This window comes from Tachypleus tridentatus, chromosome 6 (genome assembly GCF_004210375.1).
Source record: "Tachypleus tridentatus isolate NWPU-2018 chromosome 6, ASM421037v1, whole genome shotgun sequence".
Taxonomy (NCBI): Eukaryota; Metazoa; Arthropoda; class Merostomata; order Xiphosura; family Limulidae; genus Tachypleus; species Tachypleus tridentatus.
The window spans coordinates 165373198-165424775 of record NC_134830.1 but is presented as its reverse complement, the minus strand read 5'-3'; the positions used below and the strand labels follow the sequence as shown (position 1 = coordinate 165424775).

General features: G+C 38.1%; 1 protein-coding gene across 5 annotated transcripts; it reads left to right on the top strand.

Annotated features, from left to right (window-relative positions):
• The first annotated feature begins 24094 nt into the window (after positions 1-24094).
• LOC143254359 (high-affinity choline transporter 1-like) lies at positions 24095-51375 on the top strand. Of its 5 annotated transcripts, none has more exons than XM_076509422.1 (10): positions 24095-24112; positions 30966-31116; positions 31426-31651; positions 36609-36716; positions 38163-38318; positions 41100-41248; positions 46339-46488; positions 48192-48321; positions 48518-48729; positions 49288-51375. In XM_076509422.1, exons 3-10 carry the CDS (start codon positions 31477-31479, stop codon positions 49906-49908), a joined length of 1701 nt encoding a protein of 566 aa, XP_076365537.1. In that variant the 5' UTR covers positions 24095-24112; positions 30966-31116; positions 31426-31476; the 3' UTR covers positions 49909-51375. The 5 variants fall into 5 exon arrangements, with proteins under 5 accessions (XP_076365537.1, XP_076365538.1, XP_076365539.1 ...); XM_076509418.1 differs by lacking the exon at positions 24095-24112 and adding an exon at positions 25351-25598; XM_076509423.1 differs by lacking the exons at positions 24095-24112; positions 38163-38318 and adding an exon at positions 25323-25598.
• The last annotated feature ends 203 nt before the right edge of the window (positions 51376-51578 follow it).

Genomic DNA, 51578 nt, shown 5'->3' with positions numbered 1-51578 from the left:
AACTTGACATGATATTAAATGAAACAATATCTATTTATGACACAAAAACAACATATACACTTGTTTGGAAGAGTAGGTAATCACCTCCGCTGAACCATTGTTTCAATAAGCATTTCTCTCAAAACAAGTCCTCTTAACCAACCTCGATAATAACGAAGTAGAACTGTATATAGTTAACGTTCCTTGCTGATATAAGAAACAGTGACTTCTTTGTGTTTGTGTGTGTCTGTTGAATAGTATCACCAGGTGACTTGTCAGTTTTTTCAGTATCTAGTGGATATGTGGTCAAAACAACCACATATTTATATCAACACTACATGAAAATTAACAGAAGCGATTTTTTTAAATTATTATATTAATTAATAAAAGTAGGTATAAAACAAAAGATATCTTTGCTTGCATATCACAAATACTAAAACTAGAAACACGTGATATATTCAGATACAATATTTTAATGTCTTGCCTCATTCGGCTTGTTTCACCCTAGCATTAAACTTTGGTTTGCTACTAATGAACTTTAAAATCATGCTGGTGGAGAACTGTATTAACCTTTCTATCTTCCAAGAACACTTACATGACACACAGAAGTTTTAACCCTTGAACAAGGACATAACTCATCAGTGTACAAGAAAAGAAAACCCATTTAGCTTTGAAAGACAGCAAAGAAGCTATACCACATTGCACAGACAAATTATCTTTAATCAGTAAATATTATATACAATACTGTACAATTACATGAAAAAATGACAAGAATATTTTCTAAACATAACATCAAAATCCATTATTGCAATCATTGCAATAATTATGACAATATCATGCAATCTGAGTCGTCCACTAATGAAATGCACTATTAAAGCTTCAAAAATTATCTTAAAATTACAATAGTTAAGAGATTGAATCATTTTTTATTACAGACAATACACACTGTCAGCAAAAATATTACAATAGTGAATTTGGTCCTTTAATGATTATATGATTTAAAAATACAAATATTCTTTTCAATGATTAACATTATAATAATAACGTAATGCAAAGGACTAAAAAAAATAACAGTTGTCTGAGATTCAATGGTCGTAAGGTATTTTAACATTTACACACATCAAAAGAAAAACTTTTTGCAAAATTAAAACATGTCAAATCAAAGGAAATGTTGTTGTTAGTTTTTAAAGCAAAACTACACAATGGTTTTTTGTGGAAAATCTAAAACCAGATTTTACTCTTGTAGGTTTGTAAATTTGCAACTTACCCACTGAAGCTCTCCAGAAAATGAAATTTTGAAAAAATAAACCTTCTTAGTGAAGATTACAATACCCTTTTAATGTGTAAGTCATTCTGAATGGAAAAAAAGTTAAAATGATAGATAATCTACAACACAAAAAGTGCTACATTTGTAAATATACAAGACTAAAAATGTACAGATATATAATACTTACAACACTTTCAAATTTAGCCAAAGAAACATGAACTGTACTATATTTTCTCCTACCTAACAGCGAAAACAAAGACCAGATCCTCTAACCTCAAACCCGACAGTAGACTCTTTAAAGGACCAGTTTATCAATGAAAAGCCACTAAAGTGGCTAATACTTCTTTAGCACAGGTTAAGGTATTTTTGGTTTGTGGCTATTAAACTTGTGGCTGGAAAACTTGCTCATGTTGGAAGAGTGGAAGACTCGCTTCAACGTAGCCAGTCTTCCCAGTTGAATCAGGCTCAGGCCGTTATCCATTTCACCACCACTTCTTGGTTGTGCTGTTCTGCCTTAATATTGGCATCTGCTGCAGGGTCAACCACATCTAATGTATATCAAAGGTGATGTGAGTAGTTTGGTCATTGGTTGACAACCAAGTCAACTTTCATTGAGGTGAAGGCTCACTTGTTTTATTAGCATTGGTTTTGTCGTTGCTTAAACTGGAGGTGGCTTCATCATCATCATCATCGTGGCATGGATGGCTACTTGACCAGTGGCGATAATGGTTACAGGCAAGGTTTCATTCCCTTCATCTTGATCCCGGTCATTTAGCCAACCATTAGATTGACTTTAGCTCTGGAAACTTCTTCGAGTTTGAGATATAGTAGTATCAGTATAAGTGGATACACTTCTGGTAATGTTTCCTTGAGATGATCACACATTACCCAAACAGAACACTAGAAAAGTAAATAATATCACGTTAGTGACCATCCAGATTTCTGCTTCAAGAGTGCTGATTTAACCATCACGGATGTCACGGTTAGTTGTTGTTCCGCTTATAAGGTCGGTTCTTTCAGCTAAGTCCATTCTGCTGGTCTCCAGTGCTAATACATCCATAGCAGCAATAGTTTTCTCAGGATAGAACAATTTCAAAAAAGGTTGCCCTGCCCCTGGAGATTTTAGAGCTAGCCAAGCAACGAATGTAGCCATGCCCTCTAAGTCAGATGCATTGACAAGCAACATATCTTCGTTCATAGTAACTGTCAAAAGTGAGGCAGGAATCTTGGGGCTGCCCTCGAAGATATATTCTTTGTTTTTCATTCAAGAGGAAATCCCAAGCATATTTTTGATGATTGACGTTTACACTTTCCGATGCAGTCTCTTAAATTGGATTATAGCACAAATTTATGAGCACCGCTATCTTTTGTACGACAACATCACCAACGTGGTCTTAAATATCAAAAGACCTGATTAAAGATTTAATTAATTAAATCATCAGCCAAAGGTATAAATTAATCTGTAATATCTAATTAGTGTTATTACTTCTTCACAACTACCATTTAGGGCCAAGTAATGCTTTGTTTGTTTGTTTTGGAATTTCGCACAAAGCTACTCGAGGGCTATCTGTGCTAGCCGTCCCTAATTTAGCAGTGTAAGACTAGAGGGAAGGCAGCTAGTCATCACCACCCACCGCCAACTCTTGGGCTACTCTTTTACCAACGAATAGTGGGATTGACCGTCACATAATACACCCCCACGGCTGGGAGGGCGAGCATGTTTAGCGCGACGCGGGCTCGAACCCGCGACCCTCGGATTACGAGTCGCACGCCTTACGCGCTTGGCCATGCCAGGCCGTCAAGTTTGTTTGTTTGTTTTGGAATTTCGCACAAAGCTACTCGAGGGCTACCTGTGCTAGCCGTCCCTAATTTAGCAGTGTAAGACTAGAGGGAAGGCAGCTAGTCATCACCACCCACCGCCAACTCTTGGGCTACTCTTTTACCAACGAATAGTGGGATTGACCGTCACATTATACACCCCCACGGCTGGGAGGGCGAGCATGTTTAGCGCGACGCGGGCGCGAACCCGCGACCCTCGGATTACGAGTCGCACGCCTTACGCGCTTGGCCATGCCAGGCCGTCAAGTAACGCATGCAAAACCTTGGTTAAGAAATCTTTATATTGTATTGACATGTCACATGGAATAATCTCCAGTACAACATGTATATGAACTACCCACCCACAGCTTTATTTGGGTCATCACTTCATTATTATCTATTTAGCTATGCTGCTCTCTGTTGCTATTCCCGAAACAACAGAAAGCACACTTTCTGTGAAACCTGATCCTATATACAGATAACGTCCAAAACTAGGTGAAACTAACCTTACCTTTTGACTGTTAATACTCACTATCTATTTCACTGTCTTTTCTTGTGGACCTTATTTCAATTACAAATTTAATACAAACAATGGCATTTATTATAAAATCTCACCCCTTTCCACTTTCTCTAGTGCACTTATATTTTGCATTTTCTTGTATCTTAAATTGCTCCTTGTCTGAAGACAAGAAATTAATCAGAAAACTTGATTTACTAAGAGTTCAGCCTGAAAGATTAAACATATTTTATCGTAGTTAAATAAAACTACAGCAAGTTAATATCGATTGTGATGTTTAAGTTACTGGTCTCGGATTTCATATGTTACCGTATTTTATTTAGAGTAATCAAAATACTCCGCACTTGATGTTTGATGTATGTAATTAAGCACAAAGCTACACAGTAGGCTATTTGTGCTTTGTCTACCACGAGTGTCAAAACCAAGTTTCTAACGGTGTAAGTCTGCAAACATATCGCTTTGCCATTGGAGGCTTGTTTGTTTGTTTGTTTTGGAATTTCGCACAAAGCTACTCGAGGGCTATCTGTGCTAGCCGTCCCTAATTTAGCAGTGTAAGACTAGAGGGAAGGCAGCTAGTCATCACCACCCACCGCCAACTCTTGGGCTACTCTTTTACCAACGAAAAGTGGGATTGACCGTCTCATTATAACGCCCCCACGGATGGGAGGGCGAGCATGTTTGTCGCGACTCGGGCGCGAACCCGCGACCCTCAGATTACGAAGCACACGCCTTAACGCGCTAGGCCATGCCAGGCCCACCATTGGAGGCATATTCTGCACTGTTATTAACAGAAAACAACAAGCAAAACTGTATTTTCTCTGTTATATAGCATAAGTCTCTGTCACTTCTAGCTTTCCATGAAAACTCACTACCTGTTGAATATTTCATTGTTAAAATTTTCAACATTCTTTCACCAGTATTAACAAAAATAGCAGGTACACTGTTATCTACAAATAATTTTTAACATTTAATTTCACATAACAAAGCCTCGCCCTCCAATGCAAATCCTGTGTCCATTCACATGTAGTTTGTTTGTTTTGAATTTCGCGCAAAGCTACTCGAGGGCTATCTGCGGTAGCCGTCCTTAATTTAGCAGTGTAAGACTAGTCAGCTAGTCATTATCACCCAACGCCAACTCTTGGGCTACTCTTTTACCAACGAATAGTGGGATTGACCGTCACTTTATAATGCCCCTACGGCTGAAAAGGTGAGCCTGTTTGGCGCGACCGGTATTCAAACCCACGACCCTCAGATTACGAGTCAAACGCCTTAACACGCTTGGCCATGCCGGGCCTCACATGTAGCATGGATAACCCTATCCCTATATGTAGATCAAAGTGCATATGTCACGACCTTTTACAGAGTTACACTCAAAACTAATTTGTTATCAATCTATACAAATAAACTTGAAATCAAAACACAGTTAATAAATCACATTTTAATGTTATATAAGTTTCAATTTCTTAACTCTTTAAAGAGATGTCTAAATATATCCTCAATCTCCCCTAATATGAGCATCGTTAAATTTGTTTTCTTCTAATTTATTTACCACATTTCTCCGAACTATAAAATTTAACACAAGTTATTTATTATGATATGAATATTACCAACGCAAAGTCTGATGTTATAGCCTATAATCAGAACCGAACACCACACCAAATTACCATGACATTCACAAATTCTTTCATTAATTTTTTCTCTCTGACATTTTAGGTCATTTGTAACTAACAGAAATGCAAATTGTTAATATTGGCAAATGACATATAATGTTACACTGTTTTCAGTACAGATATTGTTAATTTGGTCTTCAGTTAGAAATTCATCCAGCATAGATCAGACTAAGCAGATACTGAAACCATTCTAGGTCCTAACCAGAGACAGCTTATGTGTCTAAAAAAAAAAACTTGGGTTGTTGTCTCAACCCATTTCTTTATATTGGAACTGAGCAGTGTCTCCATGATATCCAGATACTGAGAAGAAAATTTAGGTTTGGAGAGTAAATCATCTTTACCAGTTGTCTTTAGTGACTACAGATGGCAGCATAACTATGGTAGTTCGATCAGTAAGAAACAGAAAACTAGAGACCGGTAAGTTCTCAGGTTCTAGGATTAGGTGTTGTATGGGTGATAATAAAGTATATGGACACCACGTTGTTTGACCAATATCTAAAATTCGAGTTCGTGGTCATAGCAATGAATTACGACCATCCTTAACCTATTCATTTGGTTGAAGTTTTACCAATTAAAATTCGTCTAATACTAAATTGTACTTTCAGTATTAAAGTTCAAAACTTAGCAATGACCAGTCATTGGTTTCCCTGCTGTTCCAATTTATTCATGAAACATATTTTTTTCAAAGCGTTGTTTTAACAGCATAGCATGCAACTATGAAAAGAATGAGCTCCTTCATTTGAAAATACAGAATCGTGAAGATTAATTCGGTAACTATAATGCAAACTTTGTGGATAAATATATTGCATATTATCACACTTATTGTTGAGAATATTTCTGATATAAAAATATAGCTTATATAGTTCCAACAAACCATAGGTAGAAGTGGCTTACAAGCAAACATAACAATTAGATAAGCTGTTATGCCGAATAACTCTTTCGATTTACTAACTTTTTTATCCAACTATATATCTTTCTGGATATTCTACCTGTATTGTGTAAATATTGACAAATAAAAATGATAAAATTCGTGGCAGATATTCCGATTTTACACTTTGCGCCTCAGAAAGAAACACAAAGCAATCGAGGGCGCTCAGAAGAGTCCTTCTCTTTGCCCTGCTTATGAAGTTAAATTTGATCCTGGCAAGTGATTAAAAGCTAAACAGAAAGAATTTTAAGTCTACCAGACTGTGCTGCAGGCTGGTGACAAAGGTCCGTTGGTGGTCTATGAGAGGTTAAGTATTGACCCCACCCCCAAAAAAAAAAGAAAAAGCACAAGAGAATAGGGATCTGTAAATCCAAAAGCCTTAGAATTTGCTGGGGGAGGGGAACGGTAGTACCCTAGAAAACTCACTTTCACGATCAGGGCGCCGAATAATCTACCCTGACCGTGCCCGGAAGTTGCTGAAAAGGAAATCATGGTGAGTAAAGCTTTCAGGAAAACAAACAAACCAAAAGCACAAAACATATGAATCAGAGCAACGATGGATCATAAGACCGGTCTAAGGTACCAGAAGGATGTAGATAGGCCATTCGTGGATATAAAACTGAGTCGTTATGTTTCTGTCTGGGACGATTTGTGTCTTCTTGCAAATCTGGTTTGTGTCCTCTTACTCAATGTCACATTGATGTCTGTTGCGACTGACGCGTCTGTAGTCTTAACTGGCGTGGGTTGAGTCTGGCTTGTGGCTGTATTCTTCAGATTAGGTCTCTGTTGAAGATTAATGTCAACATCGTACAGAGTATCCTTGTCTTTCATCTTAGAGTTGAGTGTATATATTCTGCTGGTAGCAGAGATAATAGGCATCAATGGAGTTGAAAAGCTTACTGGACGGGGGGTACTCTGGTTGACAGACTTATCAGGCTGGACAGGCTAGCCGTCCCTAATTTAGCACAGATAGCTCTCGAGTAGCTTTGTGCGAAATTCAAAACAAACAAACAAACAAACAAATTCTTTTGTTATGTAATTTCTGTTTAATTTCTGGTACATTTTTCTCACTGTCACCATTTTTGTCATTATTTCATTGTACATTTTGCTTTTTGTACAGTTCCTTGTTTGTTTAATAAACACAAATTGACTTTTAACAGAAAACTAAAAAGAGAAAGAAAAACTTTAGAAAAAATAAAATTCTCACTCGGAAGTATGAATATTAACATGAGCAAACACATCACATTCCTTGGCATCACTTTCGATACAAGACTAACATGGAAGAAACATGTTAATAACATACACTCATCAATCAAAAAACGCATTTCACATTTAATGATTTTAACTAGCAAACACTCAAACTGCTCACCAAAGACCATTTTCCAAATATACAAGGCTTACATCCGTCCGTTAATAGAATATGGATGTCAAGTCACATATAATATGTCAAATAACACACTTCAGAAAATCCAAGTACAACAAATTAAAACACTAAGACAAGCATACAGACTACCATCCTGCCTTCCCTCTAGTCATCACCACCCACCGCCAACTCTTGGGATACTCTTTTACCAACGAATAGTGGAATTGACTGTCACATTATAACGCCCCCACAGCTGAAAGGGCGAGCATGTTTGGCGCGACGGGGATGCAAATCCGCGACCCTCAGATTACGATTCGCACGCCTTAACACGCTTGGCCATGCCGGGCCAACAAAAGAAAAAATGTACAAAAGAAATATCAAAAAGTCAAAAAAAGCAAAGCAAAAATACAAATAGTAAAAATTAAAAGAAAAAATGTACAAAAATTAAATGAACAGAAATTAAAAGCAAAGCAAAAAAGCAAAAATGTACAAAAGTAAAAGGTCAAACAGAGAACTAACCTGTGCACGACAGAATCCACCTGGATGTGACGCACTGGACACAACTCAGTTGTGCTAGGGTTTCACAGGTCCGTACGTTCTCTCACGGGCAGAATATTACGCACAACACGGCAGTTGAAAGCCTGAAGACAGTTATCAACATGGTGCAGCACTACACGTCCCCAAATAACGTCCCACGGAAGAGCAGAATGGTATCGCTCAATCCTGTGGGTACATCCAGGGGCCAGCAGGCTGTAGACTCGTGTAGAGGGAACGGGAGTCCGTCGGTGCATCTGCAGCCACAGCACGACACCGCCAAATCGCAGCAGCTGGGTCAACATACCAGAAAGAAGGATCAAAACACATTGACGTCCGCAGGCTCAAAGGAACACCAAAGAGCCTACGCCTGGTGCCAACCAGGAAACGAATGAAGGGGCAACAGGGATGACCTTCCACAGACAGACAACGAAAGGTAGAAAACAGTAGAAGAGAAAGACACTGGGTCCGAACACATAGTATGCCCAGACCTCCTCTGCGAGGCGGCCGCGTCAAGGAAATCCCAGACACTCCCTCTGGCTTGCCACCCCACAGGAAGGCGAAGACATGACGTTCAATGGCTCGTACAGTGCAGTCATCCAGAGGAAGAACAGCCCCAAGGTACCAAACCAAGGGGAGTATTCTCCTTCTCACCACCTCTGCCCTATCAAACAAGTTAACAGGGGAGTAGCGGTAATCGTGCACTGCTGAACCACCCCTCCCAAGCAGCCCCAGAGCCCACAAGAAAACAAACCCCGAAGCAAGTGACCGGAGAGGAGGTCCAATCCAGGCCAAACGGGGAGTCGGTAGACGAGGCCCACTTGCCAAACTTCCTCGCACGAGACTTAGGAAAATTCAGCTGGGCACAGCACTGACCTGAGAGTATCTATAGATAATGGCCAACGCCGAACCTAAAGATGTAAAGTTCGCAAGGAACAGGTTCACATCATCTGCACGCGCAACACAAGTCACGCTCGAATCCCCAGGAATCTGAAGACCATGTACCAAGACTGAGTGATACAGGGAAGAGAGCAGACATTCCATAAACAACGCATAAAGCATGGGAGACAGTAGGCAACCCTGACGAACTCCCTGTAAGATGGAACAGGAAGACGACAGGTACCCATTAACCAAGAGCCTGATCGAAGCAGTCGAATACATGGCTCGCACATACTGGATAAAAACTGGAGGGAGGCCATACCTCTCCAGAACATACCACCAGAAAGCCATGGTTAACTCGATCAAAAGCTTTGCTCTGATCAAGGGACAAAAGATAGCAGGAATATCCTAATCCGTGATGTAATAGAACAGATCCATGAGAAGCACCAAATTTTGTTGAATACTTCTGCCCCAAACGCCACACGTCTGAGTGCAGTGAACCAAGGGAGGCACAACTGCATCCAAACGGGCACACAGGATCTTAGAAATAACCTTGGCGTCCACGTTCAGGAGCGATATGGGATGCCACGAGGAAAGATCCTCTGACTGGCTGGGATCCTCACAAATTAGAGTAATGAGCCCATCCAACGTTCCCAGAGGCACAGACCCTTCAGCCAGACAGTTGTTGAAGAGCCTGACGACCAGCCACACATGGCTGTAGAATTCCACTGGCAGTCCGTCCAGCCCATTCTCCAACACCAGACTGGAGATGTGTCTGTTCTTAGCCATATCCCGTGCCTTGCACAAAGGAACTCTAGTAATGGTTCTGCGATCGAGTGATTCGATCAGACTAGAGACACTCGCAGCATGGAATAGGTTGGAATAGTTCAAGTCTATTTCCCAACGTAAATTCTCGATGTTTAAGAAGACCCAATGGTTCATCAGTCTGCCACGAAGCAAAGCAGCCAAGACGTCCTGCCTGCCTCGCAAGGCCAGGTGGCGGTCCCGTGAAAGCCGCTTGCCAGCCTGCCTCAACAAGGAGGCACAGGCTTCCTTGAGACCCGCCCACCAAGACTCAGTGACAGACTCAACAGTACATAGCCCCCGGACAAGGACTAACAATTCATCTCCAACCTTATCCCCGGCAAGGAGGGAAACGTTGAGCCTCCACACTCCAGGGCCCCGAGAAACAGGGACAAAATCCCGGAATGTGACGAGATGAACCTTATGGTCGGACACAGAAAAAGAGACGTCCCCAACCTGGCGAACTACAGCCCTGCAAAGGCTCTGTCCAAGACCAGGTGTTACAAAGAACCTGTCAAGGCGACAAGAAACACCCTGACCTGTCCAAGTGGCCACAAAGGCCGACCCGTGCAGCGCACGCCAGACATCAGAAAAACCGAAATCCGACAGCACCACATGCAGAGACTGAATACCCTGATCACCAGAATGGGGATCACCCCAATCCTGTCAAGGTGAGGATCCAAGGTGCAGTTGAAGTCGCCACCAAGGACGATATCGGCCTGCGTGATCAAGTACCTATCCAAGACTAAGAAGAAGGACCCCCGCTCCCCAGACTGAACAGGCACATAGACACCTACAAGCCGAATCTTACGACCCTCAGCGACGACGTCAACGCATACAACCCGCCCCTCAGCATCACTATGTGATGCAAGGATGGAGCCATTGAAGAGTGGATGAAAAGGATCCTCAACCTCGCGCAAGTGTCGTGCCAAACAACCAGAAAGCACGGACAGGATAGTGAGAAAAAAAACGAAAAATGATCCCTCCTAGAGGCAAAATGCGTCTCCTGCAAGAATATCACATCAACCGCAAAACTATTGAACAGGAAAGATACGTAGAATTGCTTAACGATTCCACGCATCCCCTGGATGTTAAGTGTGATGCAAGAAAACATTATTAACCTATAGGACGGAAAGACTTATTGACGCTTCTGCTTAGACAGTACTGACTTAGATGGAGAGGAGAGCGGCCTCTTAAGACCACCCAACCCCACCCCGCCTCACAGTCACGTCCGTCAGCATTCAATCGCCGCTACTGCTCTTTAAATCCAGTCTATAGTCTGATAAAAACAGGGGACTGTAAGGCCCCGCTCCTCCTCCCACTGTCCTCATCCCGCCCCCAGAGACAGGGTAGACAGGGAAAGTCTGCAAAACTTACAAACGAGCCTTGTAACTGCAGCTTGTCCAACTTCTGGGTAGGTGTCTGCACATCAAAGGAGAGGGCCATTTTTCTCACTAACCCTGAAGCCTTCACTGAAGGACCCCCAGAACCCTTGGCAAAAGCGACAGCGTCGCCAGCAGGGGAAGCCTGGGGCTCCACAGAGACGCCTTCACCCTCTGCCGACCCATCCCAAACAGAGGGGCGGGACCCTCCTCAAAGGGACCCACCCCAACACTGACTAAGGTAGCAGGGTCGTGAGCGCTTACACACCCCTCAACCCCAACACCACTCAACAGGGACGCCTGAGCCTCTAGGGAGTCAGGGGACGCCTCAGGGGCACCTGGTCTATCTTGAACCTCCACAGAGGCCCCATCCAAACTAGGGCTTAAAGGATACACCAAAGCCTCCTCAGAGGCCCCCTACCCGAACGGTACCCAAAATGCCACCCTCCTCCCCAGAGGATGCAGCCTACACAACCTGGACAGGCGAGACGTGGCCCCCTTTAGGGGACCGTGACGCCCCAACCCCAGACACAGCAGACGCTGGAACAGACACCCCCTCAGGGATCCCACCTACAGCTGCCACAGACGACTCGGGAGGAAGAGCTGCCTCCCCACCTGTTTCACACTCACCACTTTGGGTCGCGTAACCGTCGGCGGCCTCGCAGCCACCACAGCATAATTTTCCACACGCCTCGGGTATTGCGAGGACGTGTGGCCATCACTACAAACATCGCACGTGACAGTACAGTCACTGTCGGTGTGTCCAAAAGCCAGACATATCCCGCACCGCGGGGTCTGACATGTAGTTGACAGGAGATCTTCGAGACCACAGCAGCGGCATAGTCGCCTCATGCCCGGGTAGTTAACCATCAGCTGGAACCCGTTCGCGACGATGAAGTTTGGGACCGGCTTCTTCATGTCCATTCAGACTCGCCGGTTCTCTGTGGACACAGACGGCCACTTTTGATGCGCCTCGTGTTCAATCTTGCGAACCGTCCCATAACTCAACAACACGTCTTTGATGACGTCATGGGACATCTCATAAGGGGTCGACCGGAGAGTCATCCACTTAATGTTCATCCCAGCCGGTTCCACGGACACACGCTGATCATCGAAGGGAAAGTCTCCTCGGTTCAGCAGGCGACGGGCGTGAGCGGCCGACGCCATTGTTGTAACATATCGCCCGTTGCCTAAATATTGCAAACATTCCACATGGCTATCCCCGACAGCTGCGTGTATCACCACCGAAGGTAGCAAGGCTGCGGGCACCACAAGACGGATGGACCGCGGGATAGTAAAATACGGGCGGAAGGTCGTAGACATTCCGACCATAACAGTACGCTACCAAACACACTTTAAAGCGAAAAAACCGTTAAGCACAACAATTAAAAACAATACTTGAAATACGAAAATCAAACTTCGGTAGACAAGAAAATAATCCGGTACTTCACTTTGAAAAGCGTTAATACGAATTGAAGGGCAACGTGATATTTTTTATTTTCCTGTAAAAAGTGACTGCTTATATTTTAATGCATATACTATCATTAAAACGTTATAGAGAAGTGTTTGCCTAAACTAAACTAACGTGGCAGGGGTTCAGTTTAGAGAGAGAGAAATCAGAAGAGTTCTCTCTCCAACCGAGGTGTTCAGGAACGTTGTGGTTCCTCTTCGTCCCCTTTCGTGGATTGTTATTAACATTAAGTGGTAGTTTGTTTGTTTTTTTATTATTATTATTTTATTTAATAAATTAATTATTGTTATTATTCTTGACTTTTTGGGTGGAGGATGTCTCTCTAAATGTTGTCTTGGGTGGAGGCAAAGGCAGCAGCGGAAAGAAAGGCCGAGGACCTGTCCCGAAAGGAAGAAGTTGAGCAGATGTGAATATGAATATAATTCAAATCAGATCAAATCAAACAGCACGATTCAGGGTCTGTCAAAGAGTTGCCTGGGGTGGGATCTAGAAATCAATGCCTAAAGATTTTGATGTGGGGAAACAGGAGTGCCGAAAAACCCACTTTCACAGGGACAGGCGTGTGCCTGTACCTGAAAAAAAGGAATTCATGTTAATAACATGGATTTTATTTATTTAGATTCTTTGTTGAGTGGATTGTGATTCTTGAAATATGTTGTAAGGTGATATGTATTTTGTTGGTGCACTTGATAATTTGTGTAGTGATGCCGTTAGTTTGTTTCTATTTTCTGCTTTTAGATAATATTTGAGAGAAAGTTCTGTTATTCTATCTCTTACAGTTGGTAAATTGCTAATTTTGTTTGCCAAATCTTAAAAATCCTATGTATAGTGTTATGGTGTGCATTATACGAATGGTTTATTTGATGGTCTTTTACTTCTACGCTAACCAGTTATTTATATTAAAAATTGGAACATATGTTTATAAGACCAGAATTATTATATCGTGTTTATTATTTAGCTAACTTTCTAAGAAATAAACATGTAGTCCAGTTTATCACACATTTTACCACCCATCTTGGCGTAATGCTTGTTTCAGTATTTTTGCCGCTCTCTTTATATATCTCATAAAAAATATAAGTTTATATATCGATTTCCTTATAATAAGATATACACATGTTATCAAGCCTCTCGCACCTAGATATTGTTTTGAAATCAGTTTTAGTTTAAATATTTGTAATACTTTTTAATTTATTCGTTTTATTCTATTTGACTTCAAGTTGGTTTTTTTTAATGATTTAGCGTGAGAAAAAGCGTTACTGTTGTAAGTCCAATGTATTGAAAAAGTTTAGGATTTTTAGTATTGGAAATAATGAAACGCGAAAATTTACTCTGTCACAACTGTGAAATATTTATAAGTGAAGATATTGTAAATTATAAAGATGGTCACACTCATTGCTGAGAACACTTTTGATTTAAAAATATAATTTCTATCGATCGTACAAACTACCATTGAAAGAGGAAATCTCATGTTGGTACTTGGACATTAAAGTGACGTTAAATGTCCGAAATATCGAAAAGAACAGCATCTTATAGCCAGGGGTGGGCGTGACTTGCCATCGCGTTATTGTGGCGTGTGTGGCTGTGTTGCGGGCAGTGAATAAGCGGAGTGTTAGTGTGATACTGAGCTCTGTAGAATTTGATTGCGTTGCGCTTGTTAGAGCTTATTGTTTCTTTTCACTTTAATTTTTTTAGAAGTGTCTGTGAAAATTTTGTGAAGGAAGATGGCATCATCAAATTGTAATAAGCGAAAGTATGAGGATGAAAACAGAAATTTTAAGCCAGAGTGGAAGGAAGTTTTTATATTCAACATCAAAGGAGATAAACCTTTGCGTTTTATCAGCAATGTGTTACTCAGTCATTATAAAACCAGTAACTCGAAACATCACTATGAAACAAATCACAAAAACTTTTCGTCTGATTATTCACCTAAATCAGAATTATGGAAAACAAGTTAACTGTGTTAAATCATAATTAAAGAACTAGCAGACACTGCTGACAACGTTCAGTAAGGAAGTTGATACAACGACTGAAACTAGTTTTGTTATATTACGGAATATTGCTCGTGCTAAACGCCCAGGTTCTGATGACGAATTTGTTAAGAAGAATACAGCAGAAGTTGATGCAGTGTTAAATCCAAATAACACAAAACTTCAGCGACTAATATTATGAGCACCAGCTTCACGCCACTACTGAGAGACGTAACTCCCAGATCAGTGCTGATGTTGCAAACAAAATATAAGATGATTTAAAGAATTCCTTTGCATTCAGCTTAGCCCTTGATGAATCTACAGACATACAAGACTTCCCAAAACTGGCGGTATTTGTTCGTTATGTTTCCTCTGATGTAACTGTGAAAAAGAAATATTAGACTTAGTGGCACCAAAAGAAACACTCATGGTGTTGATATTAAAAATGCGCTTGACAGAGCCTTAACAAATGCTGATATTCCATTAGATAAACTCGTCAGTGTTGCAACAGATGGAGCACCTGCAATGGTAGGGAAAAATGCATGATTAATTGCACTTATGAAAAGTGATCCCAGCTTTCCAGAGTTGCTTCCTGTTTATTACATTATTCATCGCGAACACCTGGCAGCCAGATGCTTCAAGTATGAAGATGTTATGAAATCTGTTGATTTCATACGCTTCAATGGGACGACCCAATGACAGTTCAAAATTTTTATTGAAGAACTGAAACTTTAAGATAAACCCAGTGATGTCTCTTTCTACTGCATTGTGAGGTGACTGTCAACCAGCAATATCTTAAATAGGTTTGTGGATCTGTTGGAACTTATTATTACTTTTCTTGAAGAAAATAAAAGATTCTATCGTCAACTGGGAAATAATGAATGGATACAAGATCTAATGTTCCTTATCGATATAGCGAATCTTCTACGACCTCTCAACTTGGCACTCCAGGGGAAGGATAAGATTGTTTCTGATCTTACTCAGACAATTTTCAGCTTTCAGAATAACATAAGACTTTTTCAAATAAATATATTGTCAAGAAACTTCAGTTACTTTCCCAATCTCAAAAGAAGAGTAAATACATTCCCTTATATTGAAATAAAAGACCACAAACTGGAAGAATACAAAGATAAATTACAAGGATTGCTTGATAATTTCCTATACAAATTTGAGGTCTTGCAGAAGGTGAAGCCCTGTTTCGCTTTCCTTGTAAATCCACTCATGGTTGATGTGATCAATGATGGTTGTTCAATTCTCGAACCTCTGGTTACAGAATCATTAGCTGTGGAAATGGAACTAATAGCACCACAGGAGGACCTGGGTCTAAAATGATCCATAAATCCCATTCTTCAATTGAATTCTGGAAGGAAGTTCGATAAATAAAATATCCTGAACTGAAGAAAACCAGCGTGCGACTCATCTCAGTTTTCAGCACAACATACTGCTGTGAATCACTGTACTCTGTTATGAAGTTTGTGAAGTCAAAGCATCGTGTAATCTTTATAAATCGACACCTGACGGAGCTAATTCGTACAGCCTCGATAACAACATATCAGCCGGAATTTCAAAGATTCACAACAAAGATGAAAACTCACAATACCTCTACTAGCAGTAAATAGTCTGATAACTGCATCAATGTCTGTTTGTGTCAGAAAAATATTATGATAATACTAAAATTTTATAAGTTGATATCTGATTAAAATATCTCTAATTTTATTGTTTTACATATTCTCCTTTATGTTTTGACCAAATATTTACTTGTTTTATTTTGGTTTTAGTTGCTGGGTTCAAACATAGAAATAGTTTATATCTCAGAACGGCTGGTATGGGTATTAATACTTTCATTCATAAGGAGAGAACAACCTTTCGACCTTTCTAGGTTATCTTCAGGTTAAGAAAGAGAGAGTTTGCATGTGACCATTGCCAGACACATGACTTAGGGACGAGAGTATAAATGGTTACGGGATTGTAGGGGGTGTTTCAGTTGGATGTTAGGTTATTAAGTAGCATAGATATAAAGGTGTTCCTTTATATTGGTTTTATTTTAGTTTCAGTTGCTGTATAAATCCACAGAAAAATCACCCACAGTGGATTACGCATTCCCTGGGACTCAGCACATGAAACAAAATAAAAACTCAACATATTAAGAACACAGCCACAAAACTTTGCTCACCTGATAAAATTAACGATGAAATAAACAAATAAAACAACATTTCATCAACATTAACAAATTTCCTCAAAACACTGTGGAAAATACTATATGCATACACTAAGACCAACAACAATAAATCCCAAGACACAACAAACTACAAAATCTTATACTGCTGCATAATACATGTTCCCGACATCAGCAAAAAAATTAACCAACATTTGGAAAAAACTTGTTGCAAAACATAACATTCCAGTAAACACCAAATTTATTCAAAAGTGATGTACAAAACTAAAGTTCGTACAATATAAAAAATACACTGACAAACACAACACCAACATAATTTATAAAATACAATAAAACAACTACCATGATTTCTATATTGGAGAAACAAGCAAAAAAAAATGGAAACTAGATTCAAAGAACAAAAAAAAACCTTCATATGTCTTTGAACACTGCAAGTCAAATAAATACATGACCATAGAAAACTCCTAAATACGAAGTAGGGAAACAAATATAAACAAACGCAAAATCAAGGAAGCTCTACTTATACAGCAACTAAAAACAAAATTAAACCAGTATAAAATAGCATCTTTATACCTTCGCACCCCGCTAGTACAGCGATATGGCTCCGGATTTACAACGCTAAAATCAGGGGTTCGATTCCCCTCGGTGGGCTGAGCAGATAGCCTTTCTGACTTTGCTAAAAGAAAAACAAACACAAAACAAACAACTTTATACCTTTACTAATTAATAACCTAGCATCCAACTGCATCGCCTCCTACAATCCCGTACCCGTTTATACTCTCGTCCCTAAGACATTTTTATTTCTAGTGGGTTTCTCGTGATCGTAGCCACAACTAGATCAATTTCATTTTTTGAATCTAAATTCTAACAAAATCTGAACTGTATGCTCTTCCAAACGAATCCAGTTTCATCCGGATTGAGGAACGATCTGGAAACCCAATCACACAGGTGTTTATCCCCATAGACAATTAGTTTGCTCGTGCACAGAACTTGAATATATAAAAATTGATATTTACCCTTGAGATAACACATGCATTTGTATATTTGAGTGTTTTGTTATATTGCATTCATACATGTTATATGTCTTCACAATTTTGTTACGTTACAATTATGCTATCATTGTCAACCAAGTGCACGAGAATACCTGACTAAGAATACCTATAAATAGATTCTCTCTGAGGTTAGCGTGGTCACATCCACGTGGGATTTCTTACAATAGACTCTGGAGGCTTTGGAATTTCAATTGGAGACTCCCAATGCACCTGCTTGCTAGTCGAACGAGGTATTGATTTGTTTATCTTTTTGAAACTTTCAAAGATTGTCTTGATTTTAATAACGTCAGAATGTATAAGATATTTAGTATAGGTCTTAATTCATTGTTTCTATCTTGCTACGATCCCATGTTGAATTGATATGTCTGCTTGTACCAGTAACAATGTGGCTTCTGTGTACAATTGTCTTCTATAGGCCTGTAATTCGAATATGTGTGTGTGTTTGCATATATAAACTTTCGCGATGTTGCTAAACTTGTTAATTCTTGATTGTTACAGTGTGGATGGTATTAATGTAGTTCGTCACATTAAATTCCACGTAAACATCGGTGATCGTCGTGTGGGTTCATATGGAGCAACAGTGAAACTTGGACGCCTTTAGGATTCGTCACAACTTATGGTAACTGACACACTCTTCAGATACAGAAAAATAGGAACTGTATGAGTGTGGCCATCATGTCGACTAACGCAAATCCTAATCGAGCGACAGTTGTACAAAAACCAAGACAACTTCACGTAGAGCCCACAGTGAATGTGATGGAGGGGAGGAGACAGGACAAGCTACAGAAAACCAAGAAAAGACTATTGAAAGTGTGTAAATAGACATCACAACGCTTGAACCAGAGATTTCAAGCATTTGCAAGAGAGATCGCAACCCAACTTTGAAAATGAGAGCACTCAAAGAACAAGAGTACATAAAGAAGTTTTGGTAGCTACATCACATAATGCCAGCACCTCTGGACATGGTCAGTGCTCGTACCTAAGGCTCATTGATGAACATGAAAAACATGATTCACTGTTCGCTTCTAATGGGAAAGGCGAGAATAGCACTGCTGAAGCTCATCACCATCCCTAGACCAAAGCTCCAAGCAGCTGTGGTGTCCACAAGAGTCTGCAAACTCTTCAAGCGTAGCTCATCTGGGAAAACGCAGAAGAGTACTTTTGGACTGATTAAAAGGTGTGGTTGGCTACATCAACAATGACATGCATCGCTTTCACATGCTCGTGCCGAACCGAGTCCAAGCCATTAGAGAAGCCTAGGTTCCTCAGCAATGAAACTATATTCGAACAACTCAGAATCTGACTAACCATGCATCACGCGGTAAAACTATACATGATCTATGTGATGGTAACTGGCTCAAGGGACCTTCCATTTTATGGGAAAAGGGTGATGTCAAGCCAATTCCAGAGGCTCACAATCTAGCACCAGATGACCCCAAATTGAAAAAGGGCGTAGTGCTCTTCTCCTCAGCCCAAAAGGGTTCTTCCCTCCTCGCATGCTTTGAAAGATTCTCTAAATGGTCAAAATTGGTAATGGTGGTATCAGCACTCTTGAAAGTCATCCATTGGAAACAGACTGCATCAACAGTAGACACTTCCAACAGGAAACAAACAGTAAAGCATGCGTAACTGCTCATCGTACAAGAAAAATATTTCTATAAGGAGCTGCAAACACTGCAGGACCCCAAAGGACACAGAAAAGAAACAATCCCCTCTGCAAACTTGATCCATCTATTGCTCAAGATGGATTATTCGGATCAGGGTCTGCCTCGACAGGGCAGATCTTGACTTTGAAATGAAGCACCAAGTCATCCTCCCCAGACGTAATCATATAACAGAGTTCATCTTCCGATACCACCATGAGAGAATTGGCCATCAGGATCAAGGATTCACAGTCAATGAGCTCCGTTTCAATGGGTATTGGATTTTACACTGTACAGTTGCCGTCTCCTCTGTGATATATAAATGCGTGAACTGCCGTCGCTTACGGGGAAAGTGCTAAACGCAGAAGATGGCAGGCTTGCCAGAAGAAAGGACAGGATCAACTCATCCCTTCTATTTCACTGTATTTGACTGCTTTGGTCCATTCATTGCGAAGGAAGGTCGTAAAGAATTAAAGAAGTACGATCTGATCTTCACATGCATGGCATCACGTGCTGTCCACGTGGAGATGCTGGACGACATGAGCACCGACGCATTCATCAATAGTTTGTGGTGCTTCATTGCATTGAGGGGGGAAAGTGCATCAACTGCGCTCCAACCAAGGAAGCAACTTCACTGGATCCAGTAGAGAATTTGCAAAACTCTTGGAGGAATGCAAGGAAGGCAAACTCAAAAACTTTCTGATCAGCCACGGATGTAAATTTGTCCAGCATGTTTCCCAATCCAGCAAAATGGGTGGCATTTGGGAGAGAAAGATCCGATTTATTCAAAGCATCCTTACAGGTCTTCTTCACAATGCCAACAGAAATCTTGACAGCTCGTCAGTGAGAAGTTTTTCTACGAGGCAATAGCAATTGTGGCCTGGCATGGCCAAGCGCGTAAGGCGTGCGACTCGTAATCCGAGGATCGCGGGTTCGCGCCCGCGTCGCGTCAAGCATGCTTGCCCTCCTAGCCGTGGGGGCGTTATAATGTTAGGTCAATCCCACTATTCGTTGGTAAAAGAGTAGCCTAAGAGTTGGCGGTGGGTGGTGATGACTAGCTGCCTTCCCTCTAGTCTTACACTGCTAAATTAGGGACGGCTCGGTGCAGTGGGCTAACAACCTACTCACTTAAATACTTGTTGAAGAATCCGCAAGCGATTGCATCCCCATGTTTGTTGATGGACTCTAATGGTGATAACTAACTAACTAATAGCAATTGTAAACAATCGCCAGTTGTCAGTGGAGATTCTCAATGATCTGCTAGGTCCAATTCCCATCACCCCAAATCATCTGCTCACTTTTGAGATTGAGCCAGTGATTCCTACCTTGGGAGAATTTGTTCATGAAGATCTCTATGCCAGAAAAAGGTGGAAGAAAGTACAGAAAAAAATTCTGGCAACAGCGGCACTAAGAGTATCTGCTGAATCTTCAGATGTGTTAAAAATGGACAACCAATCATAGAAACCTAAAGTCCGGTGATATAGTTCTACTCAAAAAGAAAAACGCCCAAGAGGACTCTGGAAACTGGCGAAAGTCGTGAACACCATGCCAAGCAAAGATGGTCTAGTGAAAAAGTTAAGATACTGGTAGGAGTGTAGCCACAACTAGCTCATTTGAATCTAAATCCTAACTACAATATTTGAGGTTTATGCTCTTTCAAACGAATCCGGTTTGATCCAGATTGAGAAACGATCCGGAAACCCAATCACACGCATGTTCATCCCTAGAGACAATTAGTTCTCTCATGCTCAGTACTTGAATATATGAAAATCGATATTTACCCTTGAGATTGTTTTTTTTTGTTTGTTTGTTTTTGAATTTCGCACAAAGCTACTGGAGGGCTATCTGTGCTAGCCGCCTTTAATTTAGTAGTGTAAGACCAGAGGGAAGGCAGCTAGTCATCACCACCCACCGCCAACTCTTGGGCTACACTTTTACCAACGAATAGTGGGATTGACCGTCACATTATAACGTCTCCACGGCTGAAAGGGCGAGCTTGTTTGGCGCGACGGGGATGCGAACTCGCGACCATCAGATTACGAGTCGCACGCCGTAACACGCTTGGCTATGCCGGGCCTACCCTTGAGATAACGCATGCATTTGTATATTTGAGTGTTTTGTTATATTGCATTCATACATATTATATGTCTTCACAATTTTGTTACGTTATAATTATGCCATCATTGTCAACTAAGCGTGTGAGAATACCTGACTAAGAATACCTATAAATAGATTCTCTCTGAGGTTAGCGTGGTCACATCCACGTGGGATTTCTTACAATAGACATTGGAGGCTTTGGAATTTCAATTAGGGACTCCCAATGTACCTGCTTGCTAGTCAAACGACTTATATCAGGCAAGTTGTTTGTATTTGTCCAAACGCATATATTTCTTAGTATTTTAACAAAATTAAACCATTGCAATCGAAAGATGTTTCAGTATCTTCGTGAAAATAAGCGTTAATTTTTTCAGTCTTAAATATTTTTTTCAAAACGAAAAGTTTATCAAGTTAGAAGTAAAAAGAAAAATCGTGCAAATACAATAATAAAATACACCATATATTTTTATCTTTCTGTAATATGGATTTTCTTCTAAATTTTCTACTAATTGTGTATATCTGCAAGTTTCACAAAACACGTGGTCGAAAAAGCTGTTACCAACAAGTATAGTTTCGGTTTACTTACTATTGTTCCTTGTTATTTTAGAATAATTAATGCTTCTATCACACATGGATATTATGATAATTAACAGAGTGTCATTATCGACAAAAGTGTCCTTTAATGGTATATCAAGATGTCCTAAAGCTTTGACACTCTCTTATGTTTTGACGAGATTAATCAAGAGTGACGTGGATGGTGCATGCATCCTAAAAATATAGTATAACAGGTATTTTAGTATGTAACCCTACGATTTCTAAAGTAGTCCTCTCTCTCTTTCAATTTCACTTGGGTGAATGAAGTTTAACCACTTTCGTTTTTTAATAGTAATATTATACTGTAGTTAATCCTGAAATTTCAATTCTTATTACAAATATTTATAAGTGTTTATGAGGATATAAACAACTTCATTGTTTTTTAGTATAGGTAAGAAATGTTTCTTTTTTTCTTGTACACTTGTGTCTAGTCTCGTTCTTTCTCCAGTTCATTTAAAATCAAAGAGCTCAGAGTAACTTCGTAATAAATATCTTGTTGATCTATTATTGCTTGGATCTGTTTTATCGCTCTGATATTATAACTTCAGTGAATTAACGTTAGTACTTCTCGAAAACATTAAAAAGTAAGTAATGGGAGGCCAACCAAGCTAGCGAAGTGTAATAATATCAGCTCAGAATTAATTTGCTCTAGGTGGATCTGGATCGTCAATAAAATAATTAGTTCTAGACCTGATGTAAGACTCGGTGTTGTCTGTACGTTTGTAAAACTGTTGCGTAAATACGACTCAGATATTGGTTATATTTTATGTATATTACAATACTTGTTTGCCTGAACAGAACTGGACATACAGGTGCTGTTTCTTTGCAGGAAGGATACGACCAGGTGTAAGTTCTCTTGTGGAAATTTGGCATCCGAAAAGCCATTTCATGTATATAAAACTTAGATTTAAGTCATTTATTAGCAATGTGATTTTAATGTATTACGCTTATTTTCTAGTAAGTCTTTCACATAGAAACTGCTCGCAAAGGAAACTTCAAGATTTACAAGTAATAATGTCCACCAAATAATAACAAAACCAAAAGTCTGTTTTACTGTTTGAATAACAAAATACAGGTTCTAGCGAACACAAATATTCTAAACTGAGATCTGAATACATTTCTATCACGGTTTTCTGAATTAAATTTACAGTCGCTAAGATCTTAATAAAAAGTAACATTTAGGTTTGTTGAGGAAATATTGAGAAATGTTTTTATTTATTTATTTACGAGGTTGTGGAAGTTGTATTTGTTTGTTTTTGAATTTCGCACAAAGCTGCTCGAGGGCAATCTGCACTAGCCGTCCCTAATTTAGCAGTGTAAGACTAGAGGGAAGGCAGTTAGTCATTACCACCCACCGCCAATTCTTGGGCTACTCTTTTACCAACGAATAGTGGGATTGACCGTCACATTATAACGCCCCCATGGCTGAAAGGGCGAGCATGTTTGGCGCGACGGGGATGCGAACCCGCGACCCTCAGATTATGAGTCGCACGCTTTAACGCGCTTGGCCATGCCGGGCCCCGTAGTAGTCGTAAGGCTCGTTAAGGCGACACAAACATAAGGAAACTCGGAAGTACGTTGAACGTTACGAAATGCAAATTTATTATTTAAAATTCGAACTATTGTTTGGTATTGCGAAGTAAACGTCATCGGAAGTACACAGATGACGTCATGCCTATTATTCGTGTAATTGATAATAGATGTAACGCCCAGATTCCAAGTATTTCAACCACTAGTGTGCGACTTGACTGGAAGGTTGAATTTCACATATACACGCACACAGATATATATATATATATATAACAGAAAATTCAAATCGAAATCTTAATGATTAGTCTTTGCACTTGTATTTCACCACCCACAGTGTATAAAAAGTTATAAAAGGTCGGCTTAACTCACTGCTATGTCTGTTATGTCTCCCACCTTACCTGTTCAGTCTTTCGGCACTATACGTATGGCATCCATAGTGTGGTTGGTAAATTTTGATTGTTTTGGAATTTCGCGCAAAGCTATACGAATGCTATCTGTTCTAGCCGTTCCTAATTTAGCAGTGTAAGACCAGAGGGAAGACAGCTAGTCATCACCACCCACCGCCAACTCTTGGGCTACTCTTTTACCAACGAATAGTGGGATTGACCGTTACATTATAACGCCCCAAGTTGGTAAATTAACGCACGTGTCTTTGTACTAACTCATTAGTTTTTAGAAGTATATTTAGTATAAACTAATATATAAGGAATCTATCCTTAATGTCATATTGATAGTCATAGGTACGTTGTTATTTTGAATATTTTAATTAGATTTGCGTGCGCGTAATAGTATTCTCAATAAAAAAGTGTCCTGACACACACAGGTGATTATCATGGAAAATCAGTGACCTAATAGCAGTTCGTTTGGATGAATGCGTTTTGAATCAATACAGAATTGCCAGTATCCACCCCATTACTATTATTATTTTATAAAAAAAAGAAATAAATAACCTTACTATATATGTCGAAAAAAATTGTGCAATTATACTTTATAACGGCCATAACATTATAAAGAACGAATATATTAAGTTTGCCATGAGTCACATTGTAGATATAACATCTAAAAACTCTACCCTCAAAACCAGATACACTATTCCATGGGCTTACGAGAATAATGTCATGAACTACCACGTTTTCACAAAATCTGAAAAAGACCATAGTGTTTTTCAAAGTCATTTCGAGGTATATATACCGTGTTTCTCTGAAAATAAGACGGGGCTTATATTAATTTTCACTCCAAAATATGACACTAGGGCTTATTTTCGGGGGATGTCTTATTTTGATATATTAAAAAAAAAGAAGTTTACAAAGTAAAACTAATAAACTAACCATTTAAAATAAACTATTATTAAACTATTAAACTAACTGATTAATACTTAAACAAACTAATTAACTAACTATTAAACTAATATTTTTTTTTTATTTCTTTCCTCTTCCTGCCACTCTTAACTAGGGCTTATTTTAAGGGTAGGGCTTATATTAAAACTATCCCAAAAAATCACACTAGGTCTTATTTTATGGGTAGGTCTTATTATCGGAGAAACACTGTGTTAAAAACTAGATTTCTGATGAAGTTTCAAGTATATGTTGAAACTTAACAGTCTGTGACGTACCTGCGGCTACAAAAGACGAGTTTCAGAACAAGTTAACCTTAAGAAAAAAGGGGATTTCACAAGTCACATTGAACAGGAAATGGGTTATTACTACAGCCTTTAGGGGTGGTTAGGTTGTTATATTCTGGCCAGTAATAACTGATCCACCACAGACAGCTGGATAATTTCTACTTGTTGTGAGACATATATCATCTAAACAATTTAATTTCTTGTATTCTCATGAACTAAAAACGAAATTTCCAATCACATGAACTGGTACTGTGAGCCGCAACGTATTGTCAAACACTTAAATCAAAAGAAGCGCGTGCAAGAGACGTAAGTATTCGGAATATTTTGGTTACTCTGCTATTGTTATGGTTTTATCAGTGTCAATGTATATTTATGTTTACTGAAGGATATTTAAGAGAAATTCGTTTACCCGAGCCTAAAATATCAGTTATGCATTTAGCCTTTTTGTTATTTCTAAGTTTTTGTAACACGTGACGATTTGCTTAAATTACACCTTGCATAATAGGCGAAATAAAAGCTATTTTTATTGTATGACCTTAGGGTTAACGAAGCTATTAGAAAGTGTAGTAATGATGCACCAGGTAGTTATAGGTTTACGGCATTTTCTTTATTTTCACGTTTGTTTTTGCTCGCCCTTTCAGCCGTTGGAACATTATAATGTGACAGTCAATCCCACTATTCGTTGGTAAAAGAGTAGCCCAACAGTTGGCGGTGGGTGATGATGACAAGTTGCCTTTCCTCTAGTTTTACACTCCTAAATTAGGGACGGCTAGCGCAGATAGCCCTTGAGTAGCTTTTCGCGAAATTCAAAACCAAACAAATAATACCATGATAAAAATTCGTTGTTATTTACTATAATTATCTTTAATTTTTTTATTTATATATTTCATTACTTCTTTAGTTATATTTATTTCTTGCGGCATTGTATATTTTGTTTGTTCTTTTGCTGTCCCCCAAAATATGTAAAACATATATAAAACTTCCAGTTCAGTTTTATACCTTCTACAGCTGATACACAATAAAGTCATAATTATTACAAATGGTGTAATTTTTAGCATCATTGTTGTTAACCGTAGGAATTGTTTCTATTATTATTACAGTTTTCATAATTCTTACTCTCTTATTATTGTTACTATTATTATTAGACTTTCACAGTTTTTACTCTCTTATTATTGTTACTATTATTATTAGACTTTACACAATTTTTACTCTTTTATTATTATTACACTTTACACAGTTTTTATTCTCTTATTATTATTATTAGTAGTAGTAGACTTCACACAGTTTTTATTCTCTTATTATTATTAAACTTTACAGAGTTTTTATTCTCTTATTATTGTTACTATTGGTATTAGAGTTTACATAGTTTTTACTCTTTCATTATTATTATTATTATTATTATTATTACACTTTACACAATTTTTACTCTTATTATTATTACTATTGTTATTACATTTTACAGTTTTATTCCCTTATTGTTATTATTACACTTTACACAGTTTTTCTCTATTATTAGACTTTATACAGTTTTTACTCTTTTATTATCATTATTATTACACTTTACGCAGTTTTTATTCTCTTATTATTATTGTTACACTTTACACAGTTTTTATTCTCTTATTGTTATTACATTTTACAGTTTTTATTCTCATTTTATTATTACAGTTTACAGTTTTTACTGTCTTATCAATGTTACTGTCGTTATTATTACTGTAATCATTATTATTTTTTCACTTTAAACTTGTTTAAAAATTAATTACTGAGATAAATACCCAAGTGCATTTCCCTCGTAGAAAATCTGTGGAAATTTAATAGAAAAACCCGAAACAGAATTGTTATTGTCTACTTAGTACTTTCAAAAATCAAGCCATTCGGCCATTAACAAGGTTGAAATTCAAGAACTGAGGCACCAAATATTATCCGTATACAATGGATTTTGAAGAAATTTGTACAAGCTTTTCAACGTAGCCTATGAATAGGTTATATACAAACGTCTCTCCCGAGTTACATGAATAAAATATTACAGTGACATAAATGACTGGACCGTGACTTGCAATAGGATTTTTTTATGAAGCTACACAACCCATAAGCTGCATTACATATTAGGTGTAAGACTAGCAACACACAGTAACTACATCGTCAATGTTTTCCCTGTTTTTACCGTGTAAATTCTAAGGTTCAACACAAAGGTCCGTGAAGTACATGTACTAATAACTAGATTTAGCTCGAGAGGTGGGAGAAATTTCGATTTGTTGATTCAGTGTTTTATGGCACAAAGCAGCTAGGCTATCTGCGCCGAGTAATGGGATTGATCGTCACTTTAATGCTCTCACAGCTGAAAGGATGAGCATGGTTGGTGCGACCCGGATTCGAACCCCCGCCCCTCGGATGACGAGTCCAACGCATTAACACGCTTGGTCAAGCCGGGCCCAGCAATTTAGACTAAACAAGGAAAAATAATTTTTAATGCTGAAGTAATGGCACGCATTGACAACAAATGACATGATTGGTCAACTTGAAAGTGACGTTTTTGTCAGTGTAATACGGAAATTCTTTCTTTCTTTTTTTTTTTTTTTACGTATATAAACAGATTCTTTATATCACCTATACAGCTCGAACATAGCCTCTCGTGAAATCCTAACATTCCTCAATGTATTTAACTTGTATAGCGACTCGAGAAATGGTTTGTTTGTTGTTGTTTTTATTTTTGCGCAATGCTACACGAGGACTACCTGCACCAGCCGTCCCTAATTTAGCAGTGTATTTTTGTTTTGCATTAAGCACAAAGCTACACAATGGGCTATCTGTGCTCTGCCCATCACGGGTATCAAAACCCGGATTTTAGCGTGTAAGTCCGCAGACATACCACTGAGCCACTGGGGGGCTTAGCAGTGTGAGACGAGAGGGAAGACAGCTAGTCATCACCACCCATCGTCAACTCTTGGACTACTCTTTTTACCAACGAATAGTGGGATTTACCGTGACATTATAACGCCCTTACGACTGGAAGGGCGAGCATGTTTGGTGTGACGAGGATTCGAACCCGCGACCCTTAGGTTATGGGCCGGATGTTTTGGTATAACATAGTAATGATATGTGAAACCTAGGAATTTTCAGAATATGGTTTGTTAAAGTGGTTTGTCAATTGACGTGACATTTCGAAGTTTCTGGACTTGGAGAAAACAGTTTTCAGCATTTTGATTTCATTCAATAATTGTAAAGTTAAAAGTACAAGTATGATGTTGTTTTATTGTAAAGTATGATTTTGTTGCTTGTTTTAGATTTTTAACCTTTTGCATTGTTTTATTTTAAGCTAGTTGGATTTGTTGCTCAATGGAATCCACGAACGATACAGTGTAGTAGATTACGTTTATAATATTTGTAACTTGTACATTTTCTATTGTTTGCTAAGGGAGTTTTGGTATGATGTGTGAAGTCTATGAATTTAAGAGTGTAAATGGTTACTGTATGAAAACATCAGTGAGTTGATTAATTGGTCAAAAAGTCAGGTCATTGTTTTACAATTTTGTCTGTGACACAGATACGAGAGGAAAATTAGCAAGTGAGTGACTAGTTTTTCTTTTTTTTTTTCTTTGGTTCAGATTTATTTACGAGTTGGTCTGGGGGTTAGCAATGTGAGGGGCACGGGTTCAAATTCCTGCCACACCAAACATGCTCGCGCTTTCAGCCGTGGGGGCGTTATAATGTTTGGTCAATCCCACTATTCGTCGGTAAAAGAGTAGTCCAAGAGTTGGCGGTGGGCGGTGATGACTAGCTGCCTTCCCTCTAGTCTTTCACTGCTGAATTATGGACGGCTAGCGCAAACAGCCCTCGTGTAGCTTTGCGCGAAATTCAAAACGAACCAAACCACTCACATTTTATTCGAGCCCTAACACGCTAGTTCTTGTTTCACAAATCTGAGCCCTCAAAGAAACTATACACTGTTGCTAAATACCTATTAAAAATGATCGTTCCTTTCTTAGGTAAGCGAAGTTTCACACTGAAATCACAAATTTTAAGACTAATTAAACTGTTTTGTATAGAAGTTCAACTACAAATAATATATAAACCAACATTAACAATACAAAATCTATTCAAATCTAAAGATCTATTACCTACCACTGTGCGTTCCAAGATCGTATATAAGTACAGATGTGGTGGTTGTAATTTCACTTACACTGGCAAAACTATACATCAGTTACACATGCGAGCCTGAGAACATATGGTAGTGTCAAACAGAACTGGTAAAAACCTCAAATCTACCAGACTCCATAATTCGCACACATAGTGAGAACTCCAGCCACCCCTTCTTAATCTGTCATCTGGATTACCTGATGTTGAACTTTCAGTTAAAGAAACATTATCCATTATAAATGAACTCCTAACTTTAGATAATAACACAACTTCACTACAATAAAGTATGGCCTGGCATGGATAGCGTGGTTATGGTACTTGACTCGTAATCTGAGGGTCACGGGTTCGACGTCCTTTCAGCCATGGGGGCGTGATAATGTGAAGATCAATCCCACTATTCGTTGGTAAAAGAGTAGTCCAACAGTTGGCGGTGGATGGTGATGACTAGCTGCCTTCCCTCTAGTCTTACACTGCAAAATTAGAGACGGCTAGCTCAGAAAGCTCTCGTGTAGCTTTGCGCGAAATTCAAACCAAACCAAACAAGTACGTTCTGAATACTTCTATACCATTGTTCCGTAATCCTATTCCTTGTTCATTTTGTCGTCTTTTAATTTACTTCATCATTGTATTTTTCATTTTAATTATTTTTATAAAATGTTTGGATTCTGTAAATATCTATACCTAATAATGTAAACTGTTCAATTCATCATGCTGACGATGGAATATGTATTTTGCAAAACGTTTAAGAATTAATTGGTTGTTAGTGTACGCCCACGTGTCAAATGTTCGTTGTTGTTGCTGCTGTTCTGCTGTTCATAATCATATTTAAATATCTGTCGAATTAACCTACCGATGGTTTCATACTGACTTTGATAACATCAAGTTATTGGTCGATTTGTACCGTCCTCTATGCGCCTATTTGCAGTAGATATCTGTGCACACTGCTAATTGTATTACAATTCTTATAATTCAGAATAACAGCTTTGGTTATGGAGGGTTTTATAGAGAAGTAGTGGTGCAGGTTTACCAGCAAAGTCCATCCACAACTATAACCCTGGAGACCATTACCATCTGCAACTATAACCCTGGAGACCATTACCATCTGCAACTATAACCCTGGAGACCATTACCATCTGCAACTATAACCCTGGAGACCATTACCATCTGCAACTATAACCCTGGAGACCATTACCATCTGCAACTATAACCCTGGAGACCATTACCATCTGCAACTATAACCCTGGAGACCATTACCATCTGCAACTATAACCCTGGAGACCATTACCATCTGCAACTATAACCCTGGAGACTATTACCATCCACATAGCTGTTGATCGTATATCACATTTTTTACAATCTATTTTTCATCCTAACTGTAGGCAGTCTACTCTGGAAAGATTTGCAGAACATTGCTCTTAGGTCCCAAACTTTCTTTCTTCAATACTGGATTATGTACCCAGTTACATGCACTGAATAAGACCTTTTGTGCCATTTATTTTTCCATTTCTTCATCTTCCCCTCTTCATTCTTTTTATGTAGGTACGAACAGTGATTTATTGGAATTGTTTTCCTATTATTGTGAGAGAACGTGGGCTCAGTGGATGCCGCCTGATTTGTGCCTTTCTTAACCTTATTCGCAGAACTTCTTCCAACCATTATTAATTTGTTATTCGTTAACAACAGTGTGAAGGTAAAAACTAATCATATTGTTCAAATAACTGTACTTAATCCTCTTGTAAAGCCTGGACAAAATCTCCATGATATTTTTGTATAAACTCCATTAATACAAAGAAACCACATTTTCACAATTTAATATAATGATGTAACTATCCCATATTTCAATAGACAAAACCTTGTATTCACTTAAATTCCTATGCTGTGGTTTATAATAAATAAAATGACAATTGTTGAGACTGTAATGTTATTCGTTTTGTCAGAAAGAAGTGCATTTCTCATTCTGTCTTTAGGGTAATCTAATGTTGACTTTTATATTTCATAGCAACACAAAATATCTTTTGAGATTCATAACAAGTGATAGCGATCCTACGAGATGGCCATCAATATTCCTGGATTAGTTTCTATCCTTATTTTCTACGTCATTATTATGGTTGTTGGAATATGGGCCGGCCGAAAGAGGAAGACATCTGGTGGTAGTTCAGAAAGTGAAGAGGTCATGCTAGCAGGAAGAAATATCGGACTTTTTGTTGGAATTTTCACAATGACAGGTAGGGTATTATAGCAAACCAAACTTTGGAAATGATAGTGCTACTAATATTAGAGGGTCTGACAAGGCCTGATGGTTAAGGCACTTGTCTTATAATCTGCTGGTCGCGGGATCGAATTCCTTCTCCAAACACGTTCACCCTATCGGTTGTGGGGGCGTTATAATTTGAAAATCAACCCAACATTTTGTTAATAAAAAGAGTAACCCAACACTTGCCCGTGGGCGATGTAGAGTTGCCTTCCCTGTGTTCTATCGTCTTAAAATTAGGAACGACAAGAACGGGTAGTCTTCGTGTAGGTTTTCGTGATCTTCAACAAAGTCACACAAACACACACACACACAGACACAAAAGCAGCGATGTTACAAACATACTTAGCTATTTTAATAATGATATTAGATAATTAGACGCAATTACGCAGTCGGGTGTACTCGAGGGCTTTCTGACGAACACCCTATTTTTATAATGTTAACAAATTATAACGCAGCTGCTTATAGTGTTTAACAATTTCTTCTACACTACATTATTTTGATGAAACATGAGCATTTTTGGCTTTAAATAGTCGCATATCTCAAGACTATTGTAGCGGTTTGTCTACGGACTTTCGATGCTAGAATCTGGGTTTCGATATCCGTTGTGGGTAAAGTGCAAATACCCCATTCTGGTTACGGTGATTTGTTGGTTTAAAGTTAAACAAAAAGCAACATGTGCATGCCGGTTTTATTTCATACAATATGTGTTGACTTTTGGTGTTACAAATTGGATTCCTCTTCAAACATTCTAGGCTCGACATGGCCGGGTGGTTAAGGTGCTCGACTCGTAATCGCACCAAACATACTCGCCCTTCCCATCGTGGTGGTATTATAATGTGACGGTCATTCCCACTATTCGTTGATAAAAGAGTAGCCTAAGACTTGGCAGTGGGTGGTTATAACAAGCTTCCTTCCGTCTAGTCTTACGCTGCAAAATTAGGGACGTCTAGCGCAGGTAGCCCTCGTGTAGCTTCGCACGAAAAATTCTAAACAAGCAATTCATACCACACTATCTATGAAGTGCACATATTGTATCGTGTTAATATTTTTATGTGTTTACCTATTACAACACTAGCGTTCCCTGTGTGTTAAATAATAACTTATGTTTTTACAACGCTAAAATATGAAGTTCGTTTCCTTTCGTGGATGTAAGAGCCCAGATATCCCACTCTGTAGGTTTGCTCTTAAAAAAACCAAACATAAACAGCAATTAGTAGGAAAAATTTAGTAGCAGGGTAAAAAGATTTTAAGTTCTATGTATGGAAGTATTGAATACAAGTCTAAAGAGGTTATAATTCCATTGTATAAGTCATTTGTTAGGCCACACTTGGAGTCCTGTGTTCAATTATGGGCTCCTGACATTAGAAAGGTTTTTGTTTGTTTGTTTTGAATTTCACGCAAAGCTAGAGTCGGTAATATACAGTTCAAAGAAAACGCGAGTCATTTCCAGTCTATTGCTATTGGTAACCTACATGTTTAATCATGCTGTTCATACATATTTATCACTATTATGCGAGATGAAATGCCATTTCAGAATATTACAAACATCATCCTTGTGGCCAATTGGCATTGAATTTTTTTGTTTTTATTTCTTAATAATTTCGAGCTTGTATGTTTTTTGTTTGTGTTTGGAATTTCGCACAAAGCTACTCGAGGGCTATCTGTGCTAGCCGTCCCTAATTTAGCAGTGTAAGACTAGAGGGAAGGCAGCTAGTTATCACCACCCACCGCCAACTCTTGGGCTACTCTTTTACCAACGAATAGTGGGATTGACCGTCACATTATACACCCCCACGGCTGGGAGGGCGAGCATGTTTAGCGCGACGCGGGCGCGAACCCGCGACCCTCGGAATACGAGTCGCACGTCTTACGCGCTTGGCCATGCCAGGCCCTCGAGCTTGTAACGCTAAGAAACTGGTATCCTCGGTTGGCAGAATACAGCATATTATGTAGCTTTGTGCTGTACAGTAAACACGCCAAATTGATAATTTCTTTGTTTTGTGTATATTTATGAGCAACAGGTGATTTGTAGTTCTTGGCCTTGTTACTATGTTTACCTCTTAGCGTTTTTATCAGAAACAGTGAAATTATTAAACTGCCCCAGTTTCTCTGTATCTGAATGCGAGTCTGAATATGTGCAGTCTGTTTTATGTACAGCTCATTAAATTTTACTTGAAGAACTATTTGATAAATACAAATTTCAGTCTTCTCTCCCTCTATAAAGGCCCGGGCATGGCCAGATGGTTAGGGCACTGGTCTCATAATCTGAGAGTCGCGGGTTCGAATCCCGGTCGCACCAAACATGCTCGCCCCTTCAGCCGTGGGGGCGTTATTATGTGACGGTCAATCCACTATTCGCTGGTAAAAGAGTAGCTCAAGAGTTGGCGGTGGGTGGTGATGACTAGCTACCTTCTCTTTAGTCTTACACTGCTAAATTACGGACGGCTAGCGCAGATAGCCCTCGGGTGGCTTTGCTCGAAATTCAAACCATACACTCTACGCTACGATTTCTTAACCCAATCTGCCATAAAAATTAAGTTTTAAAGACCTGTTTTTATTTAATTTTTAATTGTTTCTTGTTGTTGCTTTATCCTCGATAAACTGTTAAGAATTGTTTCCTAGGTTTTAAAATGCGAAGCAATAAATGTGTTTTTTATAACACATTGGGCTATCGGCCGTGACCATCAAAGATAACAGAATCCCTGAATTTAGTGTTGTAAATCCGAAGACTTGCAGTTGTCCGACCAGGAGATGTGATGCAGTGGACGTCAAATTATTCAGCAAATGATAAGAAGTGAGTTAATGTAATTAAAAAAAAAAAAAAAAGTGTCATTCTGTATGGAAAGAAATATGTATCAGTTTTTAACTCTTAAAATCGTCACCCGCCGGTACAGCGGTAAGTCTATGGATTAGCAACGCTAAAATCAGGGTTCGATTCCCCTCAGTGGACTCAGCAGATAGCCCCATGTGGCTTTGCTATGAGAAAACACACACTCTTAAAATCAGGTAACTCCATAAGCATACTTTGTTTTGTAATCTCTTTGCTAATCCAAGGTTTGCAAATATTACTTAAGTTTTATTCGTGTCTGTGTATCAGTTTCTGTGTATCTAACTTTATACAGTAATTCAAAATGATGATCATTTTATACTTGACTTTTACAAAAATTATCAAATATGAGTTTTGAATATTTACAAACTTTGTGTGTGTGTGTGTGTGTATTTCGTAAACTATTTGTACAGTACGTTACCGGTCTGGCAGTCCCTGATGGTCAGGGTAATATATATATTTTTCTCATCAATGTAGGCTTGTCATGGCCAGGTGGGTTAAGGGGTGCGACTCGTAATCTGAGGGTCGCGGGTTCGCATCCCCTTCGCGCCAAACATGCTCGCTCTTTCAGCCGTGGGGACGTTATAAAGTGACGGTGAATCCCACTATTCGTTGGTAAAAGAGCAGCCCAAGAGTTGGCGGTGGGTGGTGATGACTAGCTGCCTTCCCTCTAGTCTTACACTGCTAAATTAGGGACGGCTAGCACAGATAGCCCTCGAGTAGCTTTGTGCGAAATTCAAAAACAAACAAACAAATTCATCAATATATGCTCGTCATGGCCAGGTGGGCTAAGGCGTTCGACTCGTAATCTGAGGGTTGCTGGTTCAAATCTCCGTCCCACCAAATATAATTGCTCTTTCAGCTGTGTAGGTGTTATAATGTAACGGTCAATCCATCTATTCATTAGTAAAAGAGTAATTGGTGATGACTAGCTGCCTTACCTCTAATCTGTCAACGCTAAATTAAGGATGGCTAGAGCAGATAGCCCTCGTGTAGCTTTGCGTGAACTTCTAAACAAGCCAAACCAGTATGTTACTTAAATGACAAAGTATAGATAGTACCATAATAAGCCTTGCTGTTTTCAACCCAAAAAAGTGATTCCTGTTTTAGTACACAATACTTTAACTACCTGAACAAACCATTTGTTTTATAAGCTTATTGAATATTACCTTTCATTAAAACATTACTAACAAACTGCTAAAAATCAGTGAGACTTTATTTGTTTTTTGGAATGTTTTGTTTAGCCGCACAAGTATGTTTATTGATATTACTAGCTGGAATAAGTGATTTCCAGGTAAACGTTCTTTTCTTAAATTATTACTCATTTTTTGTACAGCTTGTGTTCTTATAACTCGTATTTATAGGAAATAATCTAGTTCTATATGAACGTGTAAATTCGTGATTAATGAAAGGTTATCTGAGGACATGAAAAACTGCTTCCCTAGTATGCAATTGTAAATAATCGTAGAGGAGCCTATAAAAATTGCAAAACACAAAATACGCAACTAGAAGTTTGTTTGTATATCCGTATGGACACAATGAACCTCAGTATCAAACTTGTGGAAGACCCGTACACAGTGGGTGGGGTAGTGGCAAAAAACACCCATAAAAATTGCATATGGTAATATTCAAAACTGAAAAACTGTATTTACCATGAACTCCAGTTTGGATGAAGCACTCACAGGGGGTGAGGAAGTGGCAAAAAGTGCAAAAACGGCCATAAAACCACAAAACGAAAAATTGAAAATGTGTATTTATTTATCTTTCCATACATCCAATGAAACAACATAACAGCTTGGTGAAAATCCATCTATTAGAGGTTAGGCAGTTGTAAGAAGCGCATAAACGCCCATAAAAACCGCAAAATGAAAAATGAAAAAGAATAAAACTTGTATCTATTTTGTTTAGACCTAATGAACCTCCACACCAAATTTGGAGAAGATTCATCCACACCCTGCGAAGTACTCACAGTAAAGTACAACAAACAGTACTATTATATATATGAACTTGGGAATATTACATCATCCTTTTGTGTTTGTACATTTATAAAAAGAAAATTATCCAATATATTAAAATATACTCTTGTATTGGTTTATTCTAGCTACCTGGGTCGGAGGAGGTTACATTAACGGAACGGCGGAGGCCATGTTCAGTTTTGGTTTAGCGTGGTGTCAAGCTCCTTTTGGATATTCTCTTAGTCTTGCTCTTGGTGAGTCCAAAATTGGTAGAAAATAGTTGTTCAAATGTTGTTTTTAATTCAAGAATTTGTATTAAATAAGTGTTTGTCATACGCTGTTTAACTCTGCAATTCCACTTCTTTGCAAAGTACTTATAATAAAGCTTTCTTGGTTGGAGGACCTGAACATGTCTTTTTTTTTTTTGCGATGTTTTTTTGTTTGAAGTTAAATACAAAGCTACACAATGGTGCTCTGTCCATCACGGGTATCGAAATTCGGTTTCTAGCGTTGTTAGCCCACAGACATACCGTTGTGCTACTGGATGGCTGTTTTTTGTGAACACTTCATTTGTTGTGGATACAAACGCACTTAATATTCACTATTTTTTTTTTCTAATTTCCAACTCAAATTGAAAAGGTTTTGTAATTATTTAATTACTCGTTATTGTTTTTAAAATATTAAATATTTTCTCTCATTTCTTCTCTTCGAACTCAAACTAGATTTTGTAAATTACGTCTTTCTTCATTCTTATGAGAACCAGAATTTTAATACGTGTTTTATAATCAACTTAATTCAGAAATATTGTACTTAGGATTGGTGAAAAAAGTCGCTTGTATCCCTAAAAATACCTAAATTCTAACTCGAAGACCCGACATGGCCAGATGGTCAAGGCACTCGACTCGTAATCTGAGGGTCGCAGGTTCGAATCCTCGTCACACCCAACATGTTCACTCTTTCATCTGTGGAGGTGTTATGATGTGACCGTCAATCCCACTATTCGTTGGTAAAAGAGTTGGCGGTGGGTTGTGATGATTACCTGCCTTCCCTCTAGTCTTACACTGCTAAATTAGGGACGAATAACGCAGATAGCTCTCTTGTAGCTTTGCGCGAAATTCAAAACAAACTAAATCTAACTTGAATATCAAATACCCTCTTCTTCACGAATTTAGTCGCAACTACTTGCAGCCTGGACATTAAAATATAAATTAAATATAAAGCATAATTAATTTCATCACAATCATAATATTAATGACAAATATCAAATCTCTTGAGCCTGTTTGTTTTTGAATTTCGCGTAAAGCTACTCGAGGACTATCTGCGCTAGCCGTCCCTCATTTAGCAGTGTAAGACTAGAGGGAAGGCAGCTAGTCATCACCATCCACCGCCAACTCTTGGGCTACTCTTTTACCAACGAATAGTGGGACTGACCGTCTCATTATAACGCCCTCACGGCTAAAAGGGCGAGCATGTTTGGCACGACGGGGATGCGAACCCGCGACCCTCGGATTACTAGTCGCACACCTTAACCTACCTGGCCATGTCAGGTCAATCTCTTGTTGAGTGTAAATATCTGTGACTCCCCCACCCTCAGTGGCATAGCGGTATCTCTGCGAACTTATTGCTGGGAACCGGGTTTGTGCTTAACCTTAAACATATAAGATATTTTTTACTTGCTTCAAGAGCCATTTTGTGTCTAGGTGGTTTGTTATTTGCCAAGACGATGCGGAGTAAGGGTTATATGACCATGCTAGACCCTCTGCAAGAAAACTTTGGATCAAGAATGGGAGGACTACTCTTTCTTCCTGCTCTTTGTGGAGAGATCTTCTGGTCAGCTGCAATTCTTGCTGCACTTGGTGAGTGGACATTTATGGCATTATTGTATGTTAATATGAGAGTTAATGTATAAGTATTACGCCTCCTGGCCCAAACATGGTCTTATGGTAGCGTTCTGAGCTGCAGTTCAGAAGGTCCAAAGATTGCATGCTGATGCTGTTAAATGCACGTACTATATTAAGTGCTGGGTGCGTTATATGAATGGAAGTCAGTCCCATTGTTTGATTCAAAGTCCTTAAGGCAGAGGATGCTTTTGACTGGTTGCTCTTCCTCTGATCACCGGTTTTAAGTTAGAGGTGTTACGCCTAAACATTTAGGGCGTCTAACTTGGTCGCTTAACACATGTGTCACATGCCAAATGTTGTACCTTCCACTAGTTGCACAATGTTGCCAGCATCGATTATAAACGACGTGTATGGAGGGTCATTGAATAAAATATTTAACATCTGGTAATTATAAAACATAATCTCTAACATCTAGTAATTATAAAACATAATCTCTAACATTCTGGTAATTACAAAACATAATCTCTAACATCTGGTAATTACAAAACATAATCGCTAACATTCTGGTAATTGCAAAACATAATCTCTAACATCTAGTAATTACAAAACATAATCTCTAACATCTCGTAATTACAAAACATAATCTCTAACATCTAGTAATTACAAAACATAATCTCTAACATCTAGTAACTACAAAACATAATCTCTAACATCTAGTAATTACAAAACATAATCTCTAACATCTCGTAATTACAAAACATAATCTCTAACATTCTGGTAATTACAAAACATAATCTCTAACATTCTGGTAATTACAAAACATAATCTCTAACATTCTGGTAATTACAAAACATAATCGCTAACATTCTGGTAATTACAAAACATAATCTCTAACATTCTGGTAATTACAAAACATAATCGCTAACATTCTGGTAATTATCAAACGTATTTTGTCAAAATTATAGTAAATAACGAAACTTTCGGTCAAGTAAACAAGATCAAATAACACAGGCCTGTGGTGGTTTTATTATCTTGACATCTTTACATGTTCTACAGCAGCTCTTGCACGCTGAATCCGAAAATGATATCCATTTTTCTCCATTAAGTACGGATTTTTCACCTTTATATAAACGTATCAAATTTATTTAAATCGGGCCACATTTTGTTTTGCTTAAAATATTGACAACCACTGGCTATATATTTCTCTAGACCAATCGCGCGGTCTTTATTGATCGTTTTAAAACCCGAACATAACAATAATAAATGTTCATTATACTAAACAAAATAGTAATTTGATCAAAGTAAATTTTTCTTCCCGATTTGTAAAAAAAACAAAACAAACCTTACGCGAAAGAAAAAAAATAATGTCATTTTCGAAATTTGTGTACCTGAACTGCGCAAAATCCGCTATTAAAATCAAAACAACTCTTAAGTTTAAATTCACACACCTGTGAAAGTAATTGGAGCCCATAGTTACTAAAGCATGTGACAGCCATCCAGAGGTTAAACCTGAGTTTTAGTGATACGAAGTTATTCCAGAATATTTACGAAGCGAAACGACAATATCAAATAAACGAGCCAAACAGGCCCAGCATGACCAGATGGTTAAGGCGCTCGACTCGTAACCTGAGGATCGCAGATTCGAATCCCCGTCGTTCCACACATATTCGCTCTTTCAGTCGTGGGGGCATTATAGTGATACGGTCAATCCCACTATTCGTTGGTAAAAAAGAGTGGCCCAAGAATTGACGGTGGATGATGATGACTAGCCGTCCTCCCTCTAGTCTTACTCTACTAAATTAGGAACGGCTAGCGCATATAGCCCTTGTGTAGCTTTGCGCGAAATTAAAAACAAACGAACCGAATAATTTTTTTTGTGCTTTGATTTGCCCATTACAATATGAATAGGTGTAAAGTATAGCCGCTGAAGAAGGTGGTCATATCCTGTCTTATTCTCAAGAGTTTGAACTGCGGTGCTTTTGGAAACCTCATATGATCAGCAAATCGTTTCTTAGCAACTTCGTGTGTAGTATCATCTTCATGTACAAGTACAAACGAGAAAGGTGAGATATGTTGGGCAGTGCAGTGGTTGTCATATCTTTCAGGCTTGGGTGCAACACTTTTTTTTTGTTCACACTTTTTTCTTCTTGGGTACAAAACTAGGCCTAATTAAAAAAAAACTATTAGCAAAATTTAATATTTTTCAATATTTGCTCATTAGTGGGAATGGTGTGATTTGTTTTTCTTTTTTTGTCGCAGTTAAATGATTTATGGTGTGCGTCGTCGTATCTGAAGAGCATAAAACATTAGCGAGTCAATGTTAGTGGAGAGAAAAGAGGGATAGTAGTACCTGTATGTACGTAACAAGCTCAACTGGAATGGTTACAAACTTTATACGTTTGACATTCAGCCTGTCACCAATATTAGCTCCACGTAACGCTAGTAGTACGCGTACTACACTTTGAGAATAACTTTCTAATACCTTTAAAACAACATACTCAATCAGGTGCTCACTGAGATTGTGGAAAATTACTCTTTTATGGGTGAGATATTGTTAAGAAGGACCTGTTTGTAGTGCCACCTAGTTTCATATATGTCATTGCTACTAGCACATGCCCTCTGTTTATCACAAGTGTTAATTGTGAAAATACTTTCCATGTTTCTTGAATATTTTCAGACTTCATGTGATGATTGATTGAATAATATCTCGCCACAATGATTGTTGAACTTTGTGAAGTTGTACTTGATTACGACACCAATGCTGACTTGTAACAGTTGCATTTATTGTGTTTTCAGGAGCCACTATTAGTGTCATCATTGACATAGAGATCAACACATCCATCATAGTGTCTTGCTGTATTGCTGTATTATACACACTCTTTGGTGGCTTGTATTCAGTCGCCTACACTGACGTCATTCAGTTGTTCTGTATCATCATTGGTTTGGTAAGTGGAAAGTATAAACCCATTTATTTAAATTATTTTCGCATAACACTTATACCTTGACAGCGCTATATATTTCATATATTAATTACATAGTTCAGAAGGCTGTTGTTATCACACCAATGGTGGGAACTGGTATTATTACGTGTGATCCACTTAATGTTGTTAGATTGGCTTTACGTAATTAGCATAGTGTGATAGCCAGTGGTACAGGTACAAGTGGTTTGCTTGTGCTTACGCACAAAGCTACATGATGAGCTATCTGTGCTCTGCCCACCACAAGTATCGAACCTTATTTTTAGCTTCACGTGTCTACAGATTTACCGCTGTGCCACTGGCAGTATCGGGTTTTTATTTCCACGATCATGTATTTACTAAGAAAAAGTAACAATTTAAACACTGTGGGTGTTACCTTTGCTTGTACCTATAAACCGTTATGAAAGTTTTCTTAACCTAAACGTTTAGAGCTCAGTGGTTAGTGTTGGATTATGAATTATTCGACTCCCGATACAAAAACAAATGCACCCCGTAAAGGTGAAAGTTCAAATTCCATAATTCGTTCAGACAACTGTAAACGGGTTTAGTCTGTCTATCGGTTCAGAATCAGAGACGGATATCTCTTGAGTACGTATAGTATATCCGGAAGGAATTTTTTTTTACAAAACTCGTGCATGATTGTCAGCGATTTCCAATATAATGTTTTTTTTCAAGATGTTAACATGTGCGATGTTCGCTTGCCCTTGGAACCATCAGTGTTCAACGTGTTTATGCAATTTTTTCTTTTATGATTTTATGATTAAAAAAATATTAACCATAAAGTGGTATCTGAAATGTATAGAAAACACATAGAACAGAGGAACGAAAAATTTTATTGTTAAAAATGTCTTAAATCAAATCAACCTAGCGACTAGAGTGTTTTCAACTATTCTGTTACAGGAACATGAAGATGAAATAGAATCCATTTTTCGAAAAATATCGCATTTCTTTAATGGCTAAGCGGACCCCTCATGGCCTGGTGGGTTAAGGCGTTCGACTCGTAATCTGAGGGTCGCGGGTTCGAATCCCCGTCACACCAAACATGCTCGTCGCCCTTCCAGCCATGGGGCGTTATAATGTGACGGTCAATTCCACTATTCAAACACAAACTATCGCATTTCTTTAGTGGCTAAGCGGACCCCTCATGGCCTGGTGGGTTAAGGCGTTTGACTCGTAATATGAGGGTCGCGGGTTCGAATCCCCGTCACACCAAACATGCTCGTCGCCCTTTCAGCCATGGGGGCGTTATAATGTGACGGTCAATCCCACTATTCGTTGGTAAAAGAGTAATCCAAGAGTCGGCGGTGGGTAGTGATGACTAGCTGCCTTCCCTCTAGTCTTACACTGCTAAGTTAGGGACGGCTAGCGCAGATAACCTTCAAGTAGCTTTGCGCGAAATTCAAACACAAACAGTGTAATAGCTAAGCCCAGCACGGCCACGTTGTTAGGGCGCACGCAATCTGAGGGTCGCGGGATTGAATGCCCGTTACACAAAACTTGTTTGCCCTTTCAGCCGTGGGTACATTGTAATGTTACGATCAATCCCACTATTCATTGGTAATAAGAGTAGCCCAAGAGTTGGCGGTGGCTGGTGATGACTAGCTGCTTTCTCTCCAGTCTTACATTGCTAAATTAGAAATGAACAGTATGCGCATGATACCACCCCACACATACAGCGTTTGCCACTAACTCCAGTGACATACTAGACCTGTATATGTGTTCATGTAATCTAAGCCAGAAAGTTATAAAATTCCAAGTGGGAAAAGATGTTGACAGTGATCACCTCCCAATATATTGTGTCTTTGATCTCGCCCCCCATAAAAATATAACATATAGGAAAGAAAAATTTAATTACAGAAAAGCAGATTTGCAATATTATAAACAGGAGTTAGGTAACCTGTTACCTAATAAAGTTATAAAAGAAGTTAAAACCCATGTCGAAATGGATAACTACTGTCAAACAATTATGGAGTGCCTTCAGAAAGCAGCCAAGTTAACAATACCAAAACAATACCATAAAACAACAAACAACACATGGAAACCCACCACAGAAATAATCACTCTAATCAAAAAACGAAGACAATTAAGAAGACAGTACATGATTACAAGAGACAGAGAAACCAAAACACAAATAAACAACATTAGAAATCACATCAGAACACAAATAAAACAACAAAAATAAGTGGGACAATTACTGCAATAAACTAAATGATAAAACTGACCCGAAAAAATTCTGGTCACATCTTAAAAGACTCACAAATGAAAACACAAACACAAAGAAATATCCTCCACTCGAACATAATAATACTATAGCACACACAAATAAAGAAATAGCCGAAGCTTTCAAAGATCAACTCCAAAATACATTTAAAACTCACACTGACCCAGATATGGATACATATTTCTACAATAAAGTCACTAATCACATATTAAACAATAAACATCAATTTGAACCAATTTTTCCAATAAACATATACAAATACAAGTTCCGATACAGATTATGCAAGCACATTAATAAAAAATGAAATATCCCTTCAAGAATTACTAGAAGCAATAAAAAACACAAAAAACAAAGCACCAGGTGAAGACGAAATACAAGCTATCCTCCTATCAGCCTGACCAGCTGTGTAGGCACAATTCTTGAAAGAATAATCAGTAATAGACTCTCCACATTCTTGGAGATAACATCAAAATTACCAAAAGAACAAAATGGATTCTGGAAATTTAGACAAACGACAGACCACCTAATCTGATTAACCGAAACCATAATAGATAGCTTCAACAAAAAAGAATGTACAGTCGCTTGCTTCCTTGATATCGAGAAAACATTCGACACTGTTTGGCACGATGGTCTAAGGTTCCGAATGAATGAAATGGAACTACCGTGAGGAATTATTCGCTGGTTATCTAACTTTTTGGAAAACAGAAAATGTAGAGTAAATGTTGAAGGAACTTTTTCTGAATACTTTACTCCTGAAGCTGGTGTCCCTCAGGGAGGGGTGGTTAGCCCTATACTCTTCATCATGTATGTAAACAATATGCCACTGAAGGATCCAAATCATGGATTCTCTTCACAGTTCGCAGATGATGTGGCAGTCTGGAAAAGTGCCGCAACACCCACGATAGCAGCCACGAACATACAACCGCAACTAAATAGAATAAGTGAAATCTGTCACAAATAAAGAATAAAAATAAACACAGCAAAAACGCAACTCGTAGTCTTTACGAAATCGACAAAATACAAAAATCAACAGCCAGAATTATATATGAATGGCACTCTACGCCAGATTGCCCCATCGGCAAAATTTTTAGGTCTGACCTATGATTCAAAACTAACTTGGATCAATCATGTGAACGAAATTAAAAATAAAGTTTAGCGAAGAACTCAAGTTTAGCTTGGAATCTAACTGGTAAAAACAGTGGAGCATCTACAGATAACATACTAAAAATCTATAAAACATATATTAGACCTGTAATAGACTATGCAGCTCCAGCATGGATAACTATAAGCAATAAAATAATTAAAACTAAACTACAAACAATCCAAAACACACTCCTCACAACTGCATACAGAGTTCCAAGAACAATATCATCTCAATTCATTCAGAAATACTCGAACATACCAACCATACCAGATAGACTCCTACATATTACAATAATGTACTTTGATAAGAATTGGATGAAAAACGAATTACTATGCGAACTAGATAGGTACCTCATACATGATGAAGCTAGTTCTAAATATCTCTCCCCAGTTAACTTATATTTCAAATATAAAAATAAATAAAAAGAAAAAAATATATATAAAAAACTTTAAATAATAATAAAAACAAATATATAAAAACTTTAAATAATAATAAAAACAAATATATAAAAACTTTAAATAATAATATATATATATAGTTTATTTATTTATGTATTAAAAAAAAATTGCCACCAGCAAACTTGACATTCTGCTAATAGAATAAAATAATAACGGTATACGAGCCAAAATACATGGACATTGCCCTGAAAAGGACCAAATAATATTCAGTTCACAGTTATAAATATCAATCAGCCAAGAATATAAGTACGGGGAGGAGGAAGAGGTCATAGAGAACCTGACCCTCCAGGGTATGAACTTTTATTACCCAAACACCGACGACATTCATTCGAACAAATGTTAACGATGTTTGTTTTTTGAATTTCGCTCAAAGCTACACGAGGGCTATTTGTAAACTTGTAAACCACAGATCTGACATTTTTCCAAAGATAAATTACTTTTTCTTCCAGTAATACAGCGATATGACGTTAAAATTAGGGGTTCGACTTCGTGCAGTGGATACAAAAGATTGCTCAATGTGGCTTTGCTCTAAATGAATTAAACAATGTATTACAGTTTTGTTATCAATATATTTATTAGTATTTTATTGGCTTTTAATATTTTAGTTAAATCTCTCAGTGGAATAGGTTTTATATGACTTTCTGGACTTTGTTCTTCCACACTCTGATGTTGATGTGTCACATTAGAACTAATGACCTCAAACAAATCACAAATTATGCTAATGACGTTTCAACGACTCTTAAGCCTTACCTGTACTTTGCTTAAGTCAGTGTTGTGTGTCTCATTTGCCGTGATAAGAACAAGTAAGATCAATTATCTTTCTTTCTTTGCTTCTACATCTTTAAATCACAACAGTGATAAATTCAAAGCCCTTGCCTATGATTTTATGTCATCCAGCGATTGGGAAACAATGCTTAGCGTAAGAGGATTTTTGTCGTTCATTTCAAGAGACTTGTCCCTTTCCCACAATTCCCACTACAGTAATACTCGGGACGTTTGTAGTCGTCTCCACGTTCGTAAACCTTTCTGACTCGCCTGACACCTTAAATTTTAACAGTAACTCTCAGGACCTTCCTGTTTATATCCTCCTCTCTAAAAAAGTAAACATTTTTTTCTTTCAATACTAATTTTATTTATCCTCTGATATTTCTTGTTATAGTAAATATTATACTAGCTTTTATAAATTTTAGATCAAGTAGCCAATATATTAATTAAACTGTTTTATCGCGAACAGTGGTTGAGTATCCCATTCAGTTTCTTATACGAAGCTGTTGGTGACACATCTTTAAACTCGACCGACTGGCTCGGGTCAGTGGAGCTAACTGATGTTGGTGTGTACATGGATTACTGGTTGTTGTTAATACTTGGAGGAATTCCTTGGCAGGTAGGCTTAGCAACTATTATACAGGAATGTTACACTCAAGTAGCAATTCGAATAAAACAAAATCCTGATAAATTAATCGAGAAGTATTAAAGAAAAAATGAAAATGTTTAGAGTTTGAAAGATAAGAGGAACTTGTTGTTTATTATAATTCATCTCGGAAGAGTCTCCAATTTATTATGTCACGTACGTTAGGTATTACGATTTTAAATAGTTGGAAATTTTAATTTTAATTTAGAAGTTACTTGAATTTTTATATGATATTTGCCAACAAAATTGATACACACATGTTTCTTTCTGAACACATATTTTTCACACATAAATAATAATACAAGACAATAACAATTATTGCAGATTGTAGTTAATAATATTGGTTTATAAACCAAAAATTATACAAACTCACAAACAATACTCAGTTCTCTATATGGTCTGGAGCGGATTATTTTATCCATGGTCCAGGTCAACGAGGCATAAATTACTTTTATGTTGATACACAGATATTCCTACTCTACACTTGACGGGAATCCTCACTAGCTCTATTCTTGTTTGGCCTAACGCGGTTTACAAGCTCACTTTTTATCGATGAAGGTATCTAATATCCTCTTTGAAATACAAACGTTCGAGGTTAATTTTCTGAAGTTAAACGGCTCGTAATGTTCGAAATCTATAAACATTCCTGGTTAAATTCTGTAATTTTTCGATTAATAAGTGTTAATCACAACTGTAACTTCCTAGGCTTACAGTATACTGACTGTATTTAGCCAATCATTTAAAACTATCTCATGGCGTCTTGTGATGGCCTGCTTTTATATACTAATCACGCGAGATTCTTGAACGTTCAACAGTGTTCGAAGACACACTAGCATTTTCGCAAATCACATTGTTGATTCTTACTTTTGAGAATCTTCTACAAATTTAGAGAACAGGCGGACTTGCGCAACTTGCATCCAACAATATCTGTCGCGTGCAAAACTATAATGAAACAAATGTAGGTATTAAATAAATGTATAACAGTAAATCTATTAGAAAATGTAAATTCACTGTTCGTCTTGTGAAGTTCTAAGTCCGTTTATTTACTAACTGAAAATTATTTAATGATGAACCTAATTCCAAATTATTGTTGCTTTGTTTATTTGTTTCAATAAGTGTTGCGAACTGTTCCGATCTTTACGGATTTGAACTGCCTAAGATGCATTATTCTCAGACTGTTCCTTATATCTTTGATTTATCATACGACGTTTGTGTGTGTCTCTGACCTAAATTAAGATTTTATCGAAGACCTAAACATGCTAATTTTAACATGTTTCAACTCAGTCGTCATCATGTTTATACCCTTCTTCACATGTACAGGGATCCAGGGTAAAGGTAGCAATAAGCATAATCTTTAGTTCAACTAGGTTTATGACTTTAACTTGTTTCTAATCTTAACAGATTACTTTAAACTTGTGCAATTTAATAACAGAACTGTTGTCATCTGTCCATAAAATTGAAGTGAATAAGAATGATCTTAATTTGTGTATAGTGTAGGTAAACGAATGATTTTTGTTGATGATCGTAGCCGGCCACTTGACTAGATGTAGAATTGTTTGATCCATGTGGCTTAGCAAAAGTACTCCCCTTTTCCCAATTAGCCTTAATATTAAACAAAACATGTACGGATTATGCAATAAAAGAAACATATACAATTTTTTTTTCTGCCTTTCTAGGTTTATTTCCAAAGAGTTCTATCTGCTAAGAGTGCCTTTAATGCTCAGATACTTTCCTATGTAGCTGCTGTTGGATGCATTGTTATGGCTGTTCCTCCAATGATCATTGGAGTAGTTGCTAAGGCAACAGGTAAGTATGCTTCATTGGTCGTGATCACTCCATTTTTATATAAGATTATTTCTAATTATCAAGATGCTCACTGGATTCACTCCAATAATACACCATTTTGGAAGTGATTTTTTTCTTCCCGTTTACATTTCTAGATGTTGGTGTCGCAATACCTTGGGCCTTATTTATCAGAAATGTTGTTGTTTTATTTTCATAGCGTGGAACGAAACTGCTTATGGAATGCCAGTGACGCCGGACAAGAGTTCACTTGTGCTTCCCCTGGTGTTACAGTACCTCACTCCTACTGCTGTTTCATTCTTCGGTCTCGGAGCTGTTTCTGCTGCTGTAATGTCTTCATCAGATTCTTCCGTTCTTAGCGCCAGTTCCATGTTTGCCCACAACGTCTATAAGCTGATATTTCGTCAAAATGTAAGATTCACCTTTCGAAAGTTAGAGGCCCAGCATGGCCAGGTGGTTAAAGTCGCGGGTTCGAATCCCCGTCACACCAAACATGCTCGCCCTTTCAGCCGTGGGGGTGTTATAATGATTGACTACAATCCCACTATTCGTTAATAAAAGAATAGCCCAAAAGTTGGCGGTGGGTGGTGATGACTAGCTGCCTTCTCTATAGTCTTACACTGCTAAATTGGGGACAGCTAGCGTAGGTAGCCCTCGTGTAGCTTTGCGCAAAATTAAAAACAAACCTGTCGAAAGTTGATGTTGATTGAGAGATGATATTTGCGAATTTTGTAATCATATTGGAAGTTATAAGGTTTAGATAATTGAGCTGAAAGTTTGCATTAATTTGTAAAAAAACAACTAAAAATATAGTGATAGTCTAAATAAATTACTTAATACAAGCATGAGTATTTGTGTTAAAAGCTTGAAAAGTTACTTAAACATGATACTATTAAAATGTTAAGAGATCATTTTTTTTACAAAACAAAATCCACTAGAGAACTTGAGTCTTTTTGTTATTCTATACAGGCATCAGAACGAGAAATAGTGTGGGTGATTAGGATTTCTATTGTCGTTGTTGGAGTATTAGCGACAGCCATGGCGCTAACTGTCAGGTCCATCAACGCTCTTTGGTACTTGTGCTCTGACCTTGTCTACGTCATCTTGTTTCCTCAGTTGCTATGTGTTGTCCACCTCAAAAAGTACTGCAACACCTATGGATCATTGAGTGCGTATATTGTTGGGTTTTTGCTTCGAGCTTTCGGTGGCGAGAGCGTTATCGGACTCGAACCAGTTATCCATTACCCATTCTTCAGTGAAACCAGTGGGCAGCGTTTTCCTTTCAGAACTTTGTCTATGTTGACCAGTCTAGTGACCCTTTTGGTAATTTCAAACTTCACGAAGTGGATGTTTGAAATGGGATATCTTCCACAAAGGTTTGATATCTTCCGCTGCATGGTTAACCTTCCAGAAAGTATCCACAAAACAAGTACATCCATGAGCTATCCAGTAACAGTACCAAATGTTAGTACCGTTACGACAGAAAAGTATGGTAAGATAAATTTGGCCGTAGACCTCGGAAGTGAAGACGAGTTCAAGACGGACGCAAAGTATCACACTTCATTGAAATTTAAAGAATCATCTATATAGCACGGAATGCTAAACAAACTTGAAGCATGTATAGAATGAAGTTTTTTTTTTACTGCGATAGCTGCAAACATTCATTTATTTATGTTTTCCTATAATATTCTATGTTGTGTTTTGCTCATGAAAAACATCATGTTTTAACATCAAGTAGCGGATTTTTTTGAATGCTAATGAAGTATATATTTCAGTCTTCCTAAAGCCACTTACTTCCTAATGTAAAAAAGTGAAATTTAAAGTTGTTTCTATCATTTTGTGATAATTATTTTTTAAAGTACAACATACGTGCACTCAAACTCTGATATCACTTAATATCCAAGAATCATTTTTTCAAGTATTAGATTCATTAATTTTTTTTCTCTATTGCGTGTTTAAAAGAATGCCCTTTTTTTAGTAACAAATAAATATATATTTAAGTAAATACATTTTGTTTTTCTTGTTGTTTACATTTATTTTCTTTCGTATTATGAGGCATGTTCAGCGGTGTAAATATCTTTTGATCTTATTTTAGTTTCTTCATATGAGACTGCCGAACGGAGTTTAACATTGATAGACGGTGTATCCCTAACGCAACGAGGGTGCTACTTAATCAGTCACCTCTAAAACCCAGGACATATTTTATATTCCACATTATAGCCTAGGCGTTGGGAATCATTTTAGTTTAACTTAAATTTTGTTCGAGTTTGTTTTGTTTCTCAAATTTTCATTTATCACCGAGTTGGATTGGCAATCCTTTATCTTAACCATGACTTGAATTGTGCACGTTCAGTTTTTTTAAGAGGTGAAGCTCCGAAGACACAAGTTGTAGTCATAGGGGTAGAGTGTATGTACTTGTGTGTCTTTATAGCAAAAGCACACCAAACTGACTGCTGTATTCACCGAGAGGAATCGAACCCCTAATTTTAAGAATCGTAAATCCGAAGATTTTACTGCTGCCCCACTGGGGTACTAGAGGGAGTTTAAGACATTAACCCGCGGGAAAGTTGAAATTTTTACTTGCTGTGCGACTCGTTTCTAATAAGGAATTACTGCAATTTAACAATTTGTACATTCAGTGGTTTAGCAATTGAAATAATCGATTATTTTATTTGTCGACTTTCGTTTCACTTGCGTCACGTTATCCTTCTGTTCTGGTTGAAGACACTTGTTTGTTTTATTTGTTTTTGGATTTCGCGCAAAGCTGTTCAAGGCTATCTGCGCTAGCCGTCCCTAATTTAGCACCGTAAAACTAGAAGGAAGGCAGCTAGTCATCACCACCCACCGCCAACTCTTGGGCTACTCTTTTACCAAAGAATAGTTGGATTGGCCGTCACATAATAACGCCCCCATGGCTGAAAGGGCGAGCACGTTTGGTGCGACTGGGATTCGAACCCGCGACCCGCGGATTACCAAGCGAACGCCTTAACACGCACGGCCATGCCGGGCCTCTGGCTGAAGAACACATTAAGAGTATTATTAAAGTGTAAGTTGAAAGTTTGCGTGTTCGTAGCTTACTCTAATAATTTTTTTTAAATTTCGCACAAAGCTAGACGAGGGCTGTCTGCACTGTAATGAACTGTACCTTGGATGATGGCGACGTATTTCCAGGACGCAAATCCTCATTTATTAAATATTCATTTCGGTTTATCGTATTAGAACAACGCACAAAAATAAATTACCTTATAATTTTATTCTAA

Coding starts and splice junctions, on each gene's coding strand:
- LOC143254359 (XM_076509422.1), top strand. CDS start 31,477: ATGGCCATCAATATTCCTGGATTAGTTTCTATCCTTATTTTCTACGTC. Junction 31,652..36,608: donor TGGAATTTTCACAATGACAG/GTAGGGTATTAT, acceptor GGTTTATTCTAG/CTACCTGGGTCGGAGGAGGT. Junction 48,322..48,517: donor AGTAGTTGCTAAGGCAACAG/GTAAGTATGCTT, acceptor TTATTTTCATAG/CGTGGAACGAAACTGCTTAT.